Consider the following 71,296-nt stretch of genomic DNA (forward strand, 5'->3'; position numbering starts at 1 on the left):
CCTCCTCATAGGAGAGATACCTTGAGCCAGAGAAGGAATGAAATAATGATGCATGCAACAACACAGATAAGCCTCAAATGCATTATGCTAAGTAGGTATTACCAGGCTGTCTCAAAAAAGTTTTTCTCCCCATACGTAAATGGCTTAATGGAAAATAGGCAAAACAACACGGAAACAAGATTATTCTGTGAAATACAGTCAGTCTGTTTTGATGACATGACCCATGTTTATTATACAGTTGATACATAGGTTCAGTTGTTATAACCAAGACTCCAAATAACCAGCCTACACAAGCTAGAATTCTATTTCTCTGACTTGTGACAGTCTTGTCATACATTGTCCTGGACAGGTGTGCTGTCAGCAACATAGGCTTCTCCAGTGTACTTGCTCTGGAACCTCTAAGGCAGTGGTTCCCAAACTCTGCTACACATTGGAATCACTTGGAGATTTTTTAAAACACTGATGTCTGGCTCTCACCCCAGACATTCTCATTCGACTGGTACATGGTGTGACCTGGGCACTGGGATTTCTAAAAGCTCCCTAGGTGATTCTAATGTGCAGCAAAGGTGGCAATTTACTACCCTAACGAATTGCTCACACCCATGTGGTCCATGATGGCTTACCACTACACCTGCTTTCTAGTGGGAAAGAGGAAGGAAGTACGAACCAGAAGCTGCACATATCATATCTGCTCACCCTCACTGGCCAATCACATTGACATACCTGGCTGCATGTGATGCTGAGAAAGGTCATTTTATTTGAGTCAGCCATGTGCCCAGCTAAAAGTTCTTTTATTAGGGAAGAAGAGAAGGACACATATTGGGAGATAAACAGCAATCTCTCCCACCACCACCTCTTTTTTTTTTTTTTCAAACAGCAGCAGTCCAATCCGGCAAAAGTACCAATCCTTGGATTTGGAGACAAAACTCACAACAGGCTCCTCTGACTTTATCAGATATCTTACATCCGCATGGAAATAGAGCCAGAGATTGTAACAAATCATTGTCTGAGGGAGGAAGATCCAAGCTCAATGACAACATATGTGGCAGAATGTCTACCCCAGCAAATTCTGAATTTTCACCTGTGTCAGGTGCTTGAGAGGTAAACTGCTCTACCGACCAAAGGCAGGCAGCAATACCAAAACTCCATGCGCACACTCCAGTTGACTGAACACACTGAAGTATTCTCAGCACAACAACATAGAAAAACCTCAAAGGAAGGGGTCTTCCTCTAAAATCCATCAAATATGTCATGTTGGGTCTTACATCATCTCACTGAACTACTTGTTGAGGCTCTTCACTTTAGACACGTTTGCTGCTGCCTTTGCACTCAAGCTTTGTTTCCCAGAAGTAATGCAGACACAATCCAATTGTAATTTCATCCTCATGCACCTTGGATGCTGTAGATAGCCTAAATGAAATAAAACATAAACATATGAACTGACAGGTTATCTTAGAAAGTGATATCAACACCAAGGTCAAAGGTTCAGATCGCCCTAACAGCCAGAAGCCTGCCCACGCTCCCCCCAAAAAGAAAGTGATACCAAACTATTTATAAATAACTCAAATTTCACATGATAAACCTACATTAATTAAACCATTCCTTTACAGAAAACCATTTTTATGACACTTTTGTACTACATACTATATACAGATAAAAATACTGAAGTTTGGAAAAACTGAAGTTTGGAAAAAATTAAGTAATTTGTTTAAAGTCATATAACTAGTAAATGGTAAGACTTTGAGATTTGAACTTCTGATGGTCTGACTTCAAACCTCTTATCTTTTTAATTATAATGTGGTGCATCCCATACATCATTATATAGTGAAATTACTCCTCAGGTTTTTAATATCTATGTTATTTTCTCCTCCTGTTCCATTATTTCCTGATATCCCTGCCTCTGGTCTCTTTTATCTACTATCCATTTGGACATCTATTATCACATAAAACATACCAACTTCCATTTTCATCATCTGACTCCCTAGCAAAGGTCTCCAGAAACTCCCTATTATCAATTCACATTGAAAAATCCCCAGTGTTATTATGAGGAGATCATTCAATATTTTCTTCCACAGTATTAAACACTGAGTTGGCCTGATGTCTGTATAAAGGCCAGGTTGTAAAATAGCAAAAACTTGTAATGATTTTTAACACTACTAGTTGTTATAGTAGTCATGTGCTGGGAAAAGGAAGATTAAAAATCTTCTAAGGAACTTTTTACAAGCTTACTTAAGCAAAGCATATAAAGTGCAGAAATCATAATAAATATTCACAAAGCAAAACTGAACACACCTGTGCTACCACCACCCAGATTCATTGAAGCAGATTTAGTAGTAGTACCTAAAGAACTTCTGACTGAAAGAGGACAGTCACATGATACTTCCCTTTTCTTCTGCTTTCCTTTGTGTACAATAGTGGACACTTAGGCTAGAGAGAAACTTGGAACTCAAGGCAAATCTTCTCTGGAGATACTGAAAGCATGGTGCTAGAAGTTTTGCTTATTGAACAGTCAAAACTGAAAGAAAAGCAGATATCTGATTCCATAGTGCTTTGTACTCACAAAATGCCAGAGCACACACATATGATCACAAGAAAAAATTTAAGGTGAGTCTTCTACATTAGCCTGAGCGAATGCCAGGACTAGCTTAAGCAAGAAACTGATACAGTTCAGTAAAAATGGCCAAATTGTATTTTGGGGTTTATAGAAGTATTGGGTGGAACTTCTGAAAAGTTTCCTTAAATGTGAAGGGAAGATGCATTCTTGTTTTCCCCTTCCTCTGCCCTGTTGCCAGGTAGATAGATGAGACAGCCAGAATCCCAGCACCATCTTGGGCCACAGCAATCCACAGCCACATTCTAGGGATGTCAGAATGTAGTCTGGAAGGAAACTGGGTCTCAGACAATTTTGATGAAGCATCAAACAGATGCTGGAGGGCCTACTTCCAAACATTTCTTATATAAGAAATAACCTTCTAACTTGTTTAAGCCACTGTTAACTTTTATTTATGATTTACAGTAAGAACTGATCTAAGAGTAACCAAACCCTATGTGTCTCCTCATTGAACCCATTTCTGCCTGTACACCTTTTCTTCATAATGTATTCTTTGTGAGACAGGGCTCCATCTCACCCCAACAATCCAATCAAGTGTAAGACTGCCCTTCTCTACAAAGTTAACACCACTGTCTCTTCCTGATATGTCTCTTCCTGATATGAATTTTTCAAGAGTGTATATAACCCTTGAAGAACAAGAAAGCGGCAAGGCTTTTTTACCAGCTATCAAGACTTACAATACTTACAGTAATTAAAACAGTGTGGAATTGGCAGAAAAACAGACGTAGGCAAATATAGATAAGTGATTGTTGACGATTATAACACTGCAGAACAGTTGGGAAAAGGACACTTTTTTCAACAGTGCTGAATCAACTAAATGCGCACATGGAGGAAGAAATGCAATTTGATCCCTATCTCAAACCACGCTTTCCTAAATATATTCCAGATGGATTTGGAGATGTAAGTGTAAAACACACTTCTATAAAGCTTCTGGAAGATAATGACAAATATCTCTATGACCTAAAGTTAGAAAAAAACTTCTTAAACAAAAAATAAGAAACATTAACCGTAAAGAAAAATATTGCCGGCCGGTTAGTTCAGTTGGTTAGAGCACAGTGTTGATAACATCAAGGGCCAGGGTTTGATCCTTGCACTGGCCAGCAACCAAAAATAAATAAATTCATTAAATAAATGAAACAAATGAACAAAAATTCTTAAAATGCATAACGTGGCAAACCTTATGTTACATTAAAAGAAAGAAAAATATTGATAAACTGGATTACACTAAAATTCAGAACTTTTACTCATCAAAAGATATCAAGAGAGTGAAAATGCAAGCTATAGAGTGAGAAAAGATACCTGGCACACACACAAATGACAAAGAGCTTATATCCAGACTGTATAAAGAACTCATCCATAAGAAAAAGGCCAACAACTCAACAGAAGAAATGGGCAGAACAGACATTTCAAAGAAGAGAGTATCAAATGTTCTATAAACACAGGAAGAGAAGTATTCAATCTTACTTGTAACTATGGAAAATTAAAGTGACACCACTACAATACTCAGTAAAAATGGCTAAATTCAAAATCTGAAAAATACCAAGTGCTGATGAAAATGTGAAGCAATAGGGACTCTCCACTGCTGGTGGGGCTGTTATGAACTGATAACCTCGCTGAGAAATGATGTGGAATTGTCTATTAAAGTTAAACATGTTTAAGTGAAATGGTTAAAAATATCCTGTTAGAATAAGCTGGACCTTTTTAATGACTTGTTGAAAAACAAACAATAAAGTTAAACATGTTTAATTAGTGATCTAGCAATTCCACTTTTAGAATTATTCACAACTATAAGCATAAATATGTAAGACACATACATGAACATTCACAGCAGCTAAAAACTGGCAAAGAACCCCAGAATTTATGAACAACAGCATAAACAAACTGTGGCACATTCATAAAATGGAATACTACACAGCAATGGAAAACAAATGAACTACAGCTACAAGCAGCAACAGGTGAGTAAGAAGTGTAATGTTAGCAAGAGAACCCACACTCACGAAGGCATTCAATGTATGATTCTTTCTTACATGAAAGTAGAAAAACAGGCAAAACTAAACCAAATAATGTTTAGGGATGCAAACTTAGGAAGTAAAGCTATAAAGAAAAGCATGGACATAAACACCATAGAGGTCAGGGTAGTCATACAAGAGGGAGGGGATAAAGAGGACAGTTTCTGAAGGACTGGCAATGTTCTATTTCTTGAGCTGGATGTTGGTTACACAGGTGATTTTTTAATAAAATATCATGCTTTTAAGTTTTATGATTTATCTAAATGTGTTAACTTCATAATTTAAAAAAATATATCTACATCTATATCTATCTACCTACCTATTATAGGGATGGAAAGGAATGATACCTTTCTTCCCCATCATAAGGGTCACAGCTGACACTTCTATAACAAAAGAGAGGTTAACAAGAGAAAAGCATAACAAATTTATTTAATCAAAGCTTTATGTGACACAGGAGCATTCAGAATGAACACCCACAAATCCAGGGGGAACTATCCATTTTTAAGTATAGGTTTGATGAAGCATGAACAGCCGTGTAGAAATGTGATTGGACAAAAAGAATATGACCTAATGGTAACAGACTGAATGGAGAAACCCAGAGAGGCCTATATGTTCAGATTCCTCTTGGCTTCTCTACAGCATTCCTTCTTCCTAGGTATGGGGCAGAGTCCCTTCTGGAATGAGGGTCTCATGATCAGACAAGGTAGGTCAGAGAATTTCTTTATAGCCAGCTCTAACACAAAAAGGTTGGGGAGGTTAGAGTAATATTTTGGGTTATATGGCTGGCTTCAAAGGAGTTCTATTTTCTGTGATCCCCCACCCACCCACCCATTCACACACTTTGGGGAGGAGAAATTCTAGTTTCTATGGCCTACCTTAGGAGAGAAAAGGAAGGTGGTGAAAGGAGGTCAGGAGAAGGTGAGACAAAGACTGCTTCTGAGGCCTCTTTTCTTCAGTTCAAAGAACTCAGCCTGACAAAGCGCCACAGACTGCGGTACCATTTTCTGAGCCCGGAAACTATCAACCTATCTAGTTTTGAAGTAATTAGGGGGAAACTATTATTTTTCATTCTAATAGTTTCCTTGGGAAAGATTTACCCCAAACTCCCTTCCCCAACTCTGGCCTTTCAAGGACTGACCTAACTAGCAAGTCTAGGAGCAGGAGCTGACCACACTTGGCCCTGCTTCCTGCCCTCTTCCTCTTCAAATATGTGTGCAGAAATGATTTTTCATCTGCTCCCAGCCATATGGAAGCTGAGCTGGTCAGTTCTGATGGGTGTTGGGCAACAAGTTCAATTCAAGGGAGGGTAAGCAAATCAACTGGCCATTTCTGAGCTATTCCCTCCCATTACAGTTTCATAAAACTAATAAAGGTGATATTTTAGTCTCTGGCTGACTCTTGTATCTCTCTCTTGTTGAAACTGGCAGGGAGAAAAGGGTATGTTATTTATTACGCCCCTAAAATCCCAATGAGAAAGAATAAATAATATATATTTTTTTAGCACAAAGAGAAAAGTTCACTATTTTCCTTTCCTTACTACTAACAACCAGGGATTAACCCTCTCCATACACTAGAATTCAGTTTTTAATCATGAAGCAACAGAATCCACAATGAGAACCTATGCTATCTATATTTAGAATCATAAATGATACTATTAAGGAGTTAACTAAAAACTTATACAAGAGAACAACTCAGGATGTTACAAAGTGCTAAAATCCCCTGCTCAAAGGTATAACATAATGACAGAGGTTCCAGAATGAGAGAGGCCTGAAAATTCACACAAAGCAGCATATCAGCAGTGCTGGGCAGGAAAGCCACAGGCCTTGCTAGCTGACACCTGGTCTGCTTTCTTTGGTAAAGCTGTAACATCCACTGTATTGCTTTGTATTTCCTAGTCAAGACACTATGGGCTAAGAAAGAAATTCCTTCTCCAACTCCTTATTGCTCCTTATTGCACTATGCTCCTTCTCATTTTACTTTTTTATTTCTTTTCCTTTTTTTTGGTGGCTGATCAGTATGAGGATCTGAACCCTTGAGATTGGTGTTATAAGCCCTTCTCATTCTAAACCTTTTATTGATAATCACTATGGAAAAGGAGATGGGATCATGAACTTGAGGAATTCATTCTACATTTATTGCAAAGATATGTGCCATAAAACGTATTCACTTCCTAGGGATAAAGATAAAAGATGATTTTATCCTTCACATGCTCATTCTGGCTAAAGAGACACATAAAAACAGGGGTGTTGGGGGGGGCATATTTGGGTGTTATGAGAGCCAGAAAAGAACTTCAGATAACTAGCTAGGAGTTAGAGGAATGACAACTGTATAGTTTCAAAAGATAAATGAGAACTGAAACAGTGTTTGGGGAACTATGTAAAGTTCAGTATGCAGCTGCCCGTGGTACAAAGTAAGTGATGTAAAGAGGTCAAATGTGTACCTATTCTGCTATATCTGCTATATGTTAAGGAGTTTGGACATGATCCTGAAGGTACTGGGGAGCTATTAAATGGTGGAGGAAGAAAATCAAATCTGTACCTGAACTAGAAAGGGAAAAAACAGGCAGGGAGACTACTGCAACAGTCCAAGAGAGAAGGACAGCGGTTAAGAAGAATTCTTGGAACTAAGTAACATTTGAGTGCAAGAGGTGAGAGGGCAAAATCCCAGGTTTTGTCCTGAGAGAATGGATGGATCAAAACTCTTAGCCAGAACATGAAAACAAAAGGTATAGTTGGTCCTTGAACAATGTGGGCATTAGGAGTGCCGACTCCCTGCACAATCAAAAATTTGAGTATAACTTTTGACTCCCCCAAAATTTAATCACTAATAGCCTACTGCTGACCAGAAGCCTTATACCAATAACATAAACAGTCAATTAACACATATCTTGTATGTTATATGCATTAGTATTATACTCATAATAAAGTAAGCTAGAGAAAAGAAAATCTCATTAAAATCATAAGGAAAATATGTTCACAGTACTGTACTACATTTATTGATACCATAAGCTTACATCATGTTTACAAAATGAATCATCTGTCAGTACCTACATCAATATTGTCTGATATGATACAAAACACTGTAGATGTTAGACGCATTACTAACACTAGACATCAAAAATGAAAAGAAACTCATATTCACAGGTATACCAATTCATGCATTGATGATAAAGCAACAGCAATATGATTGCTTTATGGAAGACTAGTATAATCAACACGATGCTTCATGGTAGTATAACCCATACACTAATGAATGAATCATTTTTACAGCATACAGTATTACAGATATATTCATAATACAGTATTAGAAACACTGTGACATTTTTTTAAAAACTACTTACCTGTGATGACAGGCTGATATGCGATTTCTCTAACTGTGAGAAAGAGAGGCATACTGTAATGTAACTCTTTGAAAGCAAAGTTAAAAAATAGTACAAAACTAACACATTATTAACTTCACATTAAACATCACTCACCTTATAACCATGTAAGGATAGACTAAGACTTGCACACGATGTTCTACACAATGGATACTTAGGCAATGATGAAGATAATGACACAAAAACGTCTCATAGTTCTTTCCGTACAGTTGTTAAATTTTCACCAAAACACACTCACGCACATACACACAAATTAGTTTAACTGTACGGCATGATGATTATTGAGTGAATAAAGTGAAAGTGGATCATCATAAAGGTCTTCATCCTCATTCTGAATAGTCTTCCCATTGAATAGATTCAGAAGGAGGAGAAAGAAGAGGGGCTGGTCTTGCTGGCTCAGGAGTGGCAGAGGTGAACTAGGTGGAGGAGAGGGAAGGGGAGGCAGGAGTGCAGGTATACGCAGTTACAGAAATACACTGTAATTTCTGTCTTTTGTTTTTCATTTCTCTAAAATAGTTTCTATACGGTACCAAGCCTTCTACTATTTGCTTTAGTTTCCTCTCTCCAATGATTTAATGGCATCTGGGAACTCATCAGCTGCCTTGTAGTCTGCCTCTTGGTCCGCAGAAGCTGCTTTTCCTGTTATCTGGTCATTTTTTAAGCCAAACTTGTTTTGAAAATTACCAAACCATACTTTGCTGGCATTAAATTCTCGATCTTTAGATCCTTCACCTTCCTCTTGCTTTAAGTTGTTACATAATGACTTTACTTTTTCACAAATCATATTACAGTCTATAGGTATGCCTTTCTTACAGCAATCTTGCACCTACGTAAAAGCTGCATTTTCAACATAAGATTAAAAGGTATTTCACAAGAAGTGCAAGGTTTTCACATCTGTTGGTATAGCTGCAGCAATGGCTTCATGAATTTGCTTTTCTTTTTTTTTTTTTTTTTTTTTTTTACAATGGTCTGTATGCTAGACTCATTTATCTTGAAATGGCAGGCAACCACAGCTGCAGACCTCGATCTATGGTATATATCAAGCAATTCATCTTTTTCCTATAATGTCATGCCTATTCTTTGCTTCTTGGGAGCACTTCCAGCATCACTAATAGCACTTCATATGGGTCCCATAGTGTTATTCTTGTTTTACGGTATTGCACTAAATGATGAAAAATATGTGAGAAATAATTAAATATTAATTATTTCTTCTTTATTCAAGCAATAAAGCACCTAGTTTGCTTACTGCAAAATGGGGGTGGAGGAGGAGATCTACATTCACAATAGCAATAAAAATGATAAAAAGAATCCGTATGAAGAAAATTGCAAAATCTTGTTAAATAAAACAAGACCTGAACAAACGGAAAGGCAGACCATTCTTGGATGTAAAAACAATATGAAAAATGCCAACTCTACCCAAATTAAGTTTTGTACTTAATGCTTTTCCATTTAGAATCACAAGAGAGGCTTTTATCTTTGAGGGGAGGGGATGGTAGAAAATGATTTCAGAGTTTACACGAATATATGACCAAGAATATCCAAGAAAAAGTATAAAAATTACAGTAAAGATGGACCTGACTTTCTAGATTTCAGAAAATACTATAAAGTCAATGAGATAAAATCTATGATGTTGGGGTAAGAAGAAGGACATAGATGAGAAGATTAGAATACAGACTCAGGGCCGACCCTGTGGCTCACTCGGGAGAGTGCGGCGCTGGGAGCGCAGCGGCGCTGGGAGCGCAGCGGCGCTCGGAGCACCGAGGCCGCGGGTTCGGAGCACCGAGGCCGCGGGTTCGGATCTTATATGGGGATGGCCGGTGCGCTCACTGGCTGAGCACGGTGCGGGCGTCACCACGCCAAGGGCTGCGATCCCCTTACTGGTCACAAAAAAAAAAAAAAAAGAATACAGACTCAAAAATCAGAAATAGAGAGCTGGCCAGTTGCTCATTTGGTTGGAGCACAGTGTTATAACACCAAGGTCAAGAGGTGGGATCCCCATACAGGCCAGCTGCAAAAAAAAAAAAAAAAAATAGATCTCACAATGAAAGAATTAACATATGACAAGTGTAGTAATTCAACTCAATGAGGAAAGAATGATTATTAATAAATGAAACTCACACAACTAGCCACTCATCTAAAAGAGTGCTGTTCAATACAGTAGGCACTGGCTACATGTAGCACAACAGTGGGTTAATTATCACGAGAGTGGGTCTGTTATAAAAGCCAGTTTGGCTCAGTGCGCCCCCTTGCCATGTGATTCCCTGCATTGCCTTTGGACTTTACAGGGAGTCCCCACCAACAAGAAGGCCCTCGCCAGACGTGGCCCCTCAACCTTGGATTTACCAGCCTCCAGAACTGTAAGAAATAAATTTATTTTCTTTATATACTACCCAGTCTCAGATATTCAGTTATAGCAAAAGAAAACAGACTAAAACACCTTTATTATTCCATGTGTTATTAAAAAGACAAATGGAAGAAAGAGATCATAGCATTGTGTTCACTCTGTTTCCCAATTACTCTCTTGAAAAATACTGGGTACTTTACTACTCTGTCAGGGGTCAGCAAACTACTACCCACTATCTGTGTTTGTATGGCCCAAAAGCTAAAAATGGTTTTTACATTTTTAAATGACTGAGGTCTGACAGGAAAATCAAAAGAACAATATTTCATGACACATGAAAGTTATACGAAATTCAAATTACAGTCTCCATAAATAAAGTTTTATTGGAACACTACAATGCTCATTCATTTAGTATTGTCTAGTGCTATTTTCATCCTGCAAAGACAGAGCTGGGTATGGGCGGCAAGGTCAAAAAGATGTCCTTTCCAGCTCTTTACAGGAAAGGTTTGCCAATCCCCATTCTATGTCATACTACATGCCCTTCATAATTTGATAGTTTTACCTAGACATTCTCTCCCCTTTCCTTCTATATTTAGCATAAAGTCCCCTTAACAATCTATCAGTCTCCAGGAAAGCACATTCTTCACAGTCCTTCCTTCTGGTAATATCCTAGTCTAATCACATCCCCCATCATCTACAAACACAAAAGCCGGACAGCAGCGTTAGCAACATCTTAAAAGGTACAAATTAACAAATTAAAACGAGAACCAAATCTCACCATCATCACTTCCCTCCAAAGCCAAGGCTAAAGAGGCTGACCACCCAGTTAGTGGCTTTCAAACTACCTTACCTTAGCATTGAGGTGTTTGTGAACAAGGGCTGCTGCTAAAATCTCTAACCGCCAAACAGCAATGAGGAAAAAAGAGTGAATAAATGTAATTTTCTCAAGTTTAACCTCCCTCAAATTGTTAGCTACCTAAAAAGGAAAACCGGACAAAAAGCAAAGGAACAGTAAAGAAAAAGTAGACGCATTGTAATTAGCATGCGTGATCCTAAATCTTTATACCTCGGACATTTGATCATATTTTCTGCAAGTAAATAGTTTCCGGCTCCCTGGATGAGATGAAATACTGGCCGGTGTTTGTAAATAGCCTCACAACTTATACAGGAACAAGTCAGACCACTTCGCCTCCAAGGAAAGTACATCAAAAGTTGCTCATCTCTTTCAATCATTCTGCATGCCAAGTGGGGGGCGCAGGGGAAACAATACCTTTTTCTACCAGCAGTGCCATAACCCTCCAACACTAACTCCTCCCATCCCCATCACAGTTTTCCCCAGCACTAACTCCCCTCCAGCTCCGTCATCTCTTCCCCACTCTCATCACACCTCTACCAGCAGACTGTTCTCCAGCCTCATCACCTCAACAGCTTCCTTCAAAATCAAGACCGGCGAAGCTTCCAGCAACAGGAGAGCAAAGCAGGAGGCAACAAAGAAAAAGCCTGGAGTCCCCACACAAGCACCATCTGCTCTCGCGGGGAAACACTCAACTCACAGAACCCAAAGTGGAAAGAACAGGCCTTGGCTCTCACACAGTTAACGTGTTTACCGAGCGAATCGGGCGGTCCGGCCCGCGCGAGCAGCTGAGGCTACAAAGCTGAGCAACACAGCCGCGGTACCAGTTCTCCCGAGGCTCCCGCTCCAGCGCGGGAGGTAGATAATTACGATAAAGCTTGCCAAGCAGGTGCAGGACAAGGAGCATTTGAAGCCCACCACGGGGAGAACTTACCTGCTCCTTGAATGTTAAAAGGCTAAAACTCAAGCAGTCGGAAGTGACGTTACCGCTGAGACCCGAGGCCCACCACGTAATTGGCCGCCGCCATAACTAGCCACCCTCGCCCCGGACTGGCTCGGTGAGGAAACGTGTGGCTGAAAGTCCACAACCCGCCCTTGCCCCGCCCTCGGCGACTCTCAGCCCCACTGGGGACTGGCGGAGCCCGGCCCGCAGCCCGGGTCCAAAGCCCAGACACGACAGCCTCGCCGGCATGGTCGCCCGTCCGGCGCCCTGCGGGCAATGGGCTTCAGCGCTCCACCGCGCGCATGCGCGACCCTCCTCCAGAGGATTCTTCGGGTCACCTGGACGCCGGCGTCTCAACCACCTGCCTCTCCGGGTTCCTTGTTGCTCTTGATGACAAGCGCTGTTTCTCACCTCCGACCCCCCTCCTTCCGCAGGCACCGCTAGGCCCAGTCGCGGCCGCCCACCGACACCCGACTCTTCCACTGACACGAGCCTCGGCGCGGCTTCCGCTTCCGGCGAGTATTGTGTGTCGTGCTGCGGGGCGGGGGCGAGGGGAGGAGGAAGGAGGGAGGCAGAGCTCCGGCGGCTCCGCGCCCCGCACTCCCGGACCCGAAGCCGGGAAGGTAGGTGCTGTCTCGCCGCCGCGCCCGGGCCCGGGGCCTGCCCCCGCCGGCCGGCTCCGCACGCCGCGTCCCAGCGCCCCGCGACTGCGTCACCGGCCCCCCACACGTAACCACAGCTGCCTCCGCCCGCCTCGGCCCGGGCGGACGTTTTGCCGCCCCGGCGACGTCAGCGCGTCCGGCGTTGCTTGGCTACCCCGCCGTCCCCCGTCCCGCTGCCGCTCGCCTCCCCGGGTGGAACTCTGACGCCGTCACCGCCGGTCTCCACGGCATCCCACCCTCACGTCACACCTCTTCCTCACCTGCACACGCGTCCCTCCCTCCCCGACCAAACAAGACGTTTCCTCTCCCCTTCTCCAATCCCCCTGCCCTAGGTGTGGCGGAAGAAGATGGAGACGGGGGTGGGACAGAGTTGTGGACAACGCTCAGGAGAGGGTCACAAAGTGGGACCCCAAACAGTGGTAGAAACAAAATGAGGACATCCCTGAAGCTTGTCATTCTACAAGACACGAGGAATACAGGGGAGAGGAAGGACCAACCCAGAGGCACCTAAGGCCTCACGGTGGCAGTAGCTCAAGTCCTCTCCATTCTTCCCTAACCCTTTCCGCATTTCTCTTTCACATCGCTTTGCCACTCTAGAAGCATCCTGGTCCCTAACTGTACGTACAATTCAACTCATCCCAGGTGAGGAGGCCACCTAATTTCTAGAAGACTGGGGAGAGGGCAGGGTCACTAGTGAAAGTTGGATTACCATAGGTAGAGAAAAACCATCTGACTGAACTCTTCTAATGTTGAGGGAAGAAATTCAAGTCCAGATAAGTTATCAGCTCCTACTTCAAATTAAACACTTTCATGTGTACTGTCAATATATTACAGAAATAGTCATTGTCAACCCAACTCATTACATGGCCATTTCTTTCTCAGCACATAGACCTCCCAAAGCTCCTTCCTTCTGTTGGGTCCCTTGAGGTGGAGGGAGTGAGCGGGGAGGGGAGAAGGGATTATGGGAGTAGAGAAATCAATTTATTCATGGATAAAAGTAGACATTTTAAGGATTGAGTGGAGGACTAGCCTTCTGCGTTATACATCTCTCATGCATTTCCAATTCTAAGGCTTCACTTGAAGGAGATTTAATTGCCTCTTTTTTTTTCTCTTAAATCCCAACCGCTACAGAACCTATTAGTTAGAGACACAGTATGTCCAATTTGTTATAGATAGCTATTTTGAAAGATTCTAGTCACTGCTGAGTATTTAGAATAGACTTGCCAGCTCTCTTTTCAAGAAGTTATTGGCGTGGGCTTAGTGATATACTCTTTAGTATAGTTGCCATGAATTTATCCTTTTTCAGCAGTTCCAGTTATCCAAATGCACACAAATAGAAATGGGATGTGTGTGACTCATTTCATTCCAAGAAGAGAGCATACTTCCTCTAGGCTAGTCTGATAAAAGAAAGAATAATTTTCAATTTTCCTGAAAAGAGAAGGTCGTTATGTTTGCTTAACTCATTTAATTTATTACCCTTTGAAAGAGTGAGAGAATAATGGCAGAGAATCAAGCTTAGGCTCTAAAGGTCTATTATAATAAAACCCCTCTGGAACATTACAATTTAATTTATACCTTATTTAGGAAATCTTAACAATTTGACTTTCTTTTTGGCAGCTGGCCGATATGGAGATCCAAACTCTTGACCTTGGTGTTAAAACACTACCCACTAACCAACTGATTAACCGGCCAGCCAACACTTTGACTTTTATGACACTTTTCACTTCCCAAATTCTTTTCTCATCTATCGGAAAAACATGTTAAACCAGCATACATTGGTCTGGAACTATTCTAAGATACAAGTGGGATTAGCCTGGATCAGGAGAAGTATGCTGGCTTGGAGTTGAAGGAGGCCTCTGTTTCTAACAAAATAAAGCAGAGACAAGAGAGACGAGTTGTGTGTCAGTTTGATGAAGAAAAAAAAAATAGGTTGATAGCTGGGAATCTCAAGTTTTGGAAATGGAGAAACAAAGAGTTTGAATATAATTGAATATGGTGGAGGAGAAGATGGAAAATCCAAGATGGAGGGCCAGCCCGTGTCTCATTTGGGAGAGTGCGGTGCTGAAAGCCATGGGTTCGGATCCCTATATAGGGATGGCTGATTAGCTCACTTGGGAGAGCGAGGTGCTGACAACACCAAGTCAAGGGTTAAGATCCCCTTACCAGTCATCTTTTAAAAAAAAAAAAAGAAAGAAAATACCAAGATGGGGCTGAATCTGGAGTTAGGGTTTAACATGGGGATAAATATCAGGCCAAGAAGCAAAAAAATTAAAGCTCCAACTAATATTTTTCTTTTCTCTGTCCCTTTCATCATCCCCAATGGCAGAGACATTAAATAATGGCAGAGACAAGTCTGTTAGAGGCCGGGGCCTCTGCAGCCTCCACAGCTGCGGCTCTGGAAAACTTACAGGTAGAGGCAAGCTGCTCTGTGTGCTTGGAGTATCTGAAGGAGCCTGTCATCATTGAGTGTGGGCACAACTTCTGCAAAGCTTGCATCACCCGCTGGTGGGAGGACCTAGAGAGAGACTTCCCTTGTCCTGTCTGTCGAAAGACATCCCGCTACCGCAGTCTCCGGCCTAATCGGCAACTGGGCAGTATGGTAGAAATTGCCAAGCAACTACAGGCTGTCAAGCGGAAGATCCGGGATGAGAGCCTATGCCCCCAGCACCATGAGGCCCTCAGCCTCTTTTGCTATGAAGACCAGGAGGCTGTATGTTTGATATGCGCAATTTCCCACACCCACCGGGCCCACACTGTCGTGCCACTGGATGACGCTACACAGGAGTACAAGGTGGGAAACCAGACACGTGATGCTAATGTGGGGAAAGAGGGAGGAGCAGCAGAGGATGAAACTCCTTGAGTAGAGAATTGTACTCTGAAAAAGTTCTCTGTAGTCCCTTCAGAGCTACATACGTGGGGGACACACAGTACATCAGATCAAATGTCCTCTATTATGAAGAAGAGCAGTGGTGAGGAGCACTCCAAAATTTCTCTCTGACATTTGAGTCATAGGGGTAAATATAGGTATGTGTGGTCTTAGAATGTATCATTTTTCATACATGAATGAAACCACATGGAGAAGATGAAACTTAGTAAGAACTGAAAAATAGTTTGGTTTCTTCATTCTGCCCCCACCCCCACTCACAATGCTCCTTGTTTTCCCATTGGTATTGGAAACAGGTAACATCACTTCAGACTGATACCCACCAGACTAAGCTGAACCAATCTGTTGTTTGCATCTTTCCCAAACAATGGGTAACATGGCATCAGGTTTAACTTACTGCTGGGAGGCAGTAAATGTTTGAGTAATAGGAACCAGAGATTTTAAGGTCTTAGCATTTTATCCCATACTTTGCTTGATTAATAAAATCTTGGAAACAAGATTTAAAGTAATTTACAGTGTAAATAATTAAGTTTTTATTATATTTGTAGATGGTTAGAATTGGATGTGGGTTTAAAGAAAGGTATTAGTGCACAGAAAGTTACTTTGACTGTAATATGTAGTTCCTGAGTAAGGAAATGGGCAGGGATGGGGGACACAGAGTTGGTGACAGCTGGACAACCGTCTCAGATTCAGTGAGAGGAAAGTTGGGTGAGTAGGGAAGGTGATGGGAACAGGTTGGTGGCGGGAGGAAGGACCTGTAGGAAGGTGCCATCCCAAATAATACATAAGGAAGGGAGGTGGATGATGGATGTACCAGCCAACCCCAAATATCACCTCCCCCGCTTCCTCCCCACCCCTCAGGAAAAACTGCAGAAGTGCCTGGAGCCCCTGGAACAGAAGCTGCAGGAGATCACCCGCTGCAAGTCATCTGAGGAGAAAAAGCCTGGTGAGCTCAAGGTAAAGGCATGTGATCCAGTTGGGCTGCTCTGCAGGCTGTTTGCCTATGAGAGAATTAACCACACATTATTTAATCCACCAGTACTGATTCATTAGAAAGTTGCTGTTCACTCCAAAATGATAGTATTTTATTAGGCTTGATTGCCGTTAAAGATTGTACTTAAACTGCTTCTCATGAATCAAGTATTGAAGAAAGGGATATAAGAGATGAAGTACAGATAGAAGACCTTACATCCGGTCAGTTGAGGGAGTTCATGCCCATTGGTCTCCCTTTTCTTGTAAAGCAGGGAAGGAAGCTCTCTGCTGAGAATGCAGGGATGGGAGTTTCTTAGAGAGTTTGAGGAGAGGAAAATTTGGAATGTTCACTGGGGAAGAGGAGAAGGAGCTGACCAAGAGCTCCCAGAAGAACTGCCCAGTGACATTAGGACCATGTTATCATCACTCAAGTAAGCTCAAGTATGCTAGATGATGTTGGTACATTCCTAGAATGTTCTCCTCCCCATCCTCTTCCTATAGGATCCTATCCATCCTTCAGGCAGAATGAAAACCACTTCCTATGCAGCCTTTCCTGACCCTACAGAAATTAACTTTCTTAATTTTGTATAATTTTGTATCCCTTTCATAGCATTGTCTTATTTGTCGCATGGTATTTTGGTACCTGTCTTATTTCTTACATTGGACAGTGAACAAGTATTATTAGTAGCTAAAATAATGACTAGAATTGACTTCTATGTATTAATTCATTGGGTGGGGTGTCCATGACATTCCATATTTACAGGGCTATACTAGGTCTTAGAGTTCTACTTTTGTTGGAGTTGTAAGAGTTCAGGCCAGACTTGGGACAAGTGGAACACAGAAAAGCTACAAAACAATGCAAAGGGGATCCTGAGGCCATCTTTGGAAGGATAAGATTAGATACTCTGCAGGTAGGTCTTGTTACCCCCAGTTTACACAACTGGGGGAAATGGAAATGGAGGAAATGGAACTTGGAAGAGTGTCAAGTCCAAGATCATACAGCCAGTAAGTGGCAAAACCAAAGATGCTAGTTCTTTGTGAATCAGTAAATATTTATTAAACTCATGGTATAGGCTGAACTATGTATTTGACACTGGGTAACAATGATGAGCTAAAACACAGTCTCTCCCCTCCATGAGCTTAAAATCAGGTGCAAAAAAATAGATGATAACATGGCACAAAAAGCATAGCTGCAAGTTTATAAGAAGACAGCATAGAAATTTGACCTCATTTAAGGCTTCTAGAAGAAATAGTGGGTTCTTGGAGTTGAGATTTAGGTATCACCAGAAATTAAACATGGGTTTTAAAACAAACACTAATTTTTAAATCGTGAATGACAACATTTCAACAGAAAGCAAGTATTATTGCCTTAGTCCTTTATATTTTTTAACAGAGCATTTGAATTTTTGAAAATTTGAACTAAATTTGGTTACAAAGGGAAACTTTTTAAAAAATGTTCTTTGTTCTTCTGGAGAGCTCCAGAGAAACTTAAAATATATGAAAATGGAGCTTATCCCTAGTTATTAACTTTCCTCTTCCTGTTGATCACCTTCTTGAAGGTAAAGGATGGAGAGGGAAATAAAATTTTAAAAACCTTCTAAATGCTTGAACAAAACTTTAGTTTTTAAAATCGTCCCAGTCATGGCTTCTTATTTTGTGTTTCATCAGTCACAGTGACACTTGGAGAGTCCTCCTTTGGGGAAATCACTTCTTATTGCAGTGGAGGCACAAAAAAGGAGGATATGCTGGTAATGCACAGAAAGTGTCATGGCTGGTGTTTGGGTCCTGTGTTACCACATTTCAGGAATGTTAGAGATTTAAGTCTATGTGCTGGCTTAGACTAAAATGACTCAAATATCAAGCAACTAATTTACTAACAGACTTCTGGAACCTGTTCCTGGTGTGGTAACTGCCAATTCTCTGAAGTGACTTGAAACTTTAACAGGTTCAGCCCTGAAATCTACATAGATATTTTATAACAGCCCATTATTAAACTCTTACTGATTCTTATACCTTTTCAGTTGATTCTCTGGTTTTTATCAGGTAGATATCTTGCAATATACAAATGACGACAATCCTATCTTTAACTTTCTAGTATTTGTACTTTCCTTTGCTTGACATATTGCATTAACTAGAACTTTTTCATTGGAAATAATAGAGATATCTCTAATATCTGTAATAGTAGATGTCATCATATTATTGATTCTTGTATCTTGAATATATTTTATTAAAACATAAAAGACACACACACACACAAACCGGGGGGGGGGGGGGGGAAGAAGATATAACAACCACAATTATTTGAAGTTGATACGACAAGCAAACAGAAAGGACATTGTTGGGGGGGCGGGGGGGAGGGAGAAGGGAGGGAGGTTTTGGTGATGGGGAGCAATAATCAGCCACAATGTATATCATCAAAATAAAATTTTAAAAAAAAATAAAAATAAAAATAAAACATAAAAGTACATGGGGCCAGCCGGTGGCTCACTCAGGAGAGTGCGGTGCTGAGAACACCAAGGCCCCAGGTTCGGATCCCATATAGGGATGGCCGGTTGGCTCGCTGGCTGAGCGTGGTGCTGACAACACCAAGTCAAGGGTTAAGATCCCCTTACCAGTCATCTTTTTAAAAAAAACAAAAACAAACAAACAAAAAAAAAACATAAAAGTACAACTTTTTTAGAAGTTAATTTAGTGAAGAAAATAAAAATTTTTTAAAACATTGATTTTTGTAAATCTTTGCAATGGCCTTTACTCCCAAGTCATCAGTGGAGGTGTCAGGGATGGAGTCATTCTTTACAGAGGGAAATTCCAATGGAGAGAAAAATGAGTGTTATTCAATTTCCAGTGGCACTGGAAGTCTATGTTAATTCATACACGTGGTTGTTGGGCAGAAGGCTCCCTTGTGCCACACTGGCCCTACTGACGTAACATCCTCCCTCTGTTCTCAGAGACTCGTGGAGAGTCGCCGACAGCAGATCTTAAAGGAATTTGAAGAGCTTCATAGGCGGCTGGATGAAGAGCAGCAGATACTGCTTTCCCGACTGGAGGAAGAGGAACAGGACATTCTACAGAGACTCCGAGAAAATGCTGCTCACCTTGGGGACAAGCGCCGGGACCTGGCCCACTTGGCTGCTGAGGTGGAGGGCAAGTGCTTACAGTCAGGCTTCGAAATGCTTAAGGTTCGACCTTTGCCCCTGCATAGCCCCTCAGGTCGAATGCCATATAGCTTTGCACAAGCCATTCTGTCAGCCTGGGATGCTCACTCTTCTCTGCTTCCCTAAATCCGGTTCTTTCTTCCACATATACTCAAAAGATCTTTTTCTAGAGAGAGGCCTCTCTGATTTCTCCCATCTCTTTCTAATCATTTTTGTGTTCTTATGTCTTGTCAGCAGTTATGTGCTTAATTTGTAACAGAAAAAATTAACTCTTTTGAAAAGAGGGAAGTCTAATCTGAATTAGCAAAAAACTATGCATTAAAAATTTTGTAAATGCAGTTACCATTACCTTTAAGTCCTGAAACTTGATTTACCTAGTGCTAAAAAATAGAAACATAGTTTAAAGGATACTTGAAATTATGTGTAAATAATATATTGCTTTTGATATGTAAATAATGCCTTTAAAATGTTTGAAATAGCTTGTTCTTTTAAGCAGATGAATGGTGTTAGCAAGGCTGAAGGAAACATATTCCTTATCATAGAGATCACATTACCAGTATTTGAATCAGTGAGGCCTCGTTGTACATTTATTTGCATTTTATGTATTGCTTGGTATTTATTCTTGTGTCCTTTCATGTATGTGTGTTTTGCCTGCCAAATTAAACTAGGAAATCCTTGCAGGACAGAGATTTGTTGTCTTTGTCTTCTGGACCCCAAGTATTCTCAAATCAGGATTGGCACAGATATTAATGTTTATTAACCAGTACCAGACAGGGGATACCAAACTACCACAGGAAAATGTGATTTCTTCCTATGCCACCAGTCTGGAACTATCTATACTGATCCTCAAGGAGACTGAGGTGTGTGGTTGGTACTTGGGGGACAGAGTAAAGAGCAGACACAATCCCTGTCCCTTGCAGGAAGCTCCCAGTGTCCTTGAGGAGCAAAGACAAACACAAGAAACTGTTTGGAAGTGATATAAATTACCAAGCTTCATGATGACCAATTGAAAGTGGGGCTTAGGTTGGGAGAGATGCACTCGGATCCCTCTGTAGCTCTTCCTCTTGCATTGTGACCCTCAGTTTGCCTTATGCCTATTTTATAGATCTAGAACTTTTGGGAGAAGGGGGAACCTTTTGCCTTCAGGACCCTTGAATACCAGGACCAATATTGCTTTCTTTTCTCCTTCCCTCTAGGATGTCAAAACTACCCTGGAAAAGTAAGTGATTTTTGTGTGTCTTTAAATGAGTTAGGCCTTGGGTTAGAGACTACAGGTACAGTAACAAATTGGGGGAGTAAGGATGGGAAAATTATGCAGTGTCTGGGTCAGATATGGGATGTTTATTGCATTCATGAAGCCAGGTAGAGAACAAATCATCAGAAGTAATAATCCCTGACCTTTTCTTCTTTGAGCATCAGGACTTCCTTGATAAGGAAAATGATAATGTAGAACCAGATTCTACTGTGCCGGTGGATGGAATTGTGTCCAAACAAGATGGCAGGAGGAAAGGGTTGGGAGAGCAGGGAGGGTGATTATCTATTTGCATGAAATATACGAATACCACCAGGAAGTTAAAAGGCTCATTTTCAAGATAAGAATCTGTCCAGGGGACCATATGGCTCTCCATAGATTAGTAAAAGAAAGCAATAGGCAAGCTCTTTGTCTTCAGGGAGGAGGGGGAAAGTGAGGAGATGGAGAATTTTAGATTCTCCTTAAAGATGACAACATCTGAATACTCATTTGGCTGGAGCTTCCCCCTGACCCTGCCCTTTCTTCCCCTATCTCCTTATCCCTTTTAGATGTGAGAAAGTGAAGACCATGGAGGTGACTTCAGTATCTATAGAGCTGGAAAAGAACTTCAGCAATTTCCCCCGACAGTACTTTGCCCTAAGGAAAATACTTAAGCAGCTAATTGGTGAGTTGTTCCCAAAAGGAAACTAGCAGAGGGAATCACCAGAGAGAAGAAAGTCTTTAGGTCCTACCTCATATGGGCTTCAGTTATCCTGTCTGTCACTTTTCATGCCTACACCCACCCCTTTACCTAGCTTTTAGTCTCAGTCTCAGTCACAGAACTTGGAGTGAGAGGAAGCCTTAGGTGTCATCTACTCTTAGGTCCACGCTTTTCTACATAGGGATCTAGAAAGGTTAATTTGCCTAAATCATCAGGTAGAGTGACCATATAATTTACCATCTAAACAGGGACAATCTTGAGAGTGAAAGGGACTGTCATTAATATTTATGCTGGGAATATTGTCATAAGTCAGGCTTGTTCCAGGAGAACAGATACACAGTCATCCTATCCCTAGATCATAATGCTGTCCTGCTCTGTGTCCTTAACAATTTCTGTTCTTTCTGGCCCTCAGACCATGCCTTGCACTTCTCCACACAGTGAGATAAATGATGATATGGAGGGAGATGGAGAGAGGACCAGGTGGGACCTAGACTACCAACCCCTGCAGAGTCAAAAGATCATTATCTTTTATTTAGGGTCAGGGTGAAAAGTGAAGCCATTGTTTCCTCCCTTCCTTAGGTGGCACCGTGGATTGAAAAAGTTAACCAAACTGCAGTGTTCTGGGGACTTTAAGGGACCGAGCTCTGTAAAGGCAGGCTGGAAGTGTGAGGCAGGGGTGTTTAGCTATTCCCGTCCTCATCTAGCTCCCCACTCTGGCTTCTCCCGTCAGTGGATGTGACCCTGGACCCTGAAACCGCTCACCCTAACCTTGTCCTGTCGGAAGATCGTAAGAGCGTCAAGTTCGTGGAGACAAGACTCCGGGATCTCCCTGACACTCCACGGCGTTTCACCTTCTACCCTTGCGTCCTGGCTACTAAGGGTTTCACCTCAGGTCGACACTACTGGGAGGTGGAGGTGGGCGACAAGACCCACTGGGCAGTGGGCGTGTGCCGAGACTCTGTGAGCCGAAAGGGCGAGCTGACTCCACTCCCTGAGACTGGCTACTGGCGGGTGCGGCTGTGGAATGGGGACAAATATGCAGCTACCACCACACCTTTTACCCCTTTACACATCAAAGTGAAACCTAAGCGGGTGGGCATATTCCTAGACTATGAGGCCGGCACACTGTCTTTTTACAACGTCACAGACCGCTCTCATATCTACACCTTCACTGATACTTTTACTGAGAAACTTTGGCCCCTCTTCTACCCAGGCATCCGGGCTGGTCGGAAGAATGCTGCACCACTTACCATCAGGCCCCCCACAGATTGGGAGTGACAGGTTGGGACATGGGAATAACTGGGGTGAGGCAGGGTCAAGAGTTATGGGCCTTCCTTCCTGTGTCCTGCTGGAATGTCTTCATGTCTGCCTGGTTCCAGTCCTGAATCATCTTGGAGAAACACCTTGGTTTCTAGGATGGTTTTCGTGAAGGAGTAGATAGGACTGGGCTTCAATGAGAGAGCACAGCTGTGTCTCCCTCCTACCTGTCAGAGTGGGAGGCTGGCTCCCAGCAGATTGTCTTCCCAGAAGCCCATCAGGTTTTCTATTGCACAAGGATGGGTTGGGAAGGAAGGAGAGGCTTTTCTAGAAACAAAAACTCTGTGAGAGGGTCTGACTTGCTTCAACTGGAGGAGGAAACAGAAACCCCTGTGTATCCTTTTAGGGGGTCTTTGACCCAGAATAGTCTTGTTTCTTGAGTAAAATCATAGGGGTCTGTGTACCTCTAGATTGGAGAAAGATGAATGACAGTTGCTCTCATGGATCTAGAAGTTGAGTTTTTCTGAGGGCAGAGATTGGGCAACAAGAAGTTTAGAAGGAAGGTCAGTAAAGAGGATTAAAGGAACAGATTCCTAGAGACCGATGAAGGGGAGGGAGGTTTCTTTGGTCTTCTGTCCCAAGGTTAGGTTGCCATTATGACTAGGATTGGCTAGAGGTAGGAATGTGGGAAGGAGAGGGTGAAAGAAAGCAGAGGAGAACCCAGGTCCCTGCCTCAGCCTTCTGCAGAACTGGCTGATTATCTGCCTCTATATAGTTGGTTGTCTCTAAGAAGTCAGTCACCTTGCTCCTCTTCAGAAAGGAGGTGAAAGAGATCCTGCAAGACACATCTGCCATTTCACTGTTTTCAAAAGGGAGCTTGGAGAGGAGAGAGTCAGGTATCAGAGGAAAGAGAAATATTTCTATCCAAAGCCCTGGCCTTAAAGAATGTTACTAAGTATCTACTTCCAAGTTGTCAACCTTGTTATCTGGCTAAGGTGTGTAAGCCAGAAAGGAAGAAAGGTAATGGAACCTTTCTCACCCTGAGGACAGGGTAGAAGAGGGTGGTGTGTATTATAGGGAAGGGCCAGATAGGCAACTCCTTTTGGCGTGTGTGCATCTGGCCTGGAACTAGTGTTCACAAGAGCCAGCCTTTTGCTTGTTTGTTGCCATCCTTCACCCTTGCCATCCCCTTTTCGGAGAATGTAAATCATTTTAACGTTAGGCCAAATAACCTGTAGGGTACATATGTTGTCAAAAAAGGTAAAGCGATGCATGCCAAACCAAACTAAAATGACTTGGATTATCTGCTGTTTGGGTAATCTTCACAGAAGACTGAGACAAGAAACTACAGTTTTTTGAGGGCATTTTAGTTCCTTCTACCACCTCAACAGGATTTTGTCCAGACTCTCCACTTACCTTTGTGCCTTGACTGTGGTTCTTTGTGGCAAGATACTTTGGTTGGTAAAATGATATGGAACAAAGGATCCACTGAAGTGATCTCTGTGTTGTGTGGTAATTTGGTGAAGCCCTTGTGTCGATGTGTGTGAATCATTGGGTGTTAAAAATGCATGTTCCTGGTGCTGGCCCGTGGCTCACTTGGGTGAGTGTGGTGCTGATAACACCAAGACCACGGGTTCGGATCCCTGTATAGGGATGGCCAATTAGCTCACTTGGGAAAATGTGGTGCTGACAACACCAAGTCAAGGGTTAAGATCCTCTTACCAGTCATCTTAAAAAAAAAAAAAAATATGCATGTTCCTGGATCTCACCCTCAGTGATCAATTGAGGTCTGGTGTGGGCCTGGCAATCTACATTTTAAACACACTTTTCTCATTTGAGTCTGAGGACCCTTATGAAACCACTCCTAGAGGTTCTGCCCCAGCCTGGCAGGGGGCTTGAGAGGGGAGAAAGGTCTTACCCTCTCCTAACTTATGCTTCCCTCCCCCATCTTGGGGCTCATTCATGTTCTGCCCCTTCTGTTTGCATCCCTCTGCTTCCAACCTCAGGAACTGGTAGTCATTAACAATGAGTCAAAGGTAAATGTAGCATGCCAGACTGAACAAATGAAAGAAAGAGGGAATGATATGCTGTTGACTGGACCTAACAGGAATTAGAAACCATTCACTCAGCAAGTGAATGTGTGCCCAGCACTGTGTGACAAAATGTGTTTCTTTGGTAAGTGGAAAAGTAGGAGTAAGCCGTGCTTAAGGGCCAGGGGCCCTCTTCCGTCCAGCACCCTCATGATCCTTCCTACTTTTACCTCCTCTGGCACCAGGGCTTTTTTTGAATGTGTAAAAACCTCTTGTTTCTTCGTTCTGTAGATTTCCCAGGCCTTTGGCTTCAGGAAAGTAGAGCATAAGGTCTAGCTGGGTATAAATTGCACATAACCATCTCCCCAGCCTATCTGCATAAAAAGGCCAGTCTTCTGTCCTGAAAATGTTTAGCAGTTTTAAGATCCTCTCCTGCTGCACTAGCTCCTCCAGTCTCTACCTAATATAACTGATCAGGGGCTTGAGGAAGACTGGAAGGAATCCAACTCATTAAAGTACCCTGGGCTTGGATTGAGGGGGATGGGTTTACAAACAGGTGAGTCTGTGAGGCCACGGGGTGGCGCCAGAGTAAGGGCCACCGGAGAGCTGCTCAGGGCAGCAGTCGCGAGCCCGGGGACTACACTTCCCAGGAGACTTTGTGTAGGCGCCTGGGGCGGGGCCGTTCGAAAGGCGGGGCCTGCTTGCGGCTCGAGCTGCGCGGATGGCGGGGCCGGTGAAGGACCGCGAGGCCTTTCAAAGACTCAGCTTCTTGTACCAGGTGAGTCCGCCATGGGGGCCGAACTGGGCAGCAGTCCTGGTGTGGCCGGCCCCGGAGTAACTGCTGTCCTCTCCCAGGCCGCCCACTGTGTCCTTGCACAGGCTCCCGAGAACCAGGCGCTGGCGAGGTTTTACTGCCACACGGAGAGGACCATCGCGAAGCGGCTAGTCTTGCGGCAGTGAGACGGGCGGGGGTTCTGGCGTCGGGCGGGACGGGGAAGAACCGGAGAGGGAGTGCGGCAGCCCCGGACCACCTTCCCCCTCCACCCCCCAGGGACCCCTCGATGAAGAGGACCCTCTGTCGTGGCTGCTCTTCCCTCCTCATCCCGGGCCTTACCTGCACCCAGCGCCAGAGACGTGAGTGCTCCTGACGAGGTGGGATGATTGCGGGGCAAGTGGAGTTAGGGGAATGGAAGCTAAGCGACCCCTTCCTCACTTTAGATGAGTGTCAGGCGTGGGATTTCCAAGAGCCTTCTTTCTCCAGCTCTGGGTTAAGTTGTTAACTCCACTTGTACAAACTAAGGCTTGGCTTGGTTTTTTTTCCCCTATCTGAGCAGTAGAGAATGGTGTTGCCCTAAGAGGCAATCCCGCCCATGCATAGTAGATGTTATTTGGCATCATGAAGGATTTGATTCCCATCACCATTCGTTCATTAAACAAATATTTATTTTCTAAGATGTGTCACGTGTTTGTGCTAGATTCATTATTATTGAAATTACAGTCTGCTAGGACAGACTAGGAAACAATTAAAATAGTGTAGAAAAATGCTTTAATTGGGGAAGTAGAATGCTAAGTTACTTATGCTAGTGGTGGTGAGGTTCATGATAAGCAAAGGGAATGAGAGATGAACATTCTAGGCATGTGTGAGGACTCCTTGACAAGAGAGCTTGTGTTGCTGTCAAGGAAAGGAGAGTTCAGGAGGCTGGAGATTGAGGTGGACAGGGGCAAGACATGAGGCTGGAGAGGGAAATAGGCCAGATCTTGAAGAGTCTTGTTAGGGGGACTTTATCTTAAAGAATTACAAGAGATTGAGTGAGTTTATTCAGGGCTTTACACCATCAAATTTGCATTCAAATTGGGGGTGGGGGGAATTCCTACTGAAAAACAGTGGAGGCAGAACTGGGTGCAGGAGATCTTTTCTTCTAAACCTGGGCACTCTTCTTCCTTTTCCCACTGTTACCCAGGCCACAGGGGACAGTGCTGGACAGTACAGACCTGCCTAACATGCCAGCGCAGCCAACGGTTCCTCAACGATCCTGAACATCTGCTCTGGGGAGACCGGCCTGAGGCACAGCTGGGGAGCCAGGCAGGTGAGACATGGTAGAGAAAATGAAGGATACCCCAGGTGATAGGGACAATGGGGAATGTAGAGACAAAGAAAGCACATAGACAGGTTCTGGGTTGGTGTGAGATGTGCCACAGTTTAAAAAACTAATTCTGCTCCTCTGATTCTGTTCATCTACCCAGATCTCAAACCACCACAGCCCCTGCCAAACACAGCCCACCCCATTCCAGACCACCTTCCTGAGGAGAAGATACAACGTCAGAGCTCCAGTCACCAGTGATGGATTCACCCCATCTTCCAAATAAATAAAGTTCAATTCTCTTTTACTTTGAGTGATTCTGTTCTGTTGGTATTTCAACTCTTAATTCCATTTTCTTCTCTTTCTGTCTGTATTTCTTGTTCACCATCTTACCTCTCCTTTGTCTTTACCGTCTTTGTACTCATGCAGATTTAGACAGACTACTTGGCCCCACTAAGCAGCTCCCATTCCCAGGGTTATGGCACCAGTCACCCGTGATTCCGCAGTGCAATGTCATGTTTGGGACTCAAGGTTGAGAGTTTTCTGCAATGTTCTGAGACCTCTTAGGGTATTTCATGGTTCAGTATCCCTGACTGTTGACTAAAGCGCTGAACAGAATGCCAATGCCACTGCTGCTGTTTTTGAAAGAGGGGAAAATTATGGGGTGGTTCATATCCTCCAAGCCTACTCAGAATTGGTCATTTCCCAATCCCAGAATTGTCTTCTATAAAATTCTAATAAGGAGGGCTGGTTAGCTAGGTTGCTTAGAGCATGGTGTTGCTTACACCAAGGTCAAGGGTTTGGATCCCTGTACCGGCCAGCCACCAAAAAAATAAATAAAATTCTAATAAGGGAGAGGATGCAAAACTGAACTAACAAGGTCAAAGGTGTTAATAAAAGGACTCTGGCAGACATTATACAAGTATGCTCCATATGTAATCTCTAAAAGTTTTACTAAGAATCAGTAAACAACTGAAAAAAATTTTTTTGGCAGCTGGCCAGTATAGGGATCCAAACTCTTGACCTTGGTGTTACCACCACCACACTCACCCAAGTGAGATAACCAGCTAGCCCCCCAATTTTTTTTTTTTTTTTTATAACCTTATAGAGCCTACTTAAGGACAGAAGTCCCGGACTGACCTCTTTGCTAGCTGCCAGCTAATCAGGTTATCCCAGAAGTATACACAAAATTCACTTCCCAGAATGCAGTTTTCTTTCTTACCTTTCTTTTATAAATCCTGTTTCATTTATCTATTGCTGCATAAAAATCATTTCATAATGTGTGGCTTAAAACAACAGTGATTATTTCCCCTGAATATATGGGTTAGGAATTCTGAAAGGCTTGGCTGGGTGGATCTTCTCCATATGGAATTAAATTAGCTGGAGTCACACAGTTACATTTAGCTGGTGGCTGGGAGCTGGTCTGGAAGACCCAAGAAGCTTCACTTGCATGTCTAGCACCTCGTTGCTTCTCCATGTGGCTTTGTTACCTAGCTAGCTTTGACATCCTCACAGCCTTGACGTCTTTACAGCATTGCTGTCTCAAGGTTGTTGGACTTCTTACATGCCTTCTGGCTTCCACAGAGAACAATTCCAAGAAGTCAAACCCCAATGTGCAAGTTCTTATCAAGACTCTTTTGGTATCAGGCTTGCTAATGTCCCCTTCACCAAAGCAAAGCACATGGCCAAGGCCAGATTCAATGTGGAAAGGGCTATGTACCAGGATGTGAATATTGGGAGGTTCATTGGTTCCCTGGGGGCCACCTATGTAACAATCTATCACATCCCTATTTTGCCTTTATCCTTGACTTGGTCTCTCCACCGACTGTTTTACATGTCAGTAAACCATTTGCATAGAAAATACTAAATAGTGTGCAAGTAACTAAACGTTTCTGAGTTATTCTTTAACAGTTTATTCCTGGAAATAGTACCTACCTGCCTGACTCAACTGTGGAGTCAACAGAAGTGTGTGGTCTGAAGGTACGCCTCATGCATATTTGCACCCTCTGCATCCTCAGCTCACCTTCGTTGGCTCCTCCAGCAAGTCTCATTTCTGGTGATTGACCTCTGGTTCTTGCTCGCTAACTCTGATTCTTGGCAAAGTTTGTTTTGAATTATGTTATGGTTGCTCATGACTAAACATGTCTACAGTGGGATAGCACTGGGGGAACTTTGAGTTTTTATTTCATAGCTCAATTATTACATGATTCCTCTCATGTGGGAGATCGTCGGAGTCATGTCCCAGTGGGGAGGCAGACAAAACAGAATCTGGAATATGGTTCACTTTTGAGTCTTTATGGTTTGTTCATTTGTTGTATGTTTCCATCCATATAAGTTCCTTTAACTCTAAAGATCATAGCCCTCTTCCTCCTTACAAAACTCTCCTTTTTCATGTTTACTTATATATATATTACATGATTTCATGTACATATGTCATGTATAACATATATGTAACATGATCATTGTTAATACGAAGTTACTTCCAAAAGTTCGTGGGAAAATGGAATTAATAGAAATTAACTGAAGACGCTGTGTATATGCAAAAATAGATTTCCTATAGCAAAAATGAAAAGAAACCAATATATCCCCAGTACGCAATAGCTTTCTTGAATGTTTCTAAGCAATTCAGTTATTCAAAATTCATGGCCTTGGCCTTTCAGAACTCTTTAAGTGAAAATTAAACATATATGAAAATTAAACATAAACAAAAAGTTCATTGAAAAATAGAATTAAAAGATAATACAAGTCATTCCATTAACTTTTTGAACTATCCTCATGTATATATAGCTCTGTAATAGAATCCTAGACTGTGTCTCCTTGTGGGCCTGTAAGAATGTATGGAGTATGTAGCCATAAATACAAGTTAGATTCTAGATTTTTGTATATGGAAATTCCCTGATGAAAGCCATTCTGGTTTGTTTATTCTGGTTTCTTTTCATCCCTTTAGCTTGCCTGCACCAGTCTACACTCACCAGTGATATACCAGGGTTTCTCTTTCCTTACATGTTTGGTTGATTTTAACCGGTGTATTAGTCCATTTTGTGTTGCTAAAACAGAATACCTGAGACTGGGTAATTTGTAAAGAGCAGAGGTTTATTTGGCTTATGATTCTGGGACAGCTGCATCTGGCACGGGCCTCAGGCTGCTTCTGCTCATGGTGGAAAGCAGCAGGTATAAGCAGGTCACATGGTGAGAGGAAGGAAGAGAGAGAGGGGAGGTGCCAGGGTCTTTTAAACAACCAGCTCTCACGGGAACTAACAGAGCGAGACCTCACTCAGGCCCCCTTCCCTAGGGAGAGCATTAAACCATTCATGAGGGATCTGCATCCATGACTCAAAACAGCTCCTAACACTGCCACACTGGGGATCAGATTTCCACATGAGTTTTGGCAGGGACAACACATCCAAACTCCATCATTCCGTCCCTGCCCCCCCCCAAACTCATGTCCCTCTCACACACAAAATACAATCATCCCATCCCAACAGTCCCAAAAGTCTTACCTTGTTACAGCACCAACTTAAAAGTCCAAAGTCTCATCTGAGACCAAAAGCAAACGTCCTTCCAGCTGTGAACCTGTAAAAATCAAAAATCTATCTACTTCCTAGTTACAATGGTGGAACAGACACTGGGTACACATTCCCATTCCAAAAGGGAGGAATAGGCCTAAAGAAAGGAGAAATGGGCCCCAAACAAGTCTGAAACACAGGAGGGCAGACATTAAGTCTTAAAGCTCCGAAATAATCTTCTTTAACAAGTCCTGCATCCTGGGCACAATGGGGCATCTGAACCCCTAAAGCCTCGGGCAGCCTTGCTCCCACAGCTCTGCCAGGCACAATCCACTGGGCAGCTCTTCCAGGCCTGCGTTGCACGTTGCCAGTGGACTTACACTTCTGGGGCCCTGGAGGCAGCCCCACTGCCTTGGCTCTATGAGACATTTCCCTGGTGGGGGCTCTGTGTGGGGGCTCTGACCCCACTTTTCTGCTTGGCATTGCTCTAGTAGATGGCCTCTGTGGTGGCTCCACCCCTGCAGCAAGTCTCTGCCTGTGCCCCCAGGCTTTTCCATACATCCTCTGAAATCTGGGTGGAGGCTGCCATGCCTCCATTGCTCTCATATCCTGCCTGCCTGCAGACTTAACAGGACATAGACACCACCAAGGTTTTGGGCTTGTGCTCTCCAGAGCTGCTGTGCAAACCACACTTACGGCCACTTGAGGCAGGGCTGCCCCAGCCAGAGCAGCTGGGATGCAGGGAGCAGTTTCCCAAGGGCAGTGTCACCCCAGGTCTGTCCTCTGGAACAACTCGGGCCTCTTAGGCCTCCAGGTCTGTGATGGGAGGGGCGCCCTTCCAGACTTCTGAAATGCCTTCAGGGCCTTTCTCCCATTGTCTTGGCTATTAGCATCTGGCTGCCTCATCACCAAGCTAATGTCTTCAGCAACCACTTTATCTACCTCACCCTTGTGGTTTTTCTCTTGCCCTCTGCTTCTCTACTACATTGCCAGGCTGCAAGTTTTCCAAATCTTTACACTCTGCTTCCCTTTTAAATTCTGGCTTTGCATCATGCCTTTCCTGCCATAACTCAGCATAGACTGTTGCGAAGAGCTATGCAGCTTCCTTAATGCTTTGCTGGTTGGAAATTTCTTCTGCCAAACATTCTGGTTCACAATTCTTAAGTCCCACCTTCCACAAAGTCTAAGGGCATGGACACAATGCAGCCAAGTTCCTTGCCAGTTCATAGCAAGGGTGGTCTTTGCCCCAGTTTCCAATAAACTCCTTCTTATTTCTATCTGAGACCTCCTTAAAATGGTCTTCACTGTTCCTACGTCTATCAGCATTCTGGTCACCACCATTTAAACAATCTTTAAAACTTTCCCTGGTTCTTGTCTCCTAAACTTTCACTAGCATCTAGGCTTTTTCTAGCCTGTTCCTCCAAATTCCTCCAGCCTCTCCTCAACACCCAATTCCAAAGCTGCTTCCACATTTTCAAGTATTTGTTACAAGCAACACCCCAACTCTCTGGTAACAATTTTCTGTATTAGTAATTTTCTGTATTAGTCCTTTATGTGTTTCTGTAACAGAATATCTGAGACTGGGTGATTATAAAGAAAAATGAAATTTATTGCTTACACTTTCTGAGGCTAGTTAAGTCCAAAGTCCATCTGGTGGTGGCAACAGTGACCCAGTGGTCTCATATTGCAAGATGGTGGAAGCAGAGAGAGCAGAGAGACAGACTCTCCTCTTCTTTTAAAGCCCTCAGAACCTCGTCCCTGACCACCATTTTTAATCCATTCACCTCTCCCTGGTCCTACAATCCAATCACTTCTTCAAGGCTCCACCTTTTAATTACCATAATAGGACTTCCCTCTTAACAGTAACAGTGGGGGGCTAAGTTTCTAATACATAAAACTTGGGGGACACAATTCAAGCTTCAGTGAGTTTTGAGGGGACATAATTCAATCCACTACAACCAGCTTCCTAATCTTTGTCACAATCTGATGAGTATCAGTTGTTTCCCTGTGTTGTTTTAACTTGCATTTCTCTGATTACCAGTGATGCTATGAAACTCTTCAGATAATTCATCAGTCATTCATTTTCCCCTTCTTTGAATTGCTTGTTCAGATACTTTCCATTTTCATTGGATTTCATGAAATTTTTCTTTTTGATTTGCAATGTGTTTGTGTTCCCTCAAATTTATAGATTGAAATCCTGACCCTCAATGTGATATTTGAAGGTGGAGACTTTGGGAGGTAATTAGGTTTAGATGAGGTCATAAGGGTGGAGCCTCCATGATGAGATTAGTGTCTTTATAAGAAGAGGAAGAGAGATCAGAGCTCTCTTTCTCTCACTGCCATGTGAGGACATAGCAAGAAGGTGGCTGTCTGCTAGCCAGAAAGAGATCTCACCAGGGAATCTGGTGGCACCTTGATCTTGGACTTTCCAGCCTCCAGAACTGTGAGAAATAAATGTCTGTTGTATAAGCCACCCAGTGTGTGGTATTTTGTTATAGTAGCCTGTGCTGACTAAGACCCAGGGTTTTGGGTTTGTTTGTTTGTTTTCCTACAATGGAAAATAATTATTTTAGAGTTCTTGCTGGCATATTTGTGTCTTTAATACATATGAGGTTACCTGTGGTTAACAAGACAAGTGAATGCCTCATCTCCAACCTATGCTGAAGTCTTCCATCTGCCTGGCCTGGAGCTTCTTATGAAGCCACAGCCCCGGGCAGTCATCAGGGGCAATATTTTCAATAAACAGGCTGGCTTCAATCCAGCACTTGCCAGTCCTAAAGTCCAGCATGTCAGAAGCGCCAGCCTCTCTCACTGCTTTCTGTTCCTATTCCACCTGTGGCAGAGAATGGTGTTTATCTTGTCCTTGAGTTTTATCTTGTCCCATGACTTTTCTCTTTTTATATTTTTATTATTATTGCTGTGTGTTTGGGGAAGAGGGCCTTCGCCCAAGTGTGAATTTATTCTGTTATCCTGACCAAAGCTATCATTTAGGTTCTTGTTCTGCTGTGTGGTAGGTCATGTCTTAGCCCAGGGGACTTCTCCCAGAACACCACTGAAAAGGAGTGATGGGGGGTGGGTGAAGAAATGAAGAGACCAACGTTCAGACTCAGTTGGAGCATGCTTTTAAGGCTTTCCCAGATTAAGCAGTATGAGGCCATTCGTTGGTTCAATCTGTCTTGGTTTCACAGTAGCAGAAAGGGCTCTGGCCTAGAATCCCAATAACTGGGGCTCAATCTAGGCCCTGACATTGGCTAGCTGTGTGACTTTAGACAAGTTAGTCCAACTGTCTGCCTTATTTTGATTAGGTAATACATGCACATAGTAGAAAATTCAAAAAGTACACAAATAGATACTGTGAGGAGTTAATTTGCCTCCCACCCTCATTCCCCAGCCATCCATTTCCTCTCCCGCAGACAAATACTGTAGAAAACATTCTGGATATTTTTATGAACATATACAAACAAATAAGTTTGTATCGATTTAAATTTTCCTTTTATACAAATAGCAGAACCTTATATATGTTCATACATTGCTTTTTTATTTAGCAATAGAATTTGGTGTTCTTACCATTTCAGTTCTTAAGGATCAGCTTCATTATTTTTCACAGCTGCATAATATTCTGTTATGTGGGCATGCCATAATTTAGTTAACTTACTCCCTGTTAATAGATATTTAGATTCTTTTGAATGTTTTGCTCATAAGCAATATGTACAGCTGATCTATGGCTACACATCCAGCATGGATGAGTCTTCAAAACATACTACTCTGCAAAAAAAGACAGATACACAAGAATACCTACTGTGTAATTCCATTTACATAGTGTTTAAAAACAATAAAAAATGAATATTCATACACACATATGGTTTACTGTTTAGGGATCTATATTTAGGTGGGAAAACTGAAAATAAAGCAAGAAAATATTGCCATAAAATTTAAGGTAGTGGTTAATTGGGAGAGGGGTGTGATTGCTAGAGCAGAGGTTTTTGGGCTACTAGCAATGTTTAATTTCTCAATTAAGGTAGCGGTTACATTGTGTGTACATTTCATTTAACTGTATTTCCTTGCATTTATGTCATGTTATTTTTCACAATAAAAAGAACTTTAAGATGAAGAGAAAAAAGAATGCTACACAATATTTTTGCTCATATTTTGTTTTACACCAGGGTCTGTATCCACATGATAAATTCCTAAAGTTTGAATTGCTAGATAAAATACGTTTACATTGAAATTTTGATGAAAAATGCCCAATTGCCTTTCATGGAAGTTATATCAATTTACTCCCATACCAACCATGCTCAACAGTGTCTGATTACCTCACCTTCACCAATACAGTGAGGCATTATCAAACCTTTGGTCTTTGCCCACCAGATAAATGGCGTTTAATTCTGGGGTTTTGGGGGTTTCCTATTTTAGGGCCCTAAAAGTTTTATTTATAAAAATGTGTATAGAAGTAACTCTTTCAAGTGGTTACGTTCAAATGGATGGGAAACTCCTTTATAAAAAGTCAAGGACTACACAAATGTAATTTATGTACTTTGTCTACCAAACTGTGTCTCATATCTACTTATACTTTAAATTGGCCCATCCTATGTCCATACTTTATTTCCTAAAATGAAAGAGCGTTAATTTCTCTCACCCAAAATGCCCTTGCAGTGCTTCAAGAGAAACTTTTGCAAGGATGGGGGAGGGGGACAGGTAGACTAAAAAGGTGTGTGGTGAGTGAGCACCATGTTTTGGGAAGGTTAAAGCTCCTGAGACAGTAACCTGGACAGATACTGCAGCAAGCTTGCCAGCTCCAGGCTCTTAGCACCCACTTTCTGATAAAAGCAGCTGCACTCACCTCTTCCTTTTACTCCCACCTCCTACATTCTTGGGCATCAAATGTGACTGCTTCAGAGCAGAGAGGCAGTGCAGCCTAAGAAAAACTTCTAAGAATTCCTTGGCCTTGAGGTCCTTTGCCTGGAGCCAAAAGAGAGTCCAATGCCTAGGGAGAATATGGTGTAAGAATCTCCTTATTGGGTGTCTGAGTATTTTGGAGTAGGAGTGGGGGGCTGATGTAGTTCGGATGTGTTGTCCCCTCCAGAACTCGTGAAAATTTGATTTCCAATGTGGCAATGTTGGAAACTGATTGAGTCATGGGGGTGGATCCTTCATGAATGGATTAATGCTCTCCCTGGGGGAGGGGGGATTAATGAGTGAGTTCTCGCTCTATTAGTTCCGGCGAGAGCTCATTGCTTAAAAAGACCCTGGCACTTTCTCTCTCTCGCTTGTTTCCTCTCTCTTGCTTCCTGTCACCATGTGATCTGCTTGTACCCGCTGGTTGCCTGCCACTTTCTGCCATGAGTAGAAGCAGCCTGAGGCCCGTGCCAGATGCAGCTGTCCCAGAATCATAAGCCTAATAAACCTCTCTTCTTTATAAATTACCCAGTCTCAGGTGTTTCTGTTATAGCATCACAAAACGGGCTAAAACAGAAAATTGGTACCAGAAGTGGGGTGTTGCTATACAGATACTTGAAAATGTGGATGCAGCTTTGGTACTGGGTAATGGGCAAAGGTTGGAGGAGTTTGGAGGATTTAGAAGAAAAGAAAAAGATGAGGGGAAGTTTGAAATGTCTTAGAGACTCATGTGGTGGTGAGCAGAATGCTGATAGAAATGTGGACAGTTAAGGCCATGCAGATGATGAGGTTTCAGATAGAAATGAGGAACTTATTGGGAATTGGAGAAAAGATAACCCTTGCTACACCATAGCAAGGAAGCTGGCTGCATTGTGTCCATGCCCTTGGACTTTGTGGAAGTTTGAACTTAAGAGTTGTGAACCGGAGCATTTGGCCAAAGAAATTTCCAAGCAGCAAAGCATTCAGGAAGCTGCATGGCTACTTCTAACAGCCTACTCTGAGTTACGGGGGCAAAGGCATAATGTAAAGCCAGAATTTAAAATGGAAGCAGAGCATAAAGATTTGGAAACTTTGCAGCCTGGCCATGAAGTAAAGAAGCAGAGGGCCGGAGAACAATGCAAGGGTGAAGCAGATAGACTGGTTACTAAAGACATTATCTTAGTGGTGAGGCAGCCAGATGCTAATAGCGGAGAAAATGAGAGGAAAACCCTGCAGGCATTTGAGAAGTCTGGATGGGTGCCCCACCCATCACAGGCCCTGAGGCCTAGAAGGACTGAGTTATCCCAGAAGACAGACCTGGGGCACAGCTGCCCTCGGGAACCTGTTCCCTGCATCCCAGCTGCTCCGGCTGGAGCGGCCCCAAGTGTGGTTCGTGCAGCAGCCCTGGAGAGTAGAGGCCCGAGACCTCGGTGGCGTCCACATTGTGTTAAGTCTGTAGGCCGGCAGGACGTGAGAGCAGTGGAGTCACGGCAGCCTCCACCCAGATTCCAGAGGATGTATGGAAAAGCCTGGAAGCCCAGGCAGAGAGCTGCTGCAGGGGTGGAGCCACTGCAGAGGTCATCTACTAGAGCAATGCTGGGCATAAAAGTGGGGTCAGTGCCCCCACAGAAAGCCCCCACCAGAGAAATGTCTAGTAGAGCCAAGGTAGCAGGGTGGCCACCAGGACCCCAGAACTTCGGAACCACTGGTAACGTGCAACACAGGCCTGGAAAAGCCACAGGCACCAGTGTGGCCCGCTGGGCTGTGCCTGGCAGAGCTGTGAGAACAAGGCTGCCTGATGCTTTGGGGGCCCAGATGCGCCAGTGTGCCCAGGACGCAGGACTTGGAGTCAAAGAAGATTCCTGTGGAGCTTTAAGATTTAACATCTGTCCTGCTGGATTTCGGACTTGTTTGGGACCTGTTTTTCCTTTCTTCTGGCCTATTCCTCCCTTTTGGAATGGGTATATGTACCCAATGCCTGTTCCACCATTGTATCTTGGCAGTAGATAAATTTGGTTTTGTTTTTACAGGTTCAAAGCTGGAAGGACTTTTGCTTTTGGTCTAAGATGAGACTTTGGACTTTGGACTTTTAAGTTGGTGCTGGAGCAAGCTAAGACTTTTGGGACTGTTGGGATGGAATGATTCTACTTTGTATATGAGAGTGACATGAGTTTTGGGGGGCCAGGGGCGGAATGATGGAGTTTGGATGTGTTGTCCCCTCCAGAACTCGTGGAAATTTGATCTCCAATGTGGCAGTATTGGAAACTGATTGAGTCATGGGGGCGGATCCTTCATGAATGGATTAATGCTCTCCCTGGGGGAGGGGGGATTAATGAGTGAGTTCTCGCTCTATTAGTTCCCGCGAGAGCTCATTGCTTAAAAAGACCCTGGCACCTTCTCTCTTTCTCTTGCTTCCTCTCTCTTGCTTCCTGTCGCCATGTGATCTGCTTGTACCTGCTGGTTGCCTGCCACATTCCACCATGAGTAGAAGCAGCCTGAGGCCCATGCCAGATGCAGCTATCCCAGAATCGTAAGCCTAATAAACCTCTCTTCTTTATAAATTACCCAGTCTTAGGTGTTTCTGTTATAGCAACACAAAACAGACTAAAACAGGGGGCCTGCTACTGAGCGGAGGGCTTGGCTTGAACTGCACCCCACCCCAAATTCTGCCCTTCCTCAGGTCCTAATCCAAATGAGTACAAACAGAGATTGAGTTTGAGGTGGACAGTGGAACAGCATGATGATTACAAAATTGACAGCAATCACATATGATGAGTTGCAATTGCTTCTATTTTCTATCATTCACTATTTTCTGCAAATACCACTTTTGCCTAAATATATTTAAAGAAAAAAGTTATATCTCCACTCTGAATTAACAACTAGTATTTTTCTAATACACATTAAAATAAATAAAGGTTTGGCCAGTTGTCTCAGTTAGAGCACAGCCTTATAATACCAAGGTCATGGGTTTGGATCCCTGTACTGGCCTGGCCAGCTGCTAATAAAATAAATAAGGAGCTGATGATCTGTTAATATAAACAAAAAAACTAAATTAAAATGAATTTGTCATTCTGCCAAATAAAGATGCCTTCCACAACACCAGTGAGACTCATCCTCCTCTGTAGGAAATCCAACTCTGAATGATGCCTCGGCTCTCTCTACACAGCAGTTCTCAACTGCACCCCCACTCTGCCCCACCCCTGGGACATGTGGCAATGTCTGGACACATTTTTGGGTTGTCACAATCAGGGAAGTGGTGGTGTTATAGGCATCTAGTGAGTAGAGGCTGGGAATGTTGCTAAACATCCTACAATTCACAGGATGACCTTCACAACAAAGAATTGTCTGGCCCAAAAAGTCAATAGTGCTGAGGTTGGGAACTCCTACTCTACACAGATCCTCTGAGCCTGACACTCCAGGCAGGCTTCCTCCCTTATAACACCCACAACACCCTCAAAAATCACTGTGATCACCCTTATTACACTGCAAGGTCATTCTGTTAACTGTTCGTCTCCTCTTCAAAACTGAGCTTTTGGAGAGTGGGGTCTCTGTCTGATCCCACTGTTTTGAAATTTCGTGTTTCATGCCTTATTCATATTTTTCTCAACACTTGAACCTTGCCTGGCACATGTTATAAATGACTGTCAGAAGCATGAATTTAGTTTTAAGATTCCTAGGAAACGGCAGAAGTTAGCAACGAGTACTGAGAAGAAGAGAAGGTTATTATTCATGAAGTTCTCCCTTGCATCACACTGGACCTTCCTAAAATGCCAGTGTGATGGTAACATGATTACATCCTTTTTTTTTTTTTTTTTTTAATTTTTTGCTGGCCAGTACAGGGATCAGAGCTACCCCTTAGTGTTACAACTACACTCTAACCAACTGAGCTAACTACCAGATTACATCCATTTTATACATAAGCAAATTAACGCTTAGATAATTTACATGATGTGTCCAAGATTTCATGATTGGACAGAGGGAAGGTTGAATCTGACTTTATAAGCCTAGTTCTCTTTTTACTATTCAAAGATTGCCTACTGGGCTGGCCAGTTAGCTCAGCTGGTTAGAACCGTGGTGCTGATAACATCTAGGTCAAGGGTTCGGATCCCCATACCGGCCAGCTGCCAAAAACAAAACACAAAACAAAGATTGCCCCCTGAATATATTTCTATTAAATGGACACAAAATCTTTCCTTCTTGCCTTCTGAGATATTGTTATTGTTAAAACGTTATTAGGGGAGTTGAAATCCAAATTGTAAAGAAAATGGATGAGGCCCTGTGATAAAACTTTTCAACAAATACTAGAAAAATGGAAACAAAACTTACTGATGTATGAAAGAAAGCAGAGGAAACCGCAGCTCATGAACGTTATAGGAGTGTGCAGTAGCAGAGAAAACCAATCAACCTGCTAAAATAGACCCCAGAGCAAATCCTCCTGCTCTCCCCTCCCTCCTGCCTCCTCCTCCCACTCCTCTTCCCCTCTTCGGAAGACTCCACCCTTCACCGAGGCTACCAACCAAATCCTCCAGAGGGGGCGGTCCGGGGTCGAGGAGTTGCAGATCGGTCTCCCCAAGTTCCCAGGTCACAAATCCTGGCGGAAACGCTGACCCCGCATCCCTCCCGTCGGGACCCCACGCTCTGCCCCAGTGAAATCCGATCCTGGCGACTGTGAAATCCACCGCGCGGTTCCAGCCCGCCGTACCTTTCCTTCCACCCGCCTCCGAAGTCTGGACGCCAACCCCCGCAGGTTGTGCCAAAGCTTACCAAGCTCCATTCAGTCACAGTGTTATTTTTTCCAATTTAAAATTAATTTATTATCCATGTATGGAAAATAACTGATACACTCAGAACACTGTTCTAATTATACATAGATTTTAAAAGGAAGCAAAACGTCATGTGACATTTTCTGTGAAAGTAACGCTACCGAATTACAAATCAAATTACGTCTTAGACGATCTACTAAAGAGGAAAAGCCTTGCCAGATGCACTTTCCCAGCAGGATGCAAACCTCCTTCAACAAACACCAAGTCAACCTGTGAGTGTTGAAACATAGTACAATGGGAGTTTTCTATATAATCAAACCAAATTAAGATTTTCTACTGTATTTTCAAGATCACTACCTAAGTAGGACATCTGCTAAGTGACAGCTATCAAAAATCCTTTAAGAAACTATAAAATGAGCAGATATTCTGGTGACATGTGTTTCTAGAAAGCACAGTCACAAAACCACGTTAGGTAGTACACAGATAAAGCGGAAGTTGTCAATGTGGAGTATAAATATAAAGGATTTTGCTTACAAAAAAATATATTTCAATATCCCAATATGCAACATTTTAGTACAAATTGAAGTGTAAACAACTTGTTTCTAATAAATTACTCAAATTTTACTCTGATAAATTATGGATAAGGTTATATTTAAATAGCAAATGAACTGGAGAGCTTAATGTGAAGCTTGATATTTGTAACAAAAACATTTTCTATAAATGCAGGAGAAAAGTGCTTAATGGAAACAACCACCCTGAATAAAATAGCATTTCTTCCCACCGTAAACAAAACAAAACAAAAACCCCACTTGCTGCATTTCACCTTAGAATACACTATATTGGCTGGCCAGTTCTCTGTTGGTTAAAGCACGTCCTTATAACACCAAGTTCATGGGTTTGGATCCCTGTACAGACCAGCTGCAATATATATATATATATATTAATTGGGTTTACTTTTTAGCAGGAAATGTTTCCAAACTCAAAATGCGGTAGTCTTTTTAATAACTTAAGGGCCACTATCAAAAATTATTTTTTTTCAAGAAGAAAAATTGCTATAACTCCTACTGCTCTTAAAACTACCTAGTTTGCTTTGAGTCTAAGAGCCATTGTGGAAAACTGATTTATTTCCTACTTTGGCTGATTTGTGAATTTTTTAGGTGCTGTAAATCTGCTCCATCCAACAGGAGTCTGCAGCATTTGCTGAAAAAACTATTTCTGTGGTGCCTGATGAGGGACTTATGCTTTTAGCAATTGCATAGGTAGATGTGTCTCTCCGTAGAGCCTTCAGTGCTTCCCAATTCAAACTCCCCAGGCCAGGAGTAAACTCTGAGATGAACCACGGGTGTCCTGTGGCTAAGGGCTGTGAACCCCACTAAAGCGTGCCAGAGTTGAGAGAATATTGGAATTCTGAACTGTGCCACTAATTCAGGATTCTTTATTCTCAGTGCAGCTTGTGGCATTGTGTAATCTATGGGTTTTCAACTACATGTTGCAAGATGTTCTTTATTCCTCCCACCCAGGTGTAACAGCCTGAACAGAAGTGACTCCATTTTGTTAAACCTTTGAATTTAAAAACTTGCTCTGTCCTGTAACCCAAACCATATATGCTGCAGCTAATTGCCAGAATACAATGACTCTTGATCTCATATTATACACAAATAATGAGAGAAAAATTATTAACCCAGATGGCCATTCTTTACTAGCTTACTAACCTGATGTATTTGAGAATAACAGGAACTGAACTCATGGAGAGTGAAGTATGATGCTGGTCAACTCCCACCCGGGAAGTTCCTTAATGATTATCTGAAACACTCAAGCATGTCTGCACATCCCCACTTGGTCACCATAAATCAACTTTTCACCACAGACTCCTATAAAATTCTTTGGCAAGGGAAAGGTAGAGATGGTCTTTGAGACATAAGTCCACCATTTCCCCAGGCTGCTGGCTTCCTGATTAAAGTCTTCCCTTCCTTACACCAACGCTTGTCTCTCAATTATTGGCTTTTGAGTAGTGAGCAATCAGACCTTTGGGGTCTTGGTAACACAGGTCCTTCATTTAATGCCATAAAACTCTAGTGGGGGCTGCTGGTATTGTGGGGGCCTCCTTCCCTACTGATGCTGCTGCTAGTTGCTGAGCTCTAGGGACCAACTGTGAGCCATGTATGTGTCTGTGAGCCATGTAGGTTCTATGGGGGAAGGCTGACCGCCTACACCTGAGGAGCTCAGTAAGGAAGCAGATGAATCAACCTCAACCTGTCCTTGTGCAGCCTCTCCTCTTGGTTCCTGATTGTCACTTAGTATTCAGGCCTCTTAAAGCAGTTGTCCACAGAGGAAGCACTCAAAATTTTCTTAATATTCTGCCTTTTTTTTTTTTTTTTGGTCATTTCTTGCATCATTGCTGTTTTCTTGACACGTTCCAGCATTTGTCCCATTACATCTAGATTATTAAGCACATGACTGATTGTAGAGAGCAGTAACATTTATAAAGCAAATGGATTTCACAGGGCTTATTTTCCAAGCCCTGGAATCTCAGGTTTAGCCTAACCGTTTGGAATTACGTATAGAAATGTTAACCTTGCAAAAGACAGGAAACTTTCCTCAGGCTAAAGTCTTTGTAACACAGCAAAGTTGCTGGCTCAAAGACAGACAAGTCACTTGATTGCTATGTAAAAATACTGAGGAAATTGCTGTAGGGAAAAACAGTGTTTGCTAAGATCAAGCTGTTGTTGGTGGATCAACTCAACCTTTTGCAAATTGCATTACGGAATGTCATTTTGCTTGTTTCACTGATGTTACCAGCCTTTATTGTTAAACTATACTTAGACATAACCCCACCTATGTTCTCTTCCTGTGATATACTGGTCTGGAGAATAAATGTGAGAAGAGAATCCCAGTTTGTGGTTAATTTCCAAAGGAAAGAATGCCTCTGTCTTGAGGGTTCCAGGAAATTCACCCCTTTGGCGTCTCTCACTGCTCAGAAGAAATGGGCTTTGAGTAATCCTTTTTGCAGCTCTGTCACTGAGGGGAAGAGAGGTGACAAATCCGTGTGAGGCAAAGCAACAACTGATGGCTGAATTTCTCTGTCCCAGCTGCTGCATTTGGGTTCTGCCCTTTCTTCCTGTCATTACTTAAAGATTAGGAAGCATTCCCTGAACAAAGGAATTTTCCTTTGTTAAATAAAAATTGTTTGGGACTAAGTTCCTGCAGTAGGCCCCAACAAACCAGACTAAAAACCTAGATGGAGTCACCCCTACTCAATTCCACATCATTTAAGTTGTGGTCTGACCTTCCAAGAAGCCAGGAGAAAGAGATAACAGTCAATTTCCCAAACAGGCTAGCTTAAATAGGTATGATAATGAAGTTCCCTCTGCTTTAATCCTTACACCAAAGAGATAGCCTGATGTCAACTAATCTGTTATTTTCCCCTTCTGTCTCCCTCTCCCTGCCTTACAAGCAAAGTAACTTTGAAATGACCAATCTGGGGCCGGGCCCGTGGCTCACTCGGGAGAGTGCGGTGCTGATAACACCAAGGCCACGGGTTCGGATCCTTTGTTTAAAAAAAAAAAAGAAAAGAAAAAGAAATGACCAATCTCCTTTGTTCTTTGTTTCTGCTTTCTTCACAGGGTTGATCTTCTTCCTGTCCCTTTAAGAGTTACTTTGAGGTGTTGATGATGTAACAACACGCATTTCCAGAGGTGTGTATTTGTTAAAGTGAATGATCCTGAAGTGTTTGGAGTTTTGATGACGACATACAATCAGCGTGGATTCCATACAGGCCCCAGGAATCCTGATCTTTTAACATTGTCCCAGTATGAGAATGTTATTCTCCAGGACCTGAGAAGCCCGTAGAAATTTCTGTCCTGGGCAGCCGACTGAGCTTGTCTCAGACACAACAAAGCTCTTTCTACTTCGGGTTTTCACAGCGTCGTTGGGTCTTGGGCTCGGCTGCGGCAGAGCGTAGAGACAAAGCAGGACAGAGCCGGGGGGCCTCTCGGGACGAGGGGGGCGCAGGCGAGGGGCGAGTGTGGAGGCTCCAGGGAGAGCGCGCGGCGCGGACCCGGCGGGCGGAGGGCGCGGTCCCAACTGCCTGTGCAACGATCGGTCTCTCTGAGGAACGGGTTCCTTGAGTTCTGTATCCGCACAGTCCAGCATGGTGACTGGCAGATAGTAAAGGACGTTAATAGATTTAAGGAATGAGCAGTTAAGCGCGGCTGTCTGAGCCCTAAGCGAGGAACTTAGCACCCTGGACCACTCGCAGGTCTTGGTCTCTTTGCGGCTGCTGAGAGTCTTCCCTGCCCCTTTCCCTCCGCTCTGGGCGTCAGGGGGACCTCCTGCTCTCGCTCCCACCGAGGGCTTCCTGTGGCGTCCCCCTGTTGTCACGCCCGTCGCTCCACAGTTTCCCTCCCCCTACCCCGCCTTCCCGGTTTCTGCATTCTCCGGGCTCAGATGTGTCTCTCCAGGGCTTGGGAGTGTCCGAATCCCCGCCCGCCTTGCTTTCCTGAGGGGCAGGGAAGGGGCGGTTCGACTGCGCCGCTTTCGCTTGTCTGGAAGGGTGGGACGCTCTGGGCTATGAGAACCCAGAAGAGACTCACAGGGCGGTGTTGACGACTGACTGGAGATTTGCAGTAGCTCAGAAGGAGTATTTTTCCTCAATAGGAGGAAAAAAGAGTCAAACTGAAATGACGGCTCCAGTGCTAGAAAATAGTTGGTGAGACCAACTACGGTCGACAAAGTGGAGGAAACGTGCTTTTCCTGTTTTCTCCGCTGCCGCGTTCGCCACGACCTCAGCTTCCCTCGTCCTCGGTCCCTCCTTTGGTGCCGGGCTGTGGCCTCTCCACACCCGCTGAGTTGCGACTCCTGTACTCTCTATATCCGGTCTCCCCTGCCCTCGCCCAGTGTTCCTCAAATAACCTCGCTCATTCCAAGTCCGCGAATCCTTAGCATTCAATCCCCACAAACCTGGTGTACGCAACAGTGCCTAGCCCAGGAGATCCACGTGCCCTCCCCCTCTAGACCTGCAGCTGATGGGCAGCTCACAAAGCCCTAGGCTCTGCACAGCCCTAATCTCTGACAGCCTTCTGTCCTGCCCAGACCTCTGTGGCTGCCTCACCTCAGGCATAGGACCCTGTCTGGGATGCGGATCACAGTGTGTGGCCACTGCCTTAGCTCAGGTCATCATTATCAGTCCCTGAGGTTTCTGCCGAAATTTCCCAACACATTTCTTTACCTCCAGTCTTGCTGTCCTCCTAAGACTCTGCCTGCAACTAGGGAGATCTTCGTAAAGCAAATTGTCATCTGAAGGTGGAAACCTTCATGGCCCACACAATCATTTCAGTTGATACAGAAAAGCATTTAACAAAATTTAACACTCTTTTATTATAAAAACACTCAACAAGCTAAGAATAGAAGGAAATTTCCTGAACATAATAAAGGCCACATGAAAAGCCCACAGCTAGCATCATACTTGATGGTAAAAGACTAAAGGGTTTTCCTCTAAGATCAAGAATAAGACAAGGAGGCCCACTCTTACCCCTTCTATTCAACATAGCATTGGAAGATCTAGACAGAGCAAGTAGGCAAGGAAAAGAAATAAAATGCGTCATAAAATGGAAAGGAAAAAGTAAAATTATCTTTGTTAGCAGACAGCATGATCTTATGTGTAGAAAATCCTAAAGATTACACACACACACACACACAAAACTGTTGGAGCCAATAAACAAACAATAAACAAATTCAACAAAATTGCAGGATAAAAATCAGCATACAGAGAGGCTGGCTGGTTAGCTCAGTTGGTTAGAGCACAGCCTTATAAGACCAATGTCACTGGTTGGGTTCCCATACCAGCCAGCCACAAAAATAAATAAATAAATATATCAACACTGCCGAAATCAGTTGCATTTCTATACCATGCCTTGCAGTGTGGTGTTTCCTCTAGTCCTAAAGAGACAGGTCGACCCAGTCCAGGTGGAGTGCTGACTTAGAGAATGAAGGAAGCAGCTAAAATAATCTGAGAAAGCATATCAATTTGTGAGCCAAATATAAATCATAAAGTGTTAGATTAAGGAAATGCACTTTCCCATAATAATACAGTATTCCTTTACCCAACCTAAGGATTAAGGTATTTTCATTTAGTGAATATTTTCAGAAAGTTATCATGTATACTTTATTTCTTTGTAATTTAGTGAATTCTGTATGAGAGAACCAGAATTGAAATTTCTATTGCATTTTCAAGGAAAGTACCTCACCAGCATTTTGAACTTTGGCTCAGTTGTTCAAAAGATACTGTGAGTGCCTAGAAAACTAGCAGGTTCTTAGCTTTGGTTTTATGTCCTTATTTTCTTTATCTCTTTAGTTACATGAATTCTGCTCAGATACTCTATTACTGTATATTTCTAGAAAACACAGCCTTGAATACGTACATGTCTTAAATTCAAATGAAGCAAAACTATCGAAATGTAGTATAAATCTTTAAAACATTTGAATTGCAGAAAATACATACCACAATCACAATAAACAACACTGCACTGAAAACTATAGGATGTAAATAATTTGCTTTTCTATAATGATTTCACTCACAAATTACCAGGCTTATTAATGACCCCTCATCACATCCTAATCCCCAGAAACTGTGAGTGTTGCCTTACTTGGCAAAAGGGACTTTGCAGATGTGATTAAGTCTTGAGACAAGATCTTGAGACAAGGAGATTATCCTGGATTTGCTGGGTGGGCTCAATATATTTACAGTGGTACTTATCAGAGGAATCAGTTGGGTGAGAAGGGGACATGATGATGTAAGGAGGGACTGAAGTGATTCACTTTGAAGAGTTTACAAGCCAAGGAACACAGCAGCCTCTGGAATCTGCAAAGAGTAAGGGAATGGATTTTCCCGTAGAGCCTCCAGAAGGAATCAGCCCAGCTGACACCTCAATTTTATCCCACTGGAACAAATTTTGGACTTCTGGCCTCAAGACCTTTAAATAAATAAATATGTTTTGTTTTAAGCCACCTAATTTGTGATAATTTGTTATAGCAAACGAAACTAATATGCTACTTTGGTAGACTGAAGGATGATTCCCCAAAAGATGTTTATGTCAAATCCCCAGGACATGTGACTGTTACTTTATATGGCAAAAGAGTGAATATCACCACATATATATGGCAAAAGATATGATTAGGTTAATGATTTTGAGGAGAGGAGCTATTCCAGATTCCCCAGGTGAGCCCTAAATACAATGTCATCCTTACAAAAGAGAAGCAGAGGGAGTTTTGAGGTGCACAGACACACAGAGGAGAAGGTGATCTGAAGACAGCAAGAGAGACTAGAGTGATGCAGGCACAAGCCAAGAAATGCCTGCAGCCACCAGAAGCTGGAAGAGACAAGGAATGGAGTCTCTTCTAGAGCCTCTGGAGGGAGCACAGCCCTACAGACACTCTGATTATGGACTTCTGGCCTCCAGAATTGTGAGAGAAGAGATTTCTATTGTTTTAAACTATCAAGTTATGATAGGTAATTTGTTATGATGACCACCAGAAACTTATATAACTACCATAATCTAATGTTTAAAAAGTGATCAATTTGAAAGTTGGTATGTTTGCAAGAATCTCATTAAAATGCAGAAGGAAGTATTTAATTCGTTCTTTTTTTTTTTTTTTTTTTTTTTTTTGGCAGCTGGCGGGTATGGGGACCCAAAACCAACTGAGCTAACGGGCCAGCCCAGAAGTATTTAATTCAAACAAATTCCTTGAATGCAAAAGCATTTATTTCCATCTACAAGTATAAACTGCACTCCATCTTCATCACCGTATAGTATATAACAGGACAGTGCAAAGCTCAAAATATAATAATGCATTATTTTAAATATTTATGAAACATTGTAAAAAATAACTTGTTTTTAATAATCAGAAACATTTCTATGGTGCAGGGGATTCAATAAATTCCAAAGACTTCATTGACTCACTTACATTGTTATTAGACATTATACATTTGCTTTATCGCTTAAAAACTCCATTGTAGTAGACGGATCTATTTGTTCCTGAAAACTAACTTCTAGAGTCTGTAGCTGCTGAGAATTTTCTCCTTCAGGAGCCTGCAGTATGTGTTGAAAAGATCAGGTCCTGTGAGACCTGATCTGGAACTTCCATTTTCTCCAGGGGGACAGATGGCCATGTTACTCTCTGCAATCTCTAATGTGTCCCCATTTCTAATGCCTCTACACCAAAAGTAAACCCTGAAATAAAGTCTGGGTCTTTGTGGCTAATATCTGTAAATCTTGCTAAATCTGTAACAAAGCCTCCATTTCACTCTAGAATTTGATGTGGATAAAAGTGCATTAGATTATGGATCAGTTACTAAATTACACTTCTCTGCCCAATTGTAGGTTTTCAGTTTTCTGCTGCTAACACTCTGCATTCCTGCTACTACAGGCCCTTACTTGGTGCAACAGGACTTGTCCTGTGGGGACCTGTCAGTGTCACCCACAGTGCTGGTGGTTCTCAATGGTTGTTGTGGAGACAAGGGATTAGGTAATGCTCTCTAGTTTCTACATCAGAAAACTGACAACCTTCAACTGAAGGGGCATTACTCACTAAAGATATAGATAGATCATCACCAAACTTCCCTTGCACTGCCAGCCTACAAGTACAACAAAGCAAAATATACCTCTGGAATTATTTTTCTTTGGTGGCTGGCTGGTATGGGAATCTGAACCCGTGACCTTCGTGTTATAAGGCTGAGCTCTAACCAACTGCACTAACCCACCAGCTACCCTCTGGGATCCTTTTAAGATTGCTCAAGGCTCAGCCTGAAAGATATGTCATGATTTTATGTTTTTGATGGATTCACAGCAAGTTTTAGCAGTTGTCATTTTATATTCAGATTATAGAGCCAAATCTAATCTCTAGATTTCTATGTATCAACTGTCAATGTTTGGGAACTGGCCATAATTAAGAGCCCCGTAAGGTCAGGACTTTGAAATGGGCTTTGAAATAGATTTCCCATCATCCAGACCATTATCTCAGGGTTGATTATGATTTGCCACAGCATCCGACCTTGTGTACTGAGAGGTACACAAGGTCTCTTCAAAGCCACCTAGGGGCTGGCCTGTGGCTCACTCGGTAGAGTACGGTGCTGATAACACCAAGGCCCCGGGTTCGGATCCCATATACGGATGGCCGGTTCGCTCACTGGCTGAGTGTGGTGCTGACAACACCAAGTCAAGGGTTAAGATCCCCTTACCAGTCATCTTTTAAAAAAAAAAAAAAAAAGCCACCTAATCCACAAGGATTTCTCTTAGTAAAAGCAGGTGTAAAGTTGTTACAAAGTGGTGATGGTATATGTGACTTTCCAGAGTCTGTGTTTGCTGAGGTAACTGATCCTGGAGTCTGTTTTCTCTTTTGATGATACGGAGGCTCCATTGTGATTCCACTGTGGACCCACACTCATCCACGATGCAGCAAATCAGGGGCTAGCGAGTTAGCTCAGTTGGTTACAGCACGGTGTTACAACACCAGGGTCAAGGGTTCCTACACCCTAAGTAAGGGATTTATCTTTATATCAAATTTCCATATAGCTCAGGTAGGGTGAATTGAAAAATTCTTGTTTTTAGTCTTTCAGTCGCTGTGCACACCCTCATAGCTTTTTTCATATCTTAGTCCTACTCAAAGATTTAAGTGACTGCTGCCCAGATATAACTTATTCCTGAGCTCCTCACATCCTTCAAATCCAATCCACCTTTCCACCTTGGGAACACACTCCTGCTAGGCCAGTCTACTCATCGTTCCCTGCTCATGCCATAATCCTCTCTCCTTCTGTACCTTTGCTCTTTCTTTTTTTTTAATAAAGGAAAGAGGTTTATTTGGTTTCGATTCTGGGACAGCTGCATCTGGCACGGGCCTCAGGCTGCTTCTACTCATGGCGGAAAGTGGCAGCCAGCAGGTACAAGCAGATCACATGGCGAGAGGAAGCAAGAGTGAGAGAGGAGGTGCCAGGGCCTTTTCAAGCAACGAGCTCTCGTGGGAACTATTAGAGCAAGAACTCACTCATTAATCCCCCCTCCCCCAGGGAGAGCATTAATCCATTCATGAGGGATCCGCCCCCATGACTCAATCAGTTTCCAACACTGCCACATTGGAGATCAGATTTCCACCTGAGTTTTGGAGGGGCAACACATCCAAACTCCATCATTCCGCCCCTGGCCCCCCAAAACTCATGTTCCTCTCACATACAAAATGCAATCATTCCATCCCAAAAGTCCCCAAAGTGTTAGCTTGCTCCAGCACCAACTTAAAAGTCCAAAGTCCAAAGTCTCATCTGAGACCAAAAGCAAAAGTCCTTCCAGCTTTGAACCTGTAAAATTCAAAACCAAATTTATCTACTGCCAAGACACAATGGTGAAACAGGCATTGGGTACATGTTCCCACTCCAAAAGGGAGGAATAGGCCAGAAGAAAGGAGAAACAGGTCCCAAACAAGTCCGAAACCCAGCAGGGCACACATTATGTTTTAAACCTCCAAAATAATCTTCTTTGACTCCAAGTCCTGCATCCTGGGCACAATTGGGCATCTGGGCCCCCAAAGCATCAGGCAGCCTCATTCCCACAGCTCTGCCAGGTGCAGCCTAGTGGGCTGTGCTAGTGCCTGTGACTTTTCCAGGCCTGTATTGCACGTTACCAGTGGCCCTGCAGTTCTGGGGTCCTGGCAGCAGCCCCGCTGCATTGGCTCTACTAGACATTTCCCTGGGGGGACTCTCTGTGCGGGCTCCAACCCCACTTTTCTGCTCAGTGTTGCTCTAGTAGATGACCTTCATGGTGGCTCCACCCCTGCGGCAGGTCTCTGCCTGGGCTTCCAGGCTTTTCCATACATCCTCTGGAATCTGAGTGGAGGCTGCCATGACTCCACTGTTCTCACGTCCTACCAACCTGCAGACTTAACACAATGTGGACGCCACCGAGGTCTCGGGCCTCTACTCTCCAGGGCTGCTGCACGAACCACACTTGGGGCCGCTCCAGCAGGAGCAGCTGGAATGCAGGGAGCAGGTTCCTGAGGGCAGCTGTGCCCCAGGTCTGCCCTCTGGGACAACTCAGTCCTTCCAAGCCTCAGGGCCTGTGATGGGTGGGGCACCCTTCCAGACTTCTCAAATACCTGCAGGGCATTTTTTCCCTTGTCCTGGTTCTTAGCATCTGGCTGCCTCATCACCAAGATAATGTCTTTAGCAACCAGTTTATCTGCTTCACCCTTGCATTGTTCTCCGACTCTCTGCTTCTTTACTTCATGGCCAGGCTGCAAAGTTTCCAAATCTTTATGCTCTGCTTCCATTTTAAATTCTGGCTTTACATCGTGCCTTTGCCGCCGTAACTCAGAGTAGGCTGTTAGAAGTAGCCATGCAGTGTCCTGAATGCTTTGCTGCTTAGAAATTTCTTTGGTCAAATGCTCTAGTTCACAACTCTTAAGTCCCGCCTTCCACAAAATCCAAGGGCATGGACACAATGCAGCCAGGTTCCTTGCTATGTGTAGCAAGGGTGATCTTTTGTCCAATTCCCAATAAGTTCCTCATTTCTGTCTGACACCTCATCATCTGCATGGCCTTTACTGTCTGCATTTCTATCAGCATTCTGCTCGCCACCACATGAGTCTCTAAGACATTTCAAACTTTCCCTCATTTTTTTCTCTTCTTCTAAGTCCTCCAAACTCCTCCAACCTTTGCCCATTACCTAGTTCCAAAGCTGCATCCACATTTTCAGGTATCTGTATAGCAACACCCCACTCCTTGGTACCAATTTTCTGTTTTAGTCCGTTTTGTGATGCTATAACAGAAACACCTGAGACCGGGTAATTTATAAAGAAAAGAGGTTTATTTGGCTTACGATTCTGGGACAGCTGAATCTGGCATGGGCCTCAGGCTGCTTCTACTCATGGCTGAAAGTGGCAGGCAGCCGGCGGGTACAAGCAGATCACATCGTGAGAGAGGAAGCAAGAGCTACCTTTGCTCTTTCTAATCCTCTCATTATTCCTCAAGGGTCAGTGGTCACCTCTAGTTACAAATATAATAGATGTTCTTCAGTCTTCATTCTTCTCAACCTCTCTAGGGCATTCTACAGGCACAATCTTCCTTTGCGTGTGTGTGCATGTGCGGGGATCCAAACCAGTGACCTTGATGTTATAGGGCTATGCTCTAACCAACTGAGCTAATCGGCTAGCCCCCTCAATCCTCCTTCTTGAAGTGCCTAATTTGGCCTGAATAATATCACATTCTGGACTCTAGAGTCTAAAATCCAGATTCATGCCAAAATCCCATGGACAGCCTTTTATAAGTACCAATAGATGGACCTACTGAATCAAATCTCCAGAAGTAGAAAACTTCGGTCTTTTAAAAACTCCTAGGGGATCACGAGCAACGAGTCAATGGATCTGTTTGGTGTTCATACTGCACTCCAGTCCTCCTAATCTCTGCTTTCCATAGTCAGTTAACCTTTGAGTTAGCTTTCTTCTCTCCCTCTCCTCTGTGAGAGGTCAGGCACCACATTCTGGCAGTTTTCTCAAAAGTTCCTCTATGCTATTGGCCTCAGTGATCCTCCCCTCATTTACTGACCTTTTATTAATTCCTCTGAGGTATACAGAAACTTCTGTATTTATTGTATTATATTTTTGTTCTTTCTTTAGGCTTCTTCCATGCCTTCTGTATTAGTCCATTTTGTGTTGCTATAACAGAAATACCTGAGACTGGGTGATTTATAAAGAAAAACAAAATTTATTGCTTACAGTTTCTGAGGCTGGGAAGTCCAAAGTCCATCTGGTGGTGACAACAGTGACCCAGGGGTTTCACATTGCAAGATGGTGGAAGCAGAGAGAGCAAGAGAGAGACTTTCCTCTTCTTTTAAAGCTCTCAGAACTTTGAGAGCTTTGACCCCCATTCTCAGCCTTGACCCCCATTTTTAATCCATTCACCACTGCATGGTCCTACAATCCAATCACCTCTTCAAGGCTCCACATTTCAATTACCATAATAGTATTTCCCACCCTCTTAACAGTCACAGTGGGGCCAAGTTTCTAATACATAAAACTTGGGGAATACAATTAAAGCTTCAATGACTTTGGGGGGGACATAATTCAATCCACTACACCTTCTAAATTTTAACCTTTATATATACATTTATTTAACAAGTATTGACAGCTGACTAATTGGAGGAATTGCATTAGGTGCTATGTTTTTCATGCTTTCAAAGAACAGAATTACAACAAATTTAGTTAAAGATCTCAGTTGGCTTTATTGTGATTCTAGAATCAGGCAACACAATATTCCATAAATAGAATAAGTGTTCTAATGAGCCTTGAAGAAAGAAGAAACAAAGAACGAAGAGCAGATCGGTCATTTCTTGTGTGTGTGTGTTTTATTTATGTGAGATTGGTCATTTCAAAGTTACTTTCCTTGTAAGGCAGGGACAGGGAGACAGACAATAGAAAAATAACTGAGTACTTAAACATCAGGTTACTTTAGGCTATCTCTTTTGTGTAAGGATTAAAGCAGAGGGATCTTCATTATTATACCTAGTGAAGATTTTTTTAATCAATATTATTATTTTTTTACATTCCATGACATTGTTGTGTAGCAGTTGGGAGGGAGAGGGGAAAGAGGAAGGAAATGGGATGGAAGACGGGGTAAGGAGGAGGGGTGGGATTAAGGCCTGTGACATCCCCCTCATTCCCACAGGGGAGATGGGGGCTTCCAGTGGTGGCTTGGTCATTGCTGGCTGGGTGCAGATGTCAGGGGAGTGTAGCAAAAGCCCTCACCCCCCCTACCCCAGCTCAGGAACCCAGGGCCCTTCTTGCTGAGGCTCAGTGGTCATTGCGGAGCTGGTTGTGGGTGTCAGGGGGATGTGGCTGAGGCCTGAGGCCCCCTACCAGCCCAGCTCAGGAGAGCCCAGGGCACTTCCTGTGACAGGTTGGTGGTCATCACTAGGCTGGTTGCATGTGCTGGGGAGCCCCACCTAGTGAAGATTTAAACTAGCTTGTTGGGAAATTGGCTGTTTTCTCTTTCTACTGAATTCTTGGAAGGTCAGACCACAACTTAAGTGAGGTGGAACTTAGCAAGGGTGACTGAATTTTGATTTTTAGTCTGGTCTGTTGGGACCAAGCACTAGAACTTAGTACAAAACAATGGCCTCTGATAATTTTTATTTAACAATGTCATTATCAAAAAAGCAAAAAACAAAAAACTACTTTGGGTTGATAGGATAAAATAAAGATTTAAAACTCTGACATTAAGGTTTTCTACAACATTATCTCAGTCTATCTTTCAGTCTAGTCAGCTAATTATTAGGACAAGAAGGTGACATAAATCTGATATTTTTCCATATTTTTAAAGGAGAGAGAGAGAACAATTGGAAGGTCAGGGGATCTGCATGTCCAGGAGCTCACTTCACTACTCTCACCTTCGGGGTTTCATATAATATTATCAGTACCACACTATAACCAATTGAGCTAACCAGCCTTATTTAACATTTTGAGACTTGTGTTATTTACATGTTAAAAGAGATAAGAAGCTCTTTTCTGACAACCTCGCAGGCAGAGTCATGCATCAAGTGAATTCATGTATATGAAAGCACCATGAAAATTATATACATATATGAAATGTAATTGTAATAGACTACATATAGAATTAGAAATAATATTTTGAAATAACAGTCACAATATATATTGGAAAATACTAGTGCAGGATGTCAGAAGTGTTAAATAAAAAACTATAGGAGGCCATTGTTTGGACTAAGTTCCTGCACTAGGCCCCAACAAACCAGACTAAAAATCAAAATGCAATCACCTCTGCTAAGTTCCAGTCACTTAGGCTGTGATCAGACCTGAAATCAGGAGAAAGAAATAACAGCCAATTTACCAAACAGGCCAGTTTATATCTTCAATAGATATGGTAATGAAGTTCCTTCTGCTTTAATCCTTACACAAAAGACATAACCTAAAGTTAACTATTCATTTTTCTATTGTCCCCATTTTACAAGAAAAGTAACTTTTTTTTTTTTTTTGGCAGCTGGGGGGTATGGGGATCCAATCCCTTCACCTTGGTGTTGTTAGCACCATACTTTAACAACTGAGCCAGCCCCCAAGGACAGTAACTTTGAAATGACCAATCCACTTTTTGTTCTTTGTTTTTGCTTTCTTCAGCCTTTTCTGTCTATAGAACTAACCTCCTCTGCTTGGCTCATTGGAACACTTACTCTGTTTTATGGAATGATGGGTTGCCTGAGTCTAGAATCACAATAAAGCAAATTGAAATCTTTAACTAAATTTGTTATAATTTTGTCTTCTGACAGAAGGTTTGAGTCGCTTGTTTTTTATTTCATGTGAAAATGAGGGTATTTGACTATGATGAATTCTAAGATGCAATTTCAGAGTACCCATGAAAAGACATCTATGATATACTTTTGTAAAAGTATCTAACAGATCAAATGTGTGCTCACCACATCTCTTCTAAACAACGTATAAAACATTCTCAGGGACCTATGAACTATTAAGCTAAATGAAAGAAAGTGAGCTGAGATGCCGGGTACCATTCAAGCTTTATTAAAGAAAGAAATCTGCTGGGCTGTGCTCAGAGTGGCAGGCAGCCCAGGGCTGCCCTGAAAATGGTGGACAGCACCAGGTGTGGGGGTGGTAGAGCTTATATAGTGCACCAAGGGCCGGCTGATACCATCAAGGAGGGTCATTATGCTAATGTGGATTGGTGTGGAGAACTACGTCCTTGTGGAAGCAAAAGGGGTTTCTGTTGAAGTCAGGAGGTTTCTCCTAAAGGGAAGGGGGGAGGGGAGGAGAGGAGGTAGGCGACGCCATTTTGTACTTGGGCTTGTCTAAAGTGGCTCTGGTTATGTTACAGATCTATTATTCCTGCCTTTTAAGTATAGGAAAAGGGGGAAAAGGGCAGAGGTCTCATTCTTCTGAAGCTTCTTCCTGCTGGAGATGGGGGAAGATGTGGAAAAAATAAAAGATTTATGTTGGCAGGTAAAACAATTAGGTGGCAGGGTATTGGTTTCACGTGGGGAGGCTGTATTCCTCCAGGGAAGGGTCGCTGATTCTGAGGGGCTGATATCCTCCTCGCAGGAATAATATGGCAACCTTTGGTTGGTGAAAGCCTGTATACGTTCTTGCAAGAAATTAGAAAAACACCAAAAGAGATAGGGACCAAAAGGCGGGATGAGTCCCAGCACATTTAGGGGTCCTAGTAGGGGCATAAGCCAGGGTATCCAAGGGTTCAGTGAAATGGCTTAAGTTGTTTTGGATCACCCCAGATTCATTTGCATAAGAACAGCATTCCTCCCCCAAGAAGAGGCAGGCGCCTTCCTTCTCAGCTGTAAGGAAGTACAGGGCCCGATGGTTCTGTAAAGCAACTGTCGTGAGTGAGGTGACCTGTCACTGGAAGGAGGAGATGCTATCTATACTTAGTTCTTCTGAGAGTTTTTGATAGAATTGAGAGGCAGTAGCAAGTCCTGCTATGCCAGTTCCAGTGGCAGGAAGGATCCCTCCCCAATTAAAAGAGTACAATTAGTGCCCCACGGAGCAGGGTCACTTCCTGAGAGGGGGCTGAAATTAGTCTCAGTCCCATCTCCATCTCTCCATCTGTCTGGAGGGTGATGTCAGGGACAAGCCAAAAGAATATGCAATAAATTGCATTGGGGGGGGCAAGCAATAGGACACTTGCTGTCCTGGGCTCAGTTTAAAGTCTGAGGAGGTAGTGAGGAAAGGATGAGGTAATAGAAGGTTGGACTGTTCCTTAAGAAGATCCCTAATGAGCAAAAGAGTAGGGAGATACTGGCCTAAAGGCGATGAGCTGAAAGGGAGAGGTGTGAGAGTGAAGGGTCTACCATATATAAGCTCGAAGGGCTGAGGCCTGTGGGCTTGTGGGGGGCAGCCCGTAGGCAAGTGAGTGACTGGTGGGTAGGCCAAAATGAGGGATTATTTCTGAGGTGAGAGCATGCATTACTGCTGTAGCATCCTCTGAAATGCAGGGAAAAGCCTCAAACCAACCTGAAAAGGTATCTACTAAGGTTAGAAGATAGCTTGTCCTTTTGTGGGGAGAGTAATATAAGGGCTGAGGAAGGTGTAGTAGGAGTTCATAGCCTATATGAACTGAATTATGGAAATCTAAAAGGATTTGCTCAGCTTGTGTAGTAGGGAGGACATAGCAACTGGAGACAGTATACCAGTTGTCTTTTCTCTGTGCCCTCAACTGTTGGAGGTATTGTATTTCTTGGAGTGTGTATTGGGATAAGGGCATAGGGTCCATGAGAAGGACCTGAGCAGGAGAGGAAGAGAGGGGGCCTGGTGATTGAGCAGCCTGTTTTGTAGTTAGATCTGCCAGTTTGTTTCCCTGGGCTATGGGGTTGTTGGAGGTTGGGTGTCCTCTGCAGTGTATAACCCCATCCTTCCTTGGGAGTTGTGCAGCCTCAATAGCTTGTGTTAGGTTTACTACAGCATAACCTGCCTGGGGAGGGGGGGCATGGAGGTGATGCTCCCATCTATGAACCGCATAATGGGATGCAGGGAGATGTGTGGAATGGGATTGAGAAAGAGGTCTAAAGCCTCCATGCAATTGTGTTCTAAGGGTCATGAGTGTTTGGGGATGAGAGCGGCTGGATTTTAAGGGAGGGCAAGGTTTAAAGGAGAACTGGGAGTTTTCAATGAAAGTAAGGTGAATAAGTTGTAGGTGGGAAAGGGAGAGAATTGACTTGGCCTTATGGCTGGGAAGGTCTTGACTGTTTGTTGTTTTAAAGTTAGTTTAGGGCTTTCTTATGATAAAAGGGCGGCTGCTGCCAAGGCCTGTCAACAGGGGCCCATTATTGAGATGTGGTGTCTAGTTGTTTAGAGAGGTTTGTAACCAGGGAGAAAATATCTCCTGCCTTTTGTCCCAAAACCCAGACTTCTAATCTTTGGGTTTCAGTGACAAATAGGATAAAAGGATGAAATTGGTTTGAGAGAGATAGAGCTGGGGCTACAAGGAGAGCGGCTTTTAATCACTGGAGGGAAGAATGAATGGGCTTTATGGGATTCAAAGGAATGGCAGGATCCCCTTTGGTTGCCCCAAAAAGTGGTTTTGCTAGCATGCCAAAGTTAGGAATCCATAGGTGCAGATACCCTGCAAGCCCCAAGAAAGAAAGGATTTCACCCTTTGTGGTAGGAGTACAGAGTTCAGAAATTAGACTCTTGAACTGAAGAAGAAATTTGGGCCTCACTGGGGGACACTGGATATCCCCTGGAGGCCGGGAAATTAAGGAGAGCAACAGTGTGGGCCTGTGAATCCTCATAGGAGGGGTGACAAAGGAGGAGGTCATCCACATCCATCCACATATTGTATTAAAGTGATAGAGGTTGGGGGAAGTTCAGATAAGTCTTGAGCTAAGGCCTGGCTGAAGAAGTGGGGGCTATCCCAAAACCCCTGAGGTAGTACTGTCCAGGTGAGTTGTTGGGAATGACGTGTGTCAGGATCAGTCCTGTACTAAATGGTATGAGCTGTTAGGCTTTATAACTGGAAGGATGGGTGTATTAAAAAGTGAGCGGGTTGGCCATGAGAGATGAAAAGAAAGGAGTTTGTGTAGGATGGGTTTTAAGCCTATTAGGTGTTTGTTAGTGATGGGGTACTGTGGGACATTAGGGAACAAAGAGGGGTTCAGCAATTTAACAAGGATAGGGGATTGGGGCATAGCAATGGAGGGAGAAGTGTCCCATACTAGGGATTAACCTTATCCAAGGGGGAGGAGGAGGGGGAAGCCTCAGGGGCCAGGTCTGGGTGTGGCCTGTAACAGGAGTATTGTAGCTGGAGTTAAAGTGTTTAGGGTAAGAATAGCTTTGAATTTGAAAGAATGTCCCATCCCAGTAAGGGTGCTGGGCATTGAGGCATTATTAAGAATTTGTGTGTGAATCGGATGTGTTGTAGGGTGTAGGAAAGGAGTTGAGTGGTCTGTGGGTGGTATTCTGATCCCGTGACCCCTACTATTGTGATAGAGGAAGGGGTTGTTGGTCCTGCATACTTAGGAAGGGTAAAGTAAATGGCCCCTGTATCAATGACAAAAGAGATCAGCTTACCTGCTAGGAGGAGAGTTACCATGGGCTCCCTGTGGGGGTCTCATGCCCTGGGCATTGTCAGTCCTCCTGTGGGGCAAAGCTGAGAAGCTCCGGTACGGATGGCTGTGAAGCCAAAGGCTATAGGTTGGGGACTGGGCCACTCCCTCTCAGGTGAGTGGCACAGTCAATCCCCCAGTGACCTGGCTGTTTGCAGTGAGGACAGATTATGACAGGCCCATGCCTAGTGGCCCAGTTGACCGCATTTGAGGCAGTTCTCAGGTGGCTTGCCCCTAGAGGCAGCCAGCTTTGGAGTATGTGAACCTTGGATGGCATTAGCCAGGAGCTGGTATTTGGCCTGATCTCTTTTATAGTTTTTTGAATATCAGGGGCTGATTGGGTAATGAAATGAGAGTGTAAGAGGGCCATGCCTGCAGGGGAGTTTGGGTCTATATGTGTGTATTCATGTAAAGCCTCAGAGAGGCAGGTTAGGAACTCGCTGGGATTTTCAGTGGGTCTCTGTGTGATCTCTCTAAGCTTGTCATAATTGACTGACTTGTGAGTAGCCTTTGGGAGGCTGTGAAGTAGGTGTGTAATCATGTTATCCCGGAGATCTCAATCCCCGTGGCCAGCCTGGTAGTTCTAATTTGGGTCTGTGAAAGTAATAGCAATGGACACCTATTATTTTGATCATGTACCTGAGCCGCCATCCAGACCTGCTCCCTGTACATGGACTCGGACAATTCCTTCCATCCCAGCCACTTCATGGAAGGGTTATAAGAAGCCAGAGCTGGGGCAGGGTTGTTACCTGATGAAGGGGGAGAAGGGGAGGAGTTGGGCTGAGGATGAGCATCTGGAGGCCAGGTGTGGGGAAGAGAGAGAAACGTGGAGGGCTGACAGATCGGAAGATTGATCCGAGTCTGGAAGGAGAGGTTGAGCATGAGCTAGGAGAATTTGATACATAGGACAGTTTTGACAGAGAGAAGAACACATTCAGAGATAGGAGAAGGCCTGATCAAGGAATCTCTACAGCTTTTGCCGTTTTGGTGAGTGTCTAAATTGAGTGCCATCTTGTGGCCACTGGGATCCATTTTAATGAGGCATTTGAGTTTTAATGTCTCCCTGGAGGCCGAGAAATTGTCCAGGAGATGGCCCAGAGCTGTAGAGCGTGGAGTACAGTAGAAAATGGGACTTTTAGGTTTAATGTCTCCCTGGAGGCCAAGAAATTGGCCAGGAGACAGCCCAAGGGCGTAGAGTGTGGAGGTTTGGATCGTGAGGATCCCGTGTAGAGGATGAGAAAGAGCAGTCAGTCCTGGTAGAAGAAGAGTGCCAGCAAAGGGCATCCCCTTTGGTGCCCACCTTCTTTTCGAGAGAAAAGCCACTGACCAGCTAGAGGAGCGTCCTCCAATAGCTGAGGAAGCACAACAAGAGTTCCCTTGGCCAGGCGCCTGGGCTTCGTAGAGACCTGAGTCATAGAGAGAGTAGTCGGGGGAACCATAGAAGTAGGCAAGACAGACCCACTGACTCACCCTGAATTGAGGCCTGTGTTGGATGCATTGGTCTGAAATGGCAAAAGTAGAGAGTCCTGGAGGAATCAGGTTTCAGCAGGTCTGGGAAGGCTGGCCAAGGGCCAATCACCCAAGAGAGAGGGGATCATCCACAATGTGGGCCAAAACCTTCCCGGGTTTCGGCACCATAATGAAAGAAAGTGAGCTGAGATGCCGGGTACCATTCAAGCTTTATTAAAAAAAGAAATCTGCTGGGCTGTGCTCAGAGTGGCAGGCAGCCCAGGGCTGCCCTGAAAATGGTGGACAGCACCAGGTATGGGGGTGGCAGAGCTTATATGGCAGTGCACCCAGGTGGCAGTGCACCCAGGGCTGGCGGATACCATCAAGAAGGGTCATTATGCTAATGTGGATCGGGGTCTAACTGCATCCTTGCGGAAGCAAAAGGTGTTTCTGTTTAAGTCATGAGGCTTCTCCTAAAGGGAAGGGGGGAGGGGAGGAGAGGAGGTAGGCGGCGCCATTTTGTACCTGGGCTTGTCTAAAGTGGCGCTGGTTATGTTGCAGATCTATTACTAATATGTCAAGTTCTGCATGAAAGATATATGTTAAATTTTATGTGTAATCCTCTTCTCATCATTGGAGTTAGTTATGTAAACCTTGAAGCTTGAACTTTTCATTAGCTCACTGGTGTCTGCTCTCCATATAAGGTAGATTTTCACCTGACTGGGAGGATGGTGGTGGCCAGAGGTCCAGTCTTGCAGAGGCTTTGTAAGATACTCATTGGAAATAAAGTGCCACATAAGGTGATTTGTTTGTTTTGTTTTGTTTTTGCTAGCAGGTACAGGACTTGAACTCCAGACTCTGTGCTATTAGCACCATGCTCTAACTAACTGAGCTAACCAGCCACATATAAATGATGTGACTAATAAAAACACAGTTACAACCACTGGCAAAAAGCAAACAAACATTTTTTGTTTGTTTGTTTGTTTTGTTATTATTGTTGTTTGGTTTTTGGTGAGTGCAGCTGGCTGGTATGCAAACAAACGTTTCTTTAACTACCTTGCACTTGGCACGTTCTCTTCTTCCTGCTAAGGAAGCATCTGCTCTACCCTTGCTTGGCAGACTGGAATTTTCTAAACTCTCAGCTTCAACAAGATAAACTTTGCTTTGGAGCATTCTCTTTTCAAAAGACCGGGTAAAACTGTGCCAGGACTCCAGAAGATGCCCCCGCCCAAGGACAATAATATCCTGTAATCAAATGAAACTTGTGGATAAGATATTGGGAATTTCTGTAAAACTTTAGCTGGGTTTTGACTAGAATATTTTCACTATCTCAACAAATCTTATCAAAGAACTGAGGGCTGGCCAGTTAGCTCAACTGGTTAGAGTGCAGCTTATAACACCAAGGTCTATTGCTTGGTTCCCCTGTACTGGCCAGCCACATTTTTTTCTTAAAAAAGTGCTAAAAGAATGGTTACTATTAAAACTAAGTTGATTGCTTTAGAAAGACAAGATAGAGATGAGTTATCAAAAGGAAAAAAATCCCAACAAGTCATCAGAGATCCTATATGGGATCCTATGAAAAGGAAACTTCCTGAAGGTATTACATGGATTATAACAAGATCTGTACTACTAATAATAATGGCTGCACTTAAAGGGCACTTGCTATATTCCAGGCACTAGGTTAAGTACCTACGTGAGTTATTTTGTTCAGTATTTACCACAACTGTATGAGAAAGATGTTATCATCCATAAAAAAATGAAATCTAGAAAATTTAAGTTACCTGTTCAAGAAAATTAGGTAAGGCGAGGTTAAGTAATTTGCTCAAGGTAACAAACTTATGCAGAGTTTGAGGCCAGAATTCAGTTCTGGGAAGTTTAATTCTAGATCTCTTGCTCTTAGGTCACTATATTATTGTGCCAAGATTGTGCCTTCTCTGCCCAACAGTTCCTTCTATTATAGTGAACAAGAAATACAAGGCTAATGGAGTATTGGGGGCAAAGGGGAGAGGGGGCGATGGACAGAATGCAGAATAAGACTGTGATTATCGACTATGTTTAAAACCACAATTCCATGACCATTAGGATTTACCTTAAACATTCCTCCCTGGTACCTCATTGTATCCAGTTGAGAAAGGACTCTAGTTCCCTACACCAGAGGATTGTGGACCTGTCCGTGGTTCTGAAAGATGAACTGGCAGGTCCCACCAGCTTCAGGAATGGTATTCTGTTTGTGGCCCACTAGTGAAAACTCTACATTTGAATCTGTACATTCATTACTTATAAGGTTAGGGCATCTGAAGTACTAAACAATTCAATAATGAGTTGGAAATATAACATGGAAAGACTCACAGAATATCCTCTGTAGATGCCCTTTATTGAAATGTACAAAACAAAACCAAGATAGACCACATTACCAGTGAGACGTTTATCTTGAAATTTTTAATTGGAAAATAAAGAAAAGAATCTAGCATTACTGTGGAGAAAAGAGAAAAAGAATTTAGATTTCAATTAATTATATTTATCCCCTTCCAACTTATATCCTATCCTTTTTAACCTCATCAGACATTTTCATTTGTTCCATGGTTAACCTTAATTTAAATTTAACCACACATTTACCTTTATTTTTGTTTGTTTGTTTTTTCATCTCATACCTTCCACCTAGGACCACTCCTGTAGCCTGAAGTATGTTCTTTAGAACTTCCTTCAATAGGAGAGAGGGGGAGAGGGAGGGGGAAGGGAGGAATTGGTAAAGGGACACAAAAATCAACCACATTGTATATTGATAAAATTAAATTAAATATTTTTAAAAAAAGAGCTTCCTTTAGGAGTGGTCTGTTTGTGTCAAATTGTCTTTATCTAGAAAAACCCACTGAGATTTTGATTTCAATTTTTATATTTTCATTTCTAAATGTTGTATATTTGTCATTTCAATTTTTCCTGGACATTATTTAGTTCTTATTCACTGAAGATATTTTAAAGTTTGTTTTTTAATCAAGTGAACATAGCTATTTTATATCCTATTATTATTCTGCTGTCTGCTGTTTCTGCCTCATCTTTCATGATGACTTGTATCTTGTGAACACAGTTTCATTGCTGCTGTTGTTGTTGTTGTTTTACTGTTAAGTGCTCATTTTGCTTCTGTGTGGATGGTAGTAGATTCCTCCAGAGAGCATTTGTGTTTGATTTTGCCTGGTTCCTTGGAGTCTGACCTACTTTAAATGGAATTCATGGCTTGATAGTTTTCAGACCACCCAACTAGTATGAACTTGGGCTGCAACTCCAAATGAGGGGCCACTTGTGTTTAACCTTAGGAGCAAGTTTTCCTCCGAGTACCCTCAGCACCAAGGAGGCTGTACCTTTAGTCCTTTAAGCTTAGGACATTTATCTTACATTGAGGATCTGGCTTTACGAGTTCCAGCTTAATAGGGGGAATCATCCTATCAGATTTCCTACTTTGAGTGCTATGCCTTCTATTCCAAATGACTTATAAGGACATGAAAACTAAAGCTTATTTTTTCTACATTAAGTAAATGAGCTCAGGACAAAAGTAAATTCAGAGCTCTCTGAGTTTTGGTTAGACAATTCCTACTACAGTGCAAGTCCATCAATATTTTTATGTTGTCTTTAATATTTTGTTCATCCATTTTTGTTAGCATGGGGACGGATGTGAATAGCTAACATGCCATATTGTGATTTACACCTCTTCTCAAAACAAAAGGTCTTTATCACAAACCTTCCTGTCTTGTACCTTCGAAGTTATTGAACATCCGAGCAAGCTTTTTTTTTTTTTTTTTTATTGGTGACTGGCTGGAGCAGGGATCCAAACCCATGACCTTGTGTTATAAGGCTACAATCTAACCAAGTGAGCTAACTGGCCAGTCCTTTCAATTTTTAAAAAGTGTGTATGATTTGTACACTAAGACCTACCTAGCACCACTGAAAGAAAATAAAGAAGACCTAAATAAATGGAGAGTAATTTTCTGTTCAAGGACTGGAATATTAGATATTATTAAGGTATAAAATCTTCCAAAATCAATCTATTAAAGTGTAATTTCAATTAACACTCTGGAAGGCTTTAAATTTTTATTTTCTTTTGAGAAATTGACAAGCTGATTCTACCATTTATATGAAAATGCAAAGTTCTTAGAATACCCCAAATAATTTTTAAAAAGAAGAAAAACTTGGAGGATGTACACTGCTTAATTTCAAGACTTACTATGTTACACTTCTCCCTGTGTAACGGAGATGTAAAAAAAGAATTACTTGATTATTCAAAGCACTATGAATGCATTGAGAAACCTGGAATGACTGCACTTAGTAATTTCCCCATTAGGAGGAGAAAGCTGAATGTAACAGCCCCAATTCAAAGTTAGCTTCTCCCTTTTGTTGTAAAGACAAGGAAGTTTCACAAGAAAATTCAGTTGATTTAATCATTACAAAGAACATAAGAACATGGGCAGAGTTATGGATAAGTATAGTTTTAAAAATGGAAACTAGTACTATCAGTGAAATAAAGTGACATTCCATAATGCAATTTGTAAAAGGTTAAGTCGATCCACCAACAAAAGCTTGTTCTTAGCAAACACTTTCTTTTCCTACAGCAGTTTCCTCAGTATATTTACACAACAATCAAGCAACTTTCTCAACATTTGGATCAATAGGTTAACCTGCACCAAGGACATCAGCCCTTTGAGCCAGCAATTTTGCTGTGTTACAATTCTTTATCTACAACAACAGAGATTTTAGCCCAGGGAAATTTTTCTGTCTTTCACAAGCTTAACATTTCTATGTGTTACTTTAAAAGGTTAGGTCATACCTGAAACTACAGGGCTTTGGAAGCTAGGCCTTGTGAAATACATTTGCTTTATAAATGTTAGTAGACTCCACATTACTGTAAACCTACAGTAATCAAAGCAGTGTGGTATTGGCATAAGAATGGTTATAGATCAATGGAATAGAATAAATTATACATGAATAGAACCACACACATGTTTATAAAAAGGGCTTCAGTGTAATTCAGTGAGGGAGGGATACTGTTTCCTTTTTCTTTTTCTTTTGCTTTTTTTGGCAGTTGGCCTGTACAGAGAGGATACTGTTTTCTTTTTGTTCTTTCTTTCCTTCCTTCTTTCTTTCCTTCCTTCCTTCCTTCTTTCTCTTTCTTTCCTTCCTTCTTTCTCTTTCTTTCTTTCTTTCTTTCCTTCTTTATTCAGTCATTCATTCATTTATCCATTCATTCATTTTCAAAAGATGACCAGTAAGGGGATCTTAACCCTTGGTGTTGTCAGCACCACGCTCTCCCATGTGAGCCATGGGCTGGCCCTAGGATACTGTTTTCTATAAATGAGGTAACAGCAAATTGAAGAGGAAATAACCAACACCACAAACAAAAACTAACTTAAAATGAATTATAGACCTAAACATGAGTGCTAACATTTTTAACCTTCTGGAACAGTGCTATGCAATAAATTATAATCAGGATCATAAATGCGAGCCACATAGGTAATTTTATATTTTCTAGTGGCCATAGTTTAAAAAGTGAAAATAATGGACAAAATAAATTTTAATAATGTATTTTATTTAACTCAATATACCCCAGATATTATAATTTTTGCACATAATCACTATAAGAAATTATGCATGAGATATGTTCCATTCTTTTTCTTGTGGTTAACTTTTCTTGAAATTATTGTTTTGATCTTCCAGGGGTTAAAAATTTCTTAATGTTAGGTCCTACCATGGGTAGTCTTTCCTCCAGATCCAGAGACTCTAGGATTTGCTGACCACATCAGAATCACTTACACCTCAAATTCTGGGTGCAGGAGCGAAAGAGCACAGAGACAGGTTTGTGGGTGGAACCCAACCACAGCTTCCCCCCACATCTCCCTCCACGCACCAGACCCTTCACTCTCCCACAACCTTGAGGAGTTCAAGAAGCCTGAGGCACAGGTGGTGAATGCTCATGAGATGCACAAACCCAGATCCCCACAATCTACAACAGGCAGTCCTTCCTGAAGTCTACCCACCTCCATTCCTGCTGCAGCCTCAGTGCTTTCCCCAGCAGAGCCCCACATACTGCAGAGGGTCATCCCAGAACATTCTTCCTCCGAGTAACCCCAGGGCTCACTCCCTCACCTGCTTCGGTTCTGACTTAGCTCAAATGTCTCCTCTCAGTAAAGCCTACCTTGAGGATAATATTTAAAATCACAACCAGCTCCCTCGTCTTCCCTACCTTGTTCTTTTTCTCTAAATCACTCTTTACTTTCGGACACCCCCATAATTTCCTGCAGTTCTTTTGTTAACTGGCCGAGTCTTCCGTCTGCACACAAGCTCCACGAAGGCAGCGATTTCTGCCTGTTTGGTTTGATGTATCCCAAGTGCCTAGGATAGTGCCCGACGCAAAGTAGATGCTCGATAAACCGTGAAGGCCGGAGGGAACCGAGGGGCCAGAACTGCCTAAGGCGAGTCTGGGGCTGAGAAGGCAGGTGCTTCCCGGTGTGTGATTTCAGGGCGGGCCTCGAGGCCGCTGTCCGGGCGATCCCGTGCGGGAGCCTCCCGGGCAGAGCGCCCCGCAGCGCCCCTTCCTGCCCCGCCGCAGCCTCTCGGGCCGGGTCGCCGGCTTCTTCGGTGACGAGGTCCCAGCCATAGCGCCGACATCCGCCGCTTTGCTCAGCGGCAGCCTGCGCGGGTCTGGGCAGCCTCTCCTGGTCCGCGACCCCCCAAACCGTGGCTCAGACGGCACAGCCAGAAATTAGATCTGGGTCCAGTAGCGCAGGAAGTTTCATTTCAGACACTGGAGGCGGCAGGAGGCGAGGCCTGAGGCCTCCACACAGCAGGTCAGTGTCTGCTGATGTCCGCGAAGGGCGAGAAGAGGCAGGACGCCGGGGTCCTGGGCTCTAGGGGCTGGGGAGGGGGAACTGGTCCCCTCCAAGCTCCACGAGGGCGGGGGTTCCGACGCCTGAGGGGGAGGGTCCGCACTTGGTGTCCTGGGGGTGGTGGTCGGGCGCCTGGAAGTCCTGGAGGTCTGGGGAGCCGTGGAGGGTCCGCCCTCGGATTCCGGGAAAGTATTGGGAAGGAGTCAGAGCCCCGTGTCCTGGCCCATGTCGCCGTAGCGTAATAAAATCTTCATCTCCTACGCCACGTCCCCCCTCGGCCCGCCACCCTAGGGTTGGAGAATCCGGGGTTGATTCCCGGGAGGAGGTGCCTTCATACCCGGAAGCAGCAGGAACGAGTGTCACTATCTCGGGAGTCCGAGGTCCCATCCCAGGAGACTGAGGGTATCCAGTGGTTTGTGGGCGCATCCCGAACTGTAATGGCGTGAAGACCGCGGTGTACCCGGAGGCAGGCCATGGTCACTCAGTAAGGAGAAAACGTCTATGTCAGCGTGGATTTGGGGAAACATTTCAGACTACGAACCTGACAGGGGACAGGGGCTCCCCCTTGTGTGCAGAACCCAGTCGGGGTGCGGAGAGTCCGGGGAGACCCTGGGTTGAGCCGGCCAAAGGGGAGCTCGGGTCGTCTGCGCTCAGCCCTGTGGCCACACGGGGGCGCCGCCGCGCTGCTCTCGGGTTCTGATGAGCAGCCCGGGAGGGGTCTGCGCTGGAAGTCAGGCAGAGACGGCCGCCCCTGGGGTTGGACATCGCCAGGGGATGGAGAGGCCTCTGAGCAGCCCTGGACTCCACAGGGGTCAGGCTCGAGAGCTGGGCAAGGATCAGGGGAGAGGAGAGTTCAGGAGCCCTGTCCTGCCTCTGAAGTTTCCATCTCTTCTCACCACAACCGTTCTCTCCAGCCCTATGATGGCAACATCTAGGGAAATAGAAAAGTAGGTATTTCCTTCTACTCCCTGTTTCTTTTCTGAGTGCTAGTTCCTAAAATAAACTTCTTTTAGATTTTAGTATAGTTTTAAATTTACAGGAAAATGCAAACGTTCCCATACACTCCAAACTCAGTTTCCCCTACTGTTAACATCTTACATTACTATGGTACATTTTTCACAGCTAATGAAGCAATATTGATACATTATTATTGACTAAACTCCATACTTAATTTGTATTTCTTTAGTTTCTCCTAATGTCCTTTTTTGTTTCCAGGATGTCACATTACATTTAGTCCCTTACATGTCTCCCTAGCCGCCTCTGGTCTGTGACAGTTTCTCAGACTTACTTTCCTTGTTTTTGATAACCTTGACATTCGTCAGAAGTACGGCCAGATACACTTTAAGTGTCCCTCACATCGAGGTTGGTTGATCATGTCTAGACTGCGACTATGGGTTTTTGAAAGGAGGTCAAGTGCCGTTCTCGACACAGCATATCAACGTGATCTATCATGGTTCATGCTGAACTTGATCATGTGGTGTGCTACTTTTCTGAAACAAGTTACCACAAATTTCATGGCTTAAAACAACAGAAAAATATTTTCTCACGTTTCTGAAGGCCTGAACTCCAAAACCAAGGTGTTGACAGGGCCACACTCCTGCTGGTCGCTCTGGGATAGAATCCATTTCTTGCCTCTTCCAGCTTCCGGCAGCTTCCCAGCATTCCTGGCTTGTTGCCACATTACGCCAACCTCTGCCTACTTCTTCACATCACCTTCTCCCCTTCATTCTGGGAATTCTCGCTCTGTAAACTGGCTCAAGTCTGGGAATTGATTGAAGGGTTGTGATTCTGTTTTGATGGTTCAAGTTAGACATCTGTTCACTTGACCTAGGAGTTTTCTGTTTATACAGATCAAGTAAGAATTTAGTAGACTGCCCTATTTCATTTCTAGGGACACCATGATCAACTAGCCAATGCCATAGGTACCTGCAAGTCAGTTCTGGTAACCACAGCCACCGTGACTTTGGCGATTATGTGCTGCCGCTTGGCCCCTGCCACCCCAGTATCCAATTATTCCCGTTTGTTTAAATTTTCCAATGCAGTGTCAGCAGATCCCACTGTAATTTCTGATCTACAGATAAGAATGATCACAGAGCTCTTCCAGGAATGCTAGGATCCCCCTCACAAATTTATTATAGTTCTGGTGAAATGTATGTCCTCTGGATCCAGGTGAGTGAAGAGGTTTTGAATGATAAATCCACTCTACCATTTCAATCTCCCTGAGCCTTTGGATACTTTTCTCTACAGTATACCACAGCAGTTCTATAATTTCAACTTGATTTACTTGGGCTGGCCAGTTAGGTCACTTGGTTAGAGTGTGGTGCTGATAACACCAAGGTCCAGGGTTCAATCCCTATACTGGCTAAATGCCAAAAAACAAAACAAAACAAAATGAAAAACCTAGATCAGCTTGATTTGCTTTAAGTACCTTTTGGTCTATGTTTCAGCCCAACAAACAAACAAACAAATGTTTGAAGTTCTTTCTAATCCTCCAAGCTGCAACAATTAGATCCAGAATCTCTGCTTAGTGGGCCTGATCCAACATTATGTTCTTTCCTCCTTTATCCCATAACCCTCATATTCATTGCCATAAATATTCTCTGGATTTCTGTCTATATAAATTGGAAAAATTATATTATTTTAATTTTTAATTTAAAAATTATAATTTATAATTAAAATTTATAATTTAATTTTAAAATATGTTATTTTAATTTTTTGAAATTTTATATTATATTATTTTAGTTATTTTGGAGTATAGCACACCTCCTAATGGGTCACACTTTATTTATTTATTTATTTGTACCACACCTCTTGGGACCTGCTGAGACTGGAGTCCATTATAGACCGAAAAGCAAAGAGCGGTGGTGGAGGTGGGTCCTGAGGAGAACTGCAGTTTCTTGCAAGGCAGCTACCGCAGGCGAGGCCATTACATTCCCTTCAGGCTACACTGGGTTAATCTCAGATGGGGCTGGACAAGAAGACTCAGCAGAATTTAGGGGTTCAGTGTTTCCATTTTCATCAGGATCTTTCCACATGTTCCCATTCTAGTTTGCAGGATATCATTCTTTTCTAATAAATGCCTCACATTTTCAGCAGACATCCTGCAAATTTGGCAGGGTGAGACTCTGGGTCTGGTTTTCAGCAATCTCAGCTCTGTGGCTACAAGAGTTGCTCTCAGGGCAGGCATAGAAACTTTTAGGTCATTTACGTGATATTGAGCAGGAAACTTGAATCTTTGAGCTCATCCTTGTCTTTTCTTCCTTTGTCCAGTGACATTAGAAGCAAACAGCCAATCTCATTCTGCTTGGTAGTTTGACAAAAATGTTCTAAGGTGTCAAATACACAGTCACCCAGAAACTTGTCTCATAAATATTAGATTGGGGTATCCACTGGTGGTATTTTACATATCTCTATTGCCACATGAGGCCATGGACTATCAGTGTTGTCTTTACTACTGGCAATAGAGTCACTGGTGTTTCAAATCTAATTCCAGAAATCTAATTCAAATTTTAAAACTAATTCCAGAAACTCAAGAACTAATTCAGAAATTTTATCCTTAAGTCATTCACTCTACTCACAGAAGTAGA

General features: G+C 43.2%; 2 protein-coding genes and 1 long non-coding RNA gene across 5 annotated transcripts; 2 read left to right on the plus strand and 1 right to left on the minus strand.

The window, feature by feature from the left end:
* Nucleotides 1–262: 262 nt before the first annotated feature.
* Nucleotides 263–9,157, minus strand: LOC134377743 (uncharacterized). Its single transcript, XR_010023566.1, has 3 exons — nt 8,096–9,157; nt 7,961–7,993; nt 263–1,410 (listed from the first exon to the last, which is right to left on the minus strand). It is a non-coding gene; the product is annotated as an uncharacterized LOC134377743 (long non-coding RNA).
* A 3,069-nt stretch (nt 9,158–12,226) lies between these two features.
* Nucleotides 12,227–24,515, plus strand: TRIM39 (tripartite motif containing 39). 2 transcript variants are annotated; one of them, XM_063096378.1, is made up of 7 exons: nt 12,227–12,759; nt 15,125–15,589; nt 16,544–16,639; nt 19,603–19,833; nt 21,006–21,028; nt 21,610–21,725; nt 22,492–24,515. In XM_063096378.1, exons 2-7 carry the CDS (start codon nt 15,137–15,139, stop codon nt 23,037–23,039), a joined length of 1,467 nt encoding a protein of 488 aa, XP_062952448.1. In that variant the 5' UTR covers nt 12,227–12,759; nt 15,125–15,136; the 3' UTR covers nt 23,040–24,515. The 2 variants fall into 2 exon arrangements, with proteins under 2 accessions (XP_062952448.1, XP_062952449.1); XM_063096379.1 differs by lacking the exon at nt 12,227–12,759 and adding an exon at nt 13,357–13,440.
* Nucleotides 24,516–25,746: 1,231 nt separating this feature from the next.
* Nucleotides 25,747–27,436, plus strand: RPP21 (ribonuclease P/MRP subunit p21). 2 transcript variants are annotated; one of them, XM_063096381.1, is made up of 5 exons: nt 25,747–25,826; nt 25,904–26,004; nt 26,061–26,182; nt 27,010–27,135; nt 27,293–27,436. In XM_063096381.1, exons 1-5 carry the CDS (start codon nt 25,770–25,772, stop codon nt 27,388–27,390), a joined length of 504 nt encoding a protein of 167 aa, XP_062952451.1. In that variant the 5' UTR covers nt 25,747–25,769; the 3' UTR covers nt 27,391–27,436. The 2 variants fall into 2 exon arrangements, with proteins under 2 accessions (XP_062952451.1, XP_062952450.1); XM_063096380.1 differs by having other exon boundaries at nt 26,100–26,182.
* Nucleotides 27,437–71,296: the final 43,860 nt, after the last annotated feature.

Source organism: Cynocephalus volans, chromosome 5, assembly GCF_027409185.1.
Source record: "Cynocephalus volans isolate mCynVol1 chromosome 5, mCynVol1.pri, whole genome shotgun sequence".
Lineage (NCBI taxonomy): Eukaryota > Metazoa > Chordata > Mammalia > Dermoptera > Cynocephalidae > Cynocephalus > Cynocephalus volans.

What these genes read in the sequence shown, in the direction of transcription:
- TRIM39 (XM_063096378.1), top strand. Translation starts at nt 15,137, where the DNA reads ATGGCAGAGACAAGTCTGTTAGAGGCCGGGGCCTCTGCAGCCTCCACA. An exon ending in AAAAGCCTGGTGAGCTCAAG is followed by an intron (nt 16,640 to 19,602) that starts GTAAAGGCATGT and finishes CTCTGTTCTCAG; the next exon opens with AGACTCGTGGAGAGTCGCCG. An exon ending in GTCAAAACTACCCTGGAAAA is followed by an intron (nt 21,029 to 21,609) that starts GTAAGTGATTTT and finishes TATCCCTTTTAG; the next exon opens with ATGTGAGAAAGTGAAGACCA.
- RPP21 (XM_063096381.1), top strand. Translation starts at nt 25,770, where the DNA reads ATGGCGGGGCCGGTGAAGGACCGCGAGGCCTTTCAAAGACTCAGCTTC. An exon ending in CTGCACCCAGCGCCAGAGAC is followed by an intron (nt 26,183 to 27,009) that starts GTGAGTGCTCCT and finishes ACTGTTACCCAG; the next exon opens with GCCACAGGGGACAGTGCTGG. An exon ending in ACAGCTGGGGAGCCAGGCAG is followed by an intron (nt 27,136 to 27,292) that starts GTGAGACATGGT and finishes TCATCTACCCAG; the next exon opens with ATCTCAAACCACCACAGCCC.